At 48.7% G+C, this 72,089-nt stretch overlaps 3 protein-coding genes across 5 annotated transcripts; 2 read left to right on the forward strand and 1 right to left on the reverse strand.

The window, feature by feature from the left end:
• Nucleotides 1-9,791: 9,791 nt before the first annotated feature.
• MAP2K4 (mitogen-activated protein kinase kinase 4) lies at nt 9,792-28,776 on the forward strand. Of its 3 annotated transcripts, XM_073579733.1 has the most exons (13): nt 9,857-9,977; nt 14,481-14,513; nt 16,724-16,817; nt 18,073-18,186; nt 19,214-19,388; nt 19,562-19,681; nt 19,766-19,885; nt 22,124-22,175; nt 23,405-23,532; nt 27,657-27,734; nt 27,887-28,035; nt 28,389-28,434; nt 28,592-28,776. In XM_073579733.1, the coding sequence occupies exons 1-13, from the start codon at nt 9,878-9,880 to the stop codon at nt 28,703-28,705; spliced, it is 1,323 nt and encodes a 440-aa protein (XP_073435834.1). In that variant the 5' UTR covers nt 9,857-9,877; the 3' UTR covers nt 28,706-28,776. The 3 variants fall into 3 exon arrangements, with proteins under 3 accessions (XP_073435832.1, XP_073435834.1, XP_073435833.1); XM_073579731.1 differs by lacking the exon at nt 14,481-14,513 and having other exon boundaries at nt 9,792-9,977; XM_073579732.1 differs by lacking the exon at nt 14,481-14,513 and having other exon boundaries at nt 9,925-9,961.
• A 754-nt stretch (nt 28,777-29,530) lies between these two features.
• On the forward strand, nt 29,531-34,243 carry LOC141094031 (E3 ubiquitin/ISG15 ligase TRIM25-like). Its single transcript, XM_073579730.1, has one exon. It carries the CDS (start codon nt 31,512-31,514, stop codon nt 33,078-33,080), a length of 1,569 nt encoding a protein of 522 aa, XP_073435831.1. The 5' UTR covers nt 29,531-31,511; the 3' UTR covers nt 33,081-34,243.
• A 5,878-nt stretch (nt 34,244-40,121) lies between these two features.
• Nucleotides 40,122-42,884, reverse strand: LOC141094030 (nuclear factor 7, brain-like). The gene has a single exon (XM_073579729.1). It carries the CDS (start codon nt 42,882-42,884, stop codon nt 41,298-41,300), a length of 1,587 nt encoding a protein of 528 aa, XP_073435830.1. The 3' UTR covers nt 40,122-41,297.
• Between the last annotated feature and the right edge of the window lie 29,205 nt (nt 42,885-72,089).

The following is a 72,089-nucleotide window of genomic DNA, read 5'->3' on the forward strand; positions in this document are numbered from 1 at the left end:
GTATGGGAGAGTGATGCGAGAGAAGCCGTTTCTGCAAGCACGCCACAAACAGAGTCGCCTGAGGTATGCAAAAGCACATTAGGACAAGCCAGTTACATTTTGGAAGAAGGTCCTGTGGACTGATGAAACAAAGATTGAGTTGTTTGGTCATACAAAAAGGCGTTATGCATGGAGGCTAAAACACAGCATTCCAAGAAAAACACTTGCTACTCACAGTAAAATTTGGTGGAGGCTCCATCATGCTTTGGGGCTGTGTGGCCAATGCCGGCACCGGGAATCTTGTTAAAGTTGAGGGTCGCATGGATTCAACTCAGTATCAGCAGATTCTTGACAATAATGTACAAGAATCAGTGACGAAGTTGAAGTTGCGCAGGGGATGGATATTTCAGCAAGACAATGATCCAAAACACCGCTCCAAATCTACTCAGGCATTCATGCAGAGGAACTATTACAATGTTCTGGAATGGCCGTCCCAGTCCCCAGACCTGAATATCATTGAACATCTGTGGGATGATTTGAAGCGGGCTGTCCATGCTCGGCGACCATCAAACTTAACTGAACTGGAATTGTTTTGTAAACAGGAATGGTCACAAATACCTTCATCCAGGATCCAGGAACTCATTAATAGCTACAGGAAGCGACTAGAGGCTGTTATTTTTGCAAAAGGAGGATCTACGAAATATTAATGTCACTTTTATGTTGAGGTGCCCATACTTTTGCATCGGTCAAATTTTGTTTAAATGCAGATTGCACATTTTCTGTTAGTAAAATAAACCTCATTTGAATCCAGAAATATAACTGAGTCCATCAGTTATTAGATATATGAAACTGAAATAGCTGTTGCAAAAACCAAAATTGTTATAAAGAAAAAAGGTTAACATTAATAGGGGTGCCCAAACTTTAACATATGACTGTATAATAACCAAATCAAATTGTCTCCAACCGCATAAATAAAGTGTAGTAGCAGTGTACAGCAGCCCGGCTGAAGGTAGCTGTTCCCGCCTTTGGCCACTGGGTATGCCGAGTCCGGTTGGGACATTGTCTTTGCAGGTGGCCCAGCTGACGGCAGGTGTGGCATCGCGCCCCAGGGGGACTGTGGTAGGCCGGGTTTCTAGCTGGTCCCCCTACAATCTTCGGTGGTTTGGGGCCCTCCAGGTCCATGGGCGGGCCCCTAGTGACCATCTTTGATCTGGAGAACTGCGGCCTCCTGGCATCATGATGTTCATCGGCCAGACGAGCGGCTTCCTCAAGAGTCGTTGGCCGCCTGTCCTGAAGCCATTCCTGTGTCTCGGGGGTTAGTCCATTAAAGAATCATTCTAACAGAAAGAGCTGGAGGACGTCCTCCTTAGTGGTTGCTTGGCTCCCTTGTACCCACTGTAGCAGTGACCGCTGTAATTTACAGGCCCATTCAGCGTGGGTATTGGTTACGCGTTTTATAAGTCCGCAGAACTTTTGGCGGTATGCCTCTGGTGTCAGCGCATACCGGGCCAAGATCACTTCTTTGATCCGCTCATAGTCCATACAGTCCTCATCAGGTACCGTGCGCTAGGCGTCCGCTGCCTGGCCTGTCAGCTTGCTGGCCAGAATCTGAACCCGTTCCTCCGGCTTCACTTGATGAAGGGCACACTGCCGCTCAAAGTCCTGCAGAAAGCCATCAATGTCTTCCTCTGCCTCCACCAACTGTCGGAAGGCATTGTACTGGATCTTTTTGTGGCTTAGTGTTGAAGGTATCTGGTCGAAGGCCAGAGCTCCCCCTGCTCGCTGGCTCTCCTCTCTCCGCTCTGCCATCTCCATCTTGGCCAGCTCCACTTTGGTCCGCTCTGCCATCTCCATCTTGGCTAGCTCTATCCTGGTCCACTCTGAGATCCTTTCCTTCAGATCAGTACGCACATCAGCCATCACCTCTCGTATGATCTCTACTGCAGGGTTTGGGCCATAGAACGCCAGTCTGTTCTTTACCTTCCTCTGGAATTCGGTCTCCTCCACGTTCACATTGGGGGGCGCTGCACTGTCGTGTTCCATGATGACTGCTATCAAATCTGCTTTTGTTTTGTTGCTGACGATCAACCCTCAGGCTTCCACCAGATCTTTTAATGTAGTCCTCTTTAACTTCTGGTAGTTATTTTCCATTCATTCCTTTCCTCCTGTAGAAGGGGTATCAAATCCCGCTGTCTGCCACCAGTGTAACGGGGTCTACCAAGCTGGGGTACCTCTTTCAGTACCACCCCGTGTTTTCGGAGGTCTGCTCTGCGTTGGCTGGAGTCTGAATGAATGACGCTGGCTGGAATTCCTTGTTTTCATGGGTGCATATAAAAGATCACTGCTTCTCCATGTATTTCCAGTCTGACAACACTTTATTCACAGGACACAGAATATATCACACAGATACAGAGGGCAGGCCAATAGAAAAGCGGCAGGCCAGACATGCATTACTAAAGCCGCAGGTGGCCGGAGCCTGCCGATGTTTACTGTGGGAATTACAAAGGTGGGGGGAGGGCGGACAAAAGGGGAATGCTGATGCATTAGGGACATGCATCTCACATAGAACCTATTATCCATACATACAGTATAACTGCACAACATATTCTAGTTGCTGAGTGGTTCTGTAACAGTATATATTGACAGTGGTAGATTACGCCACACGGTATCCAGAGGCGGTTGCGTTACCTAACATACTGGCAGAGACGGTGGCAGCCGCCCTGCTCCAGGTTTTCTCACGGGTTGGATTTCCCCGGGAGATTATCTCAGACCAGGGTACCCAGTTTACAGCAGAGGTGACCAACCAACTGTGGAAGCTGTGCGGCGTAAAGTCCATTAGAAGCGCCCCGTACTACTCGCAAACCAATGGGTTGTGTGAACGCTTTAACGGGACATTAAAACAGCTCATTGGGACTTTTACCAGGACCTACAGGGACTGGGAGAAATTCTTGCCACACCTCCTGTTTGCCTATCGGGAGGTGCCCCAAGAATCCACGGGGTTCTCCCCGTTCGAGCTGGTATACGGGAGATGGGTAAGGGGACCCCTAGACTTAGTGCTGGAACACTGGGAAGGGGAGGGCCTCAGAGAAGGGGTACCTATTGTACCCTATGTGTTGGAATTCCGGGACCGCCTACAGGAGCTGACCCAGGCTGTACGTGAGAACCTGCAGGCGACCCAGCGGCGCCAGCGCATATGGTACGATCGGAGGGCCAGAGAGCGCACTTTGGAAATAGGACAAAAGGTCCTGGTGTTAGAGCCCACTAAGCAGAACAAGTTCCAAGCTGCATGGCAGGGGCCCTACCAGGTAGTGGGGAAAATAGCCGACACAACCTATAATGTCGCCGATTGTGACGACCCCAGGGTTATCCGCATGTTCCACGTGAATATGCTGAAGCCCTACCGGGAGCGCCCTGAAGAGGTAGTGGCCATCTGTGCACCTGAAGCAGAGGATTTAGCCGGACTTCCCTTGCCGGATGTCTTAGGGGAAAGGACTCCGTCTAAAACATGGGACCAAGCACACTTGGGTGAAGACCTAGGCCCCCGGGAGAGACAGCAGGCGGAGGAGTTGTTGAGGCAGCGACAGAAGATGTTTTCGGGGAGACCAGGGTACACTCGCCTGGCACAACACAAGGTTGAGGCCCAGGATCAGACCCCCCTGCAACAAAACCCCTTCTGTGTCCCTGAGTCTGTACGAGAGGGGATGCGACAAGAGATGTTGCGTTTAGGGGTCATTGAAGAATCAGTGCCTGGGCATCCCCCGTAGTGTTAGTGCCTGTGATGGTGTGATATGTGGATATCATTTTTTGTATATTCTTATTTTTAACAATTCCAGTTATTTTTATAATGTTTTTCTTATTACATTGTAAGTCTAGAGCCTCACTGTATCTGTCTCTTGATGACCCCCTGTAGTGCATTAATCCTTAAGGCCCTTTGTTCTCCTCTGGGAGGCCTGGAAACCGCCCCAACTTGTTTGACTACCCCTGGACAAGGAAGGGGGTGGAGGGAAGAACAGCAGCCGGACAAGTCAGTTCCGGTGTGGACAGGATCGTGCACAGACAGCACTTCAGAGAGAGAAGGACCCATTTTATCCTCTGGTGCTAGAGTTTTGGAATCTCGTTTCCCTGGACATTTTATCCTGATACTGGACTGCATTCTTATTCTGGACTATCTTATCCTTTGTGTGGTGGACTGAATATGGACCTTTTCGTATTTTTGCCTGAATAAAGGTCTTGGAATTGTTCACTCTTCGCTTGCTCTGTTGATTGTGTGATACCAGAGAAGGACCCCGTAGTGTTAGTGCCCAAGAAGGATGGGACTACACGGTTTTGTGTAGACTGTCGTAAGCTCAATGAGAAAACAGTGACGGATGCACACCCCATGCCGCGTGTGGATGAGTTGTTAGACCGGCTGGCGGGGGCAAAGTATTTGACCACCATCGATCTATGCAAAGGCTACTGGCAGATTCCCCTTAGTCCTGACGCTATTCCCAAGTCGGCATTTGTCACCCCGTTCGGCTTATTCCAGTTTCGAGTTATGCCATTCGGGATGAAGAATGCCCCGGCGACCTTCCAAAGGCTGGCTGGCCGGCTTCTGGATGGTCTCCAGGACTATGCTTGTGCCTACCTGGACGACATCGCCATCTACAGTGCGACATGGGAAGAGCATCTAAATCACCTAGAGACAGTATTGGACAGGATCCACCAGGCCGGAATCACCCTGAACCCAAACAAGTGTCACGTGGGCAAAGCAGAGGTTCAATATTTAGGGCATTGGGTGGGAAGTGGGAAACAGCGACCTGAACCAGCCAAGATTGAGGCCATAGCCAAATGGCCCATCCCACGCACTAAAACCCAGGTCATGGCGTTTCTAGGGACAGCGGGGTATTACAGGAAATTCGTTCCCAATTACAGCAGCGTAGCCAAGCCCCTCACTGATTTGACCCGTAAGAACCAACCCCACCAGGTAACCTGGACCCCAGGGTGTGAGGAAGCCTTCTGCCAACTAAAGGACGCCCTCACCAATACCCCTGTATTGGCCGCACCCGATCCAACTAAACGTTTCCTGGTTCACACAGACGCTTCTATGTTTGGATTGGGGGTAGTACTGAGCCAAGTCGGGCCGAACGGCCAAGAACACCCGGTAGCTTACCTGAGTCGGAAACTACTGCCCCGTGAAGTAAGCTATGCGGCCATTGAGAAGGAGTGCCTGGCGGTAGTATGGGCACTCAAGAAGTTGCAACCATATTTGTATGGAGGACAGTTTTCCCTCCTAACGGACCATAATCCCCTAGTCTGGCTTAATCAGGTCTCTGGGGACAACGCCAGATTGCTGCGGTGGAGTTTAGCCCTACAACCTCTGGACTTCACCATCCACCACAGACCCGGCAAACAAAACGGTAACGCCGATGGACTAAGGCTAGTTTCACACTAGCGTTTTGGAGCGCTGCGACGGCCTGCGCACGGCCACCGCTAAGCCCCGCCCCCTGCCGCGCCCCGCCGGTAGCTCCGCCCACCAGCGTATGACGCTGCATGCGCCCTGCGTCCCCTATCTTTATCACAGGGGGCGCAGGCCGTGCGCAGTATGCGTTTGGCGGCGCATGCGCCTTTTTGACGGTGCGCCGACGCAACCAAACTGCAGCAGGTTGCGTTTGGCGCGTCCTTTTGAGGCCGTCGCAGCGCTCCAAAACGCTAGTGTGAAACTAGCCTTAGTCGACAAACGGAACTTGTACCAACCCCATAAACTTCGGTCATCCCCAAACCGATCCGTTGAGGATCAGACTGTGTATGCCGATCGCGTCGCTGAAAAGGGGGAGCCGTGTTACAGAGCAACTTAGCACACAGAATATGTTGTGCAGTTATATGTATGTATAATAGGTTCTATGTGAGATGCATGTCCCCAATGCATCAGCCCACAGGCTGCGCCCAGTCGCTCCCCCCCACCTTTGTAATTCCCACAGTAAACATCGGCCTTTTTTATTGGCCTGCCCTCTGTATCTGTGTGATATATTCTGTGTCCTGTGAGTAAAGTGTTGTCAGACTGGAAATACATGGAGAAGCAGTGATCTTTTACATGCGCCCATGTAACCAAGGAATTCCAGCCAGCGTCCTTCATTCAGACTCCAGCCAAAGCAGAGTGGACATCCGAAAACACGGGGTGGTACTGAAAGAGGTACCCGAGATAGGAAGACCCCGTTACAGTTCTGCAGCAGCTCCTGACTGTATGTGACTGACAGCTTTATATAAGATGTTCTGCAGCAGCTCCTGTCTTAATGTGACTGACAGCTCTATATGAGAGGTTCTGCAGCAGTTCCAGCCTGTATATGACTGACAGCTCTACATGAGAGGTTCTGCAGCAGCTCCTGTCTGTATGTGACTGACAGCTCTACATGAGAGGTTCTGCAGCAGCTCCTGTCTGTATGTGACTGACAGCTCTACATGAGAGGTTCTGCAGCAGCTCCTGTCTGTATATGACTGACAGCTCTACATGAGAGGTTCTGCAGCAGCTCTACATGAGAGGTTCTGCAGAAGCTCCGGCCGGTATATGACTGACAGCTCTACATGAGAGGTTCTGCAGAAGCTCCGGCCGGTATATGACTGACAGCTCTACATGAGAGGTTCTGCAGAAGCTCCGGCCGGTATATGACTGACAGCTCTACATGAGAGGTTCTGCAGCAGCTCCAGCCTGTATATGACTGACAGCTCTACATGAGAGGTTCTGCAGCAGCTCCAGCCTGTATATGACTGACAGCTCTACATGAGAGGTTCTGCAGCAGCTCCTGTCTGTATGTGACTGACAGCTCTACATGAGAGGTTCTGCAGCAGCTCCTGTCTGTATGTGACTGACAGCTCTACATGAGAGGTTCTGCAGCAGCTCCGGCCGGTATATCACTGACAGCTCTACATGAGAGGTTCTGCAGCAGCTCCGGCTGGTAAATGACTGACATCTCTACATGAGAGGTTCTGCAGCAGCTCCGGCCGGTAAATGACTGACAGCTCTACATGAGAGGTTCTGCAGCAGCTCCGGCCGGTAAATGACTGACAGCTCTACATGAGAGGTTCTGCAGCAGCTCCTGTCTGTATATGACTGACAGCTCTACATGAGAGGTTCTGCAGCAGCTCCAGCCGGTATATCACTGACAGCTCTACATGAGAGGTTCTGCAGCAGCTCCGGCCGGTAAATGACTGACAGCTCTACATGAGAGGTTCTGCAGCAGCTCCGGCCGGTAAATGACTGACAGCTCTACATGAGAGGTTCTGCAGCAGCTCCTGTCTGTATGTGACTGACAGCTCTACATGAGAGGTTCTGCAGCAGCTCCGGCCGGTAAATGACTGACAGCTCTACATGAGAGGTTCTGCAGCAGCTCCGGCCGGTAAATGACTGACAGCTCTACATGAGAGGTTCTGCAGCAGCTCCTGTCTGTATGTGACTGACAGCTCTACATGAGAGGTTCTGCAGCAGCTCCGGCCGGTATATCACTGACAGCTCTACATGAGAGGTTCTGCAGCAGCTCCGGCCGGTAAATGACTGACAGCTCTACATGAGAGGTTCTGCAGCAGCTCCGGCCGGTAAATGACTGACAGCTCTACATGAGAGGTTCTGCAGCAGCTCCTATCTGTATATGACTGACAGCTCTACATGAGAGGTTCTGCAGCAGCTCCGGCCGGTATATCACTGACAGCTCTACATGAGAGGTTCTGCAGCAGCTCCGGCCGGTAAATGACTGACAGCTCTACATGAGAGGTTCTGCAGCAGCTCCGGCCGGTAAATGACTGACAGCTCTACATGAGAGGTTCTGCAGAAGCTCCGGCCGGTATATGACTGACAGCTCTACATGAGAGGTTCTGCAGAAGCTCCGGCCGGTATATGACTGACAGCTCTACATGAGAGGTTCTGCAGCAGCTCCAGCCTGTATATGACTGACAGCTCTACATGAGAGGTTCTGCAGCAGCTCCTGTCTGTATGTGACTGACAGCTCTACATGAGAGGTTCTGCAGCAGCTCCGGCCGGTATATCACTGACAGCTCTACATGAGAGGTTCTGCAGCAGCTCCGGCCGGTAAATGACTGACAGCTCTACATGAGAGGTTCTGCAGCAGCTCCGGCCGGTAAATGACTGACAGCTCTACATGAGAGGTTTTGCAGCAGCTCCGGCCGGTATATCACTGACAGCTCTACATGAGAGGTTCTGCAGCAGCTCCGGCCGGTATATGACTGACAGCTCTACATGAGAGGTTCTGCAGCAGCTCCGGCCGGTAAATGACTGACAGCTCTACATGAGAGGTTCTGCAGCAGCTCCGGCCGGTATATCACTGACAGCTCTACATGAGAGGTTCTGCAGCAGCTCCGGCCGGTATATGACTGACAGCTCTACATGAGAGGTTCTGCAGCAGCTCCGGCCGGTAAATGACTGACAGCTCTACATGAGAGGTTTTGCAGCAGCTCCGGCCGGTATATGACTGACAGCTCTACATGAGAGGTTCTGCAGCAGCTCCTGTCTGTATATGACTGACAGCTCTACATGAGAGGTTCTGCAGCAGCTCCAGCCGGTATATCACTGACAGCTCTACATGAGAGGTTCTGCAGCAGCTCCGGCCGGTAAATGACTGACAGCTCTACATGAGAGGTTCTGCAGCAGCTCCGGCCGGTAAATGACTGACAGCTCTACATGAGAGGTTCTGCAGCAGCTCCTGTCTGTATGTGACTGACAGCTCTACATGAGAGGTTCTGCAGCAGCTCCGGCCGGTAAATGACTGACAGCTCTACATGAGAGGTTCTGCAGCAGCTCCGGCCGGTAAATGACTGACAGCTCTACATGAGAGGTTCTGCAGCAGCTCCTGTCTGTATGTGACTGACAGCTCTACATGAGAGGTTCTGCAGCAGCTCCGGCCGGTATATCACTGACAGCTCTACATGAGAGGTTCTGCAGCAGCTCCGGCCGGTAAATGACTGACAGCTCTACATGAGAGGTTCTGCAGCAGCTCCGGCCGGTAAATGACTGACAGCTCTACATGAGAGGTTCTGCAGCAGCTCCTATCTGTATATGACTGACAGCTCTACATGAGAGGTTCTGCAGCAGCTCCGGCCGGTATATCACTGACAGCTCTACATGAGAGGTTCTGCAGCAGCTCCGGCCGGTAAATGACTGACAGCTCTACATGAGAGGTTCTGCAGCAGCTCCGGCCGGTAAATGACTGACAGCTCTACATGAGAGGTTCTGCAGAAGCTCCGGCCGGTATATGACTGACAGCTCTACATGAGAGGTTCTGCAGAAGCTCCGGCCGGTATATGACTGACAGCTCTACATGAGAGGTTCTGCAGCAGCTCCAGCCTGTATATGACTGACAGCTCTACATGAGAGGTTCTGCAGCAGCTCCTGTCTGTATGTGACTGACAGCTCTACATGAGAGGTTCTGCAGCAGCTCCGGCCGGTATATCACTGACAGCTCTACATGAGAGGTTCTGCAGCAGCTCCGGCCGGTAAATGACTGACAGCTCTACATGAGAGGTTCTGCAGCAGCTCCGGCCGGTAAATGACTGACAGCTCTACATGAGAGGTTTTGCAGCAGCTCCGGCCGGTATATCACTGACAGCTCTACATGAGAGGTTCTGCAGCAGCTCCGGCCGGTATATGACTGACAGCTCTACATGAGAGGTTCTGCAGCAGCTCCGGCCGGTATATCACTGACAGCTCTACATGAGAGGTTCTGCAGCAGCTCCGGCCGGTAAATGACTGACAGCTCTACATGAGAGGTTTTGCAGCATCTCCGGCCTGTCCCTCCCCTAGCGGCGGGGGCGTGTCTCCGGGAGCGCAGTGACGTCAGAGTGAGGCATGCTGGGAGGAGGCGGCGCGGTGGGGGTTGCTGCATTGCAGCCTCATCTGGAATCCAATATATTAACAATGGCGACGTCCAATCCCAGCAACAGCGGCTGCGGCGGCGGCGGAGGAGGAGGCGGAGCGGGGCCCGGACAGCAGCACAGCACGGTCAGCAGCATGCAGGGTGAGCGCCGCCGCGACCTGTGCCCCAGGTGTATGTGTGTGTGTGTGTGTGTGTGTGTGTGTGTGTGTGTGTGTGTGTGTCTGTCTGTCTGTCTGTCTGTCTGTCTGTCTGTCTGTCTGTCTGTCTGTCTGTGCCCCGTGTGTGTGTGTGTGTGTGTGTGCTGTGCCCCCCTGTGTGTGTGTGTGTGCTGTGCCCCCCTGTGTGTGTGTGTGTGCTGTGCCCCCCTGTGTGTGTGTGTGTGCTGTGCCCCCCTGTGTGTGTGTGTGTGCTGTGCCCCCCTGTGTGTGTGTGTGTGCTGTGCCCCCCTGTGTGTGTGTGTGTGTGCTGTGCCCCCCTGTGTGTGTGTGTGTGCTGTGCCCCCCTGTGTGTGTGTGTGTGTGCTGTGCCCCCCTGTGTGTGTGTGTGTGTGCTGTGCCCCCCTGTGTGTGTGTGTGTGTGCTGTGCCCCCCTGTGTGTGTGTGTGTGCTGTGCCCCCCTGTGTGTGTGTGTGTGTGCTGTGCCCCCCTGTGTGTGTGTGTGTGTGCTGTGCCCCCCTGTGTGTGTGTGTGTGTGCTGTGCCCCCCTGTGTGTGTGTGTGTGTGCTGTGCCCCCCTGTGTGTGTGTGTGTGTGCTGTGCCCCCCTGTGTGTGTGTGTGTGCTGTGCCCCCCTGTGTGTGTGTGTGTGCTGTGCCCCCCTGTGTGTGTGTGTGTGCTGTGCCCCCCTGTGTGTGTGTGTGTGTGCTGTGCCCCCCTGTGTGTGTGTGTGTGTGTGCTGTGCCCCCCTGTGTGTGTGTGTGTGTGCTGTGCCCCCCTGTGTGTGTGTGTGTGTGCTGTGCCCCCCTGTGTGTGTGTGTGTGTGCTGTGCCCCCCTGTGTGTGTGTGTGTGTGTGCTGTGCCCCCCTGTGTGTGTGTGTGTGTGTGCTGTGCCCCCCTGTGTGTGTGTGTGTGTGTGTGCTGTGCCCCCCTGTGTGTGTGTGTGTGCTGTGCCCCCCTGTGTGTGTGTGTGTGTGCTGTGCCCCCCTGTGTGTGTGTGTGTGTGTGCTGTGCCCCCGTGTGTGTGTGTGTGTGTGTGCTGTGCCCCCCTGTGTGTGTGCTGTGCCCCCCTGTGTGTGTGCTGTGCCCCCCTGTGTGTGTGCTGTGCCCCCCTGTGTGTGTGCTGTGCCCCCCTGTGTGTGTGCTGTGCCCCCCTGTGTGTGTGCTGTGCCCCCCTGTGTGTGTGCTGTGCCCCCCTGTGTGTGTGCTGTGCCCCCCTGTGTGTGTGCTGTGCCCCCCTGTGTGTGTGCTGTGCCCCCCTGTGTGTGTGCTGTGCCCCCCTGTGTGTGTGCTGTGCCCCCCTGTGTGTGTGCTGTGCCCCCCTGTGTGTGTGCTGTGCCCCCCTGTGTGTGTGCTGTGCCCCCCTGTGTGTGTGCTGTGCCCCCCTGTGTGTGTGCTGTGCCCCCCTGTGTGTGTGTGTGTGTGTGCTGTGCCCCCCTGTGTGTGTGTGTGTGTGTGCTGTGCCCCCCTGTGTGTGTGTGTGTGTGTGCGCTGTGCCCCCGTGTGTGTGTGTGTGTGTGTGCGCTGTGCCCCCCTGTGTGTGTGTGTGTGCTGTGCCCCCCTGTGTGTGTGTGTGTGCTGTGCCCCCGTGTGTGTGTGTGTGTGTGTGTGTGTGTGCTGTGCCCCCGTGTGTGTGTGTGCTGTGCCCCCCTGTGTGTGTGTGTGTATATATACACACACTATAGGTCTGTCCTGTGGTGTTCTATGCTCTCTTGTACATTTGCGCTTGCCCCCTGTATATATTTGCTGCCCCCCCGCCTCCTGTATATCCTGTAGTATGTGCCATTAGTTCTGCCCCCTGATAGTGACCCCTGTGCCCCCCTAATTCTGAGCCATGTATGTCCATTGTGCCCCTCACCCGTATCCATGCGGCCACCTCTTACCACATGCCCAGCACCCCCCGCCCTGACCCTTCTCTGTGCCCGGCTGACCCCTCTGACTGTCCTCCTGTTGTGTTCAGCCTCTGATCTCTGCCCATCTGCCGTGCCCCCTGTAATCCGTCTGTGCCATCTTCATCCTCACCCCTCCCCCAGATGCAGGGAACTCTGTGCCCTCCTGCCCATCACCGCCTGCAGTCAGCACCCCTTCAGGATGTAAGCCCCCTGTAGAGAGGAGGCTGGAGCTGTTATGTTCCCCAATCGGCCCATGTAGACCCGTCACCAGGACTTACAGCGTCACTGTCTCTAATGAGCGAGCCGTTACCCGGCCTCAGGGCAGAAAAGCCCACCTGTGATGGAGAAGCCTGAGCCGCAGGACTACGGACCCCCCTGTAACCATGCCCCCAGAATAACTCTATGCTCATACCCGCCCAGCAGTGCACCCTGGGTCATCTCCCCCTGCCAGGTCTCCTGATGGCCCACTATATAGTGCCCTATACGGTCACACAGTGCCACCCCCGTCTGTGTCTTGATACCGTCCACCCTCCTGCCTTGTGATGTCCTAACAGTCGTGTGATCTGGGGGGCTCGTGTGCCCACTGCTACCCGGGACCTGTTTGATCTGGGGGGCTCGTGTGCCCACTGCTGCCCGGGGCCTTGTGATCTGGGGGGCTCGTGTGCCCACTGCTGATCAGGGCCATGTGATCTGGGGGGTTTGTGTGCCCACTACTGCCCTGGGCCGTGTGATCTGGGGGGGCTCGTGTGCCCGCCGCTGCCTGGGCCGTGTCACCCTCTCAGCTGGTGCTGGAGCCTGCTCCGGACCCCTGAGAGCTGTCATTCTCATTCCCCTCTGTATGGCCCAGGATGGACGTTGCATTGTGGGTCGTCCCATCTTGTATTTCCACCGCTTGGCCTCTTGCTCAGTGGGGGGCACGCAGTATTCTACAGCGCTGTATAGTGGCAGGCGGGTGACCACGGGTTCTCCATGTCTTCAGAATGGCCGTCTATGAACGGCCACACTGACCACTAGTCACATAACCTCAGGTGCCTTCTCATGGCTTCTTTTGAAGTGAGAGGTTTTTTTTTCAAATGGGGGGGTCTGTTTTTTTTTTTTTTTTTTGAGAGAATTTTTTAAAGGGAAGTTTCAGCCCCATAGACTTCAGTGAATCTATGAGTGGAAATTCTGGCACCCTGAAGTCAGAGCAGCGTCTGAAGCCGGCGTCACACTACCTTAGATTATGGACGAGTTCTGGGCGATAAAAAATTCACACAGCACTCGGACCAATGGGGCAGCTCCCTTCATGCTTATACGTACGAGAGAAATCACAACGTGCTGCACCGTATTACTGCCGAAACTTGCCAATGCAAGTCTATGGGGGCGAACTAAAATCCCAGAACCACACGGAGGGGCCTAGTGAATGACCTGCATAGAGCTGGGACCACCATAACAAAGGCTACCATCAGTAACACACTATGCCACCAGGGACTCAGATCCTGCAGTGCCAGACGTGTCCCCCTGCTTAAGCCAGTACATGTCCGGGCCCGTCTGAAGTTTGCTAGAGAGAATTTGGATTATCCACAAGAATATTGGGAGAATGTCATATGGTCTGATGAAAGTAAAGTGGAACTGTTTGGTAGAAACAAAACTCGTCGTGTTTGGAGGAGACAGACTGCTGAGTTGCATCCAAAGAACACCATACCTACTGTGAAGCATGGGGGTGGCAACATCATGTTTTTGGTGGTGTTTCTCTGCAAAGGGACCAGGACGACTGATCCGTGTACATGAAAGAATGAATGGGGCCATAGACCGTGAGATTTTGAGCGCAAACCTCCTTCCATCAGCAAGAGCATTGAAGATGAAACGTGGATGGGTCTTTCAGCATGATAATGATCCCAAGCACACCGCCATTTCTGGATTTGTCTTCTCATTTTGACTCTCATAGTTGTGGTCTACCTATGATGTCAATTACAGAACTTGCACAATTGGTGGCTGACTAAATACCCCCCCCCCCCACTGTGCATGTATGTATGTATGATTTTTCACCAATATTCGAGGCCATGGATCCATTCTATGTCCATTTTGCAAGCCAGCGATAAAATCTCGCCCTACAGATGTCACATGGATGCTTTATATTCTACGGTACGTGTGACACCGGCCTGATGCTTATTTTGGTAGATGAGCGAGGAGTTTCCCCAAAAAATGAAGGAATAATCAGGGAGATTCAAGAAATGGTCTGTTGCCCCCTAGCAACCAATCAGGGCTCAGCTTTCATGTTGTAGTTTGCTCTGGGGAAACGAAAGCTGCTCTGTGATTGGTTGCTATGGGCAACACTAAGTCAGACTCTCCAACAAGGCCCAATTTTCTTGTCAGATTCTCCACAATATTTCCCTCATATTCCGGGTGTCTGAAGTGTTAACCCCTTCCTGCTCCATGGCGGATAGGCGACACAGCCGGCCCTTGCCTGTCATGGCGGCGACCGGCCTCTCTCGCTGTTACGCTGCCTCTTTTAATCTCTGAGGGCATTTATTCTGAAAATAAATGAAATTTTGTATTTTTGCGCCCGGCGCTGCTGCTGTTGCCGCTAATGAACAAGAATTTGTGTTTTCTACTTTAGGCCTTCAGATAAACTTCTGTGACAATGCGCAAAGTAAGCCGTGCTGATTGTTCTCCTTTTCTGGCCTTGTGGTTCCTGTCGCCTCCATCTTGGTATTGGGAATGTATCCACTGTCGCTCCAACTAACAGCTCTTCAAAGTGAACCCGTCCGTCCGCCTCCCGCCAAATCCCCGGCCTTGCGCTTTATTAGTTGTGATTATTTTATTTTTTGTAGATTTTAATAAAATATTTTTTTTTTTTTTTTTTTTTTTTTTTTACGATTGGTATAAATGTCAAACTGTATATTTTATATGTAATAAAATCCGCCAATTTTTTAATTTTTTTTTTTTTAAATTTTGGATGTGATGGGTTCACTTTAATGAGATTCTCGCCATAAAAAAAAAAAAAAATCAACCCAGAAAAAAAAATTTCTATTAATCTGGTCCTTTGGTGGCCATTTTGGTGTCGCGGCTCCTCTATTGATTGGTGCGATGATCACTGCTTGCTTGATCTGAATGAGACGTCTCTGCGCTTTAGCTGTTGAACCACAATGATCAGCATGCTCAGATTCAACAGTTGGAGGGCGGTGTCCGTTTTTATGGTGAGCCATCATGACATTTGATAAAGCAGCAATCCGTCATCCTCCTATGTGCCATACACAGAACCATGCTCCCGGCTGTTTGGCGTGGTTGCAGCTTTGGCTGTGACTGGAGAAGAGGGTCACATTAAAAGATTCAATACACGAGTAGAAATCTGTAATGTGGATTGCTGCTTTTCTCTCTCCATTCTTCTCATTGTGATCATCAGCCATATCATGGGGGGGGGGGGGGCATTGTAATCACAGTGGGGGCTCGCCGCTGACATCTGTTTGGATTTCTCCTTTGTGGGCCCGGACCACCATGTTGACTTCTCCTGACCATTGCTGTCAGAGTAACACTTCTCCCTTTTGTGTGGCCCCAAAAATAATGAAAAACCTGAACCCCTCTGGTAACGATCCCATGTGAGGGCCTCGGTGCAGGGGGTGCGCCATTTCTCCAGTCTGTATAGGGTCCATTATTTAATAGCCAGCACAGATAAAAGAGCACTTAGCAGTTTTCATTGGGATCAGGGGCGTCATGCCAATATCCTGGCCATGGTTTATGGCTGATGTGGGGCACTCTTCCATCTGTGTGGTTGGGAAAGCGCCATATTAGCAGGACCCCAATAATCCAAGTGTTCCCGAAAGAATGGGATAGTGTCGGGATCCTTACTCGTCTAGGATGGAGAAATGGCTTTATGTCGGGATCTCCGATGGTCTAAGGCGGTGAAGTGGGTTAGTGTTGAGAGCCCTGGTGGTTTAGGATGGTGAAACTGGCTAGTGTCTGGATCCCTGGTGGTGGTGTGGGTTGGTGTCTGGATCCCCGGTGGGGTAGTGGGTTGGTGTCTGGATCCCCGGTGGGGTAGTGGGTTGGTGTCTGGATCCCCGGTGGGATAGTGGGTTGGTGTCTGGATCCCCGGTGGGATAGTGGGTTGGTGTCTGGATCCCCGGTGGGGTAGTGGGTTGGTGTCTGGATCCCCGGTGGGGTAGTGGGTTGGCGTCGGGATCCCCGGTGGGGTAGTGGGTTGGTGTCGGGATCCCTGCTGGTCTAGGATGGTGAAGTGGGTTTTTGTCAAGATGCCTGGAGGTTTAGGATGGTGAAACAGGTTAATATTTGGACCCCTGGTGGTGTAGTGGGTTAGTATAGGGATCCTGGTGGTCTAGCATGGTGTAGTGGGTTAGTGTCATGGTACTGTATATTTTACCGTTTGGGACACTGGTAGAGCTATTTTTTTTTTTTTTTTTGTTCTTCGTCCCCATCAACCCTTTGTGAATTCTCGTCTTGGTGCAGCAGCTGCGTATCCCCCCTCCCCCTCGGCTGATCAATAATTCATGCAGCGTGCTGGTGGAGCGGACCTTCATGGGATTATGATTGGATATTTCCTCTGCTGCCATGACTCACCAGGGAATGTGTCACCAGGAATGACTGACCTGCTGCGTCCAGAGGAGCAGCGGAGTACCTGAGCCGGGTGACCCAGCGGCCTGACCGGAATGGGCTGAGTAAGACGTCCATGTCATCTCTGGTCACTGCGTTGTCTGCTCAGTGTCAGGCAGGGGCATAAAGCCACTTGCACTTCTAGGAAAAGGTCACTTTTTTTTTTCTTTGTTTTCTATTTTTATTACAGATTTTGGGGGTCGGTAATTTATGAGGGGGTTGTTAATATTATTTTCTTTAATCATTCTTTAGGTAAACGCAAAGCACTGAAGTTAAATTTTGCCAACCCGGCCTTCAAATCCACAGCAAAGTTCACACTGAACCCCACAATTCAGCCAGCACATCTGTGAGTATTGTCTGTAATATCTGATCCATGGAGGAGGGTCACTCACAATGTGCGGGGGCTTCTCATCCATGGAGGGGGTCACTCACAATATGCGAAGGCTTCTCATCCATGGAGGGGGTCACTCACAATGTGCGGGGGCTTCTCATCCATGGAGGGGGTCACTCACAATGTGCGAAGGCTTCTCATCCATGGAGGGGGTCACTCACAATGTGCGAAGGCTTCTCATCCATGGAGGGGGTCACTCACAATGTGCGGGGGCTTCTCATCCATGGAGGGGGGGTCACTCACAATGTGTGGGGGCTTCTCATCTATGGAGGGGGGGTCACTCACAATGTGTGGGGGCTTCTCATCCATGGAGGGGGTCACTCACAATGTGCGGGGGCTTCTCATCCATGGAGGAGGGGGTCACTCACAATGTGCGGGGGCTTCTCATCCATGGAGGAGGGGATCACTCACAATGTGCGGGGGCTTCTCATCCATGGAGGAGGGGATCACTCACAATGTGTGGGGGCTTCTCATCTATGGAGGGGGGTCACTCACAATGTGTGGGGGCTTCTCATCCATGGAGGGGGGGTCACTCACAATGTGTGGGGGCTTCTCATCTATGGAGGGGGGTCACTCACAATGTGTGGGGGCTTCTCATCTATGGAGGGGGGGGTCACTCACAATGTGCGGGGGCTTCTCATCCATGGAGGGGGTCACTCACAATGTGTGGGGGCTTCTCATCTATGGAGGGGGGGGTCACTCACAATGTGTGGGGGCTTCTCATCCATGGAGGGGGTCACTCACAATGTGTGGGGGCTTCTCATCCATGGAGGGGGGGGGGGTCACTCACAATGTGTGGGGGCTTCTCATCCATGGAGGGGGGGGGGGGTCACTCACAATGTGTGGGGGCTTCTCATCCATGGAGGGGGGGGGGTCACTCACAATGTGTGGGGGCTTCTCATCCATGGAGGGGGGGGGGGTCACTCACAATGTGTGGGGGCTTCTCATCCATGGAGGGGGGGGGGGGTCACTCACAATGTGTGGGGGCTTCTCATCCATGGAGGGGGGGGGTCACTCACAATGTGTGGGGGCTTCTCATCCATAGAGGGGGGGGTCACTCACAATGTGTGGGGGCTTCTCATCCATGGAGGGGGGGGTCACTCACTTGTCTGCTGAAGAACATGGATTCGGATCCTGCACACAGTGGCGGCGGCCATTTTCTGTGACTTATTCTGTAATTTTTTCTGTTCCCGTCTCTTCTCCTAATCAGGATGCAGAAAACTGATGCGATGAGGAACTTCGAGACCACCTACCAAAAGCAGGAAGTGCGTCTGGCGGGGGGGAAGCAGTACAGCTCCAACGAACAAGCCACAAAAAACCGCCTGTAAGTCGGGGGAGAGCGGTCACGGGAGAGAGTGGCCACAGTCACAGGGGAGAGCGATCACGGGAGAGAGCGGCCACGGTCAAGGGAGAGAGCGGCCACGGTCACGGGAGAGAGCGGCCACGGTCACGGGAGAGAGCGGCCGCGGTCACGGGAGAGAGCGGCCGCGGTCACGGGAGAGAGCGGCCGCGGTCACGGGAGAGAGCGGCCGCAGTCACGGGAGAGAGCGGCCGCAGTCACGGGAGAGAGCGGCCGCAGTCACGGGAGAGAGCGGCCACAGTCACGGGAGAGAGCGGCCACGGGGGAGAGCGGCACCCACTGTGATCAGATTTCCAGCTGAGTCCCATAATTGCATTAATCTGATTTATTGCCTCTTCGCTGGTTATTACTCACAGCAAAGACGCTCCGGGGACCATTACCCGCTAATGACTGCGGATCGCAGACGGGACCTTGCACAGCCGCTCGCGCCTTCTCCATTCTTCAGGGTTTTGTGTTCAGTCACACATTTAATTAAAGGATTTATTTTTATTTTTTTCTGTCTTATACTGTATTTTAATTTACTTTATTCTGATGACATCTTCCATGATTATCTGCTGGATACTTGGTAGTTTTAAAATGACAAAAACATTATTCATTTTTTCTTTTTTTTGGTGACTCGATTTTGTTGTATTAGCGACCCTTAATCTAGTCTCTTGATGGGACTGGTGGTTGTGTCTGTGGATGGGGCCGCCAGGCTTGGCTCTGGGCTCGCCGGCCGCCAGGCTTGGCTCTGGGCTCGCCGGCCGCCAGGCTTGGCTCTGGGCTCGCCGGCGTCGATTAGGTTGACTGACATTGGGTTATGTCAGCAACATCGGAAGGACAACTCTGCAGCCAGAGACGGGTTTGGATCTCTGCCGATGCTGGTGTTCGGTCGGGGGTGGGTGTATGCAGAGGTGGCCTGTATCTTTAATTAGCGAGCGTGGGGGGCTGCTTGGATGAATTGACTAAATGTCTCCATTTCTCAGATTTTTTTATTTTTTTTTTTGCACAGAGAGCGATTACGAACACACAGCATCGAGTCTTCGGGAAAATTGAAGCTTTCACCAGAGCAGCATTGGGACTTCACAGCCGAGGACCTGAAGGACCTGGGCGAGATCGGGAGGGGAGCGTACGGCTCCGTGAACAAAATGATTCATAACCCTAGTGGACAAATTATGGCTGTTAAGGTGAGAGAGCGGCACCCCAGTCTAGCGCTCCCCATCCCCCCACATTTTCTGTTTCAAGAAAACTTTTTTTTGGTTTGCTTTTTTTGGTTCAAGAAAACTATTTTTTCTTTCTACTCTTTAAGTTTTTTTCTTTGTTCTTTTAAACTTAAATTTTATTTATTTTTTTAATCCAGCGAATTCGGTCGACGGTGGACGAGAAGGAACAGAAGCAGCTTCTGATGGACCTGGACGTGGTGATGCGGAGCAGCGACTGTCCGTACATTGTGCAGTTCTATGGGGCGCTGTTCAGAGAGGTGTGAGCAGATTCTGGCCATTTGTGGATTTTTTGTTGTCTGTAATTGTTGTGTTTTCTATATATTTTCCCTCTTTCCTCCCAGGGAGATTGCTGGATCTGCATGGAGCTCATGGCTACCTCGTTTGACAAGTTTTACAAATATGTATATAGTTCATTAGACGACGTTATTCCAGAAGAGATTTTAGGAAAAATAACTTTAGCTGTGAGTAAAAACTTTTTTATTTTTTTTTATTTTTTTCACCCCCCCATGCCAGATTAACCCTTCAACACCCTGTGATGTACATTTTTGCCATAGGACGATGTGACTGTATGAAGCGTGCGATCGCAGGGCCAAGCGCCCTAAGGGGGCTAAAAAATAAAAATGGAATCGCTAAAAATCCAGAATTTTTAAAATAACAAAAAGTTGACACGTTTGGTATCGCTTTAGTTGTACTGACCTAGAAGAAAAAAAGACTATGGTTTTTGGAAGTAGAGGAGGGAAGAAAGGCTTGTGGTTGGGGTGGTCTTATCAGCGCTGCCCCTGAAGTCCTCTCCAGACTGAGTATTAGCGCCGCGTTTCGCAGCAGCTCCTGCTCCTCCTCAGGCTGACATATAACATGTGACGGTGACAGCTACTTTATACAATGTAGGGTGATTGACTGACATCACATGCCGGAGCGTGTTGCCCCCGCGCGGGGTGTGTGATCCATTTTTGGGTGATGACCGCTGTTCTGATCTCTAAAGTAACTATTCACCTTGACACTTTCGAAAAACGTCGAGGTGAAACTAGTGCGAGGTGCTGGAGTTACGGCGGCTCCGTCCAATGTCATATATGCAAAACCTTTAGGTAATTTGAGTTTTTTTGAGACCCATAATGAGATGTGGAATCTCTGAGATGAGGAGGGCAGCTGTTACATAGGACTGCACAAAGAGACCGACATCCTGGGACACAAAGGCTGCAAGCGATGGATTCCCGATGTTATCGGACGCCCGGGCGGAGGCTTCTTGTATATGGAGTTTTGAAATGTGTGATATTTTGAGCCCCTCCGAGAGGATCGGTGACGGCTGTACAATGTTATGGGGTCTACTAATGACCAAGACTGGAGCCGGGGTCCATGTGCATAGCGGAATCGCCCCCCCCCCCCCCCCGTCATGTCTGGCATTTGTCAGCAAATCACCCTGTAACCGTCCCTAAATAGTTCTTGCATAATTTGGAGGTGTGCTTTGGGTCATTGTCCTGTTGTAGGCTGAAATTGGCTCCAATCAAGCGCTGTCCACAGGGTATGGCATGGTGTTCCAAAATGGAGTGATAGCCTTCCTTATTTAAAATCCCTTTTACCTTGTACAAATCTCCCATTTTACCAGCACCAAAGCAACCCCAGACCATCACATTACTTCCACCATGCTTGACAGATGGCGTCAGGCACTCTTCCAGCGTCTCACAAATGTTCTTCTGTGTGATCCAAACACCTCAAACTTGGATTCGTCTGTCCAAAACACTTTTTTCCAGTCTTCCTCTGTCCAATGTCTGTGTTCTTTTTCCCATATTAATCTTTTCCTTTTATTAGCCAGTCTCAGATGTGGCTTTTTCTTTCCACTCTGCCCTGAAGCCAGCATCCCGGAGTCGCCTCTTCACTGTAGATGTTGACACTGGCGTTTTGCGTGTACTATGTATTTAATGAAGCTGCCAGTTGAGGACCTGTGAGGCGTCGTTTTCCTAAACTACAGACTCTAATGTACTTTTCTTGTTGCTCAGTTGTGCAGCGGGGCCTCCCACTTCTCTTTCTACTCTGGTTAGAGCCTGTTTGTGCTCTCCTCTGAAGGGAGTAGCACACACCGTTGTAGGAAATCTTCAGTTTCTTGGCAATTTCCCGCCTGGAATAGCCTTCATTTCTAAGAACAAGAACAGACTGTCGAGTTTCACATGAAAGTTCTTCTTTTTTTCTGGCCATTTTGAGATTTTAAGGGAATCAACAAATGTAATGCTCCAGATTCTCAACTAGTTCAAAGGAAGGTCAGGTTTATAGCTTCTCTAATCAGCCAAACTGGTTTCAGTTGTGCTAACATACTTGCACAAGGGTTTTCAAGGGTATTCTAACCATCCATTAGCCTTCTTACACAGTTAGAAAACTCGAAGTACCATAAGACCACTGGAGTGATGGTTGTTCGAAATGGGCCTCTATACACCTATGAAGATACTGCATTACAAACCAGACATTTGCAGCTAGAATAGTCATTTACCACATTAACAATGTATAGAGAGTATTTCTGAATCATTTAATGTTAGCTTCAATAGAAATAAGTGTGCTGTTCTTTCAAAAATAAGGAAATTTCTAAATGACCCTAAACTTTTAAACAGTAGTGTAAAAAAGTGCAAAAAAAATTAGAAGTTCCCAGGTCGTTAAGGGGTTAAAGAAGCCTTGTTACTACTTGTACCCAATATGAGATTCTTCTCTTACAGACTGTGAAGGCGCTGAACCACTTAAAAGAAAACTTGAAAATAATTCACAGAGGTGAGAACATGGAGCTATTCCTGAATATTTCCTTACGGACCCTGAGTTACATCCTGTATTATACCCCAGAGCTGCACTCACTATTCTGCTGGTGCAGTCACTGTGTACATACATTACATTACTGATCCTGAGTTACATCCTGTATTATACCCCAGAGCTGCACTCACTATTCAGCTGGTGCAGTGACTGTGTACATACATTACTGATCCTGAGCTACATCCTGTATTATACCCCAGAGCTGCACTCACTATTCTGCTGGTGCAGTCACTGTGTACATACATTACATTACTGATCCTGAGTTACATCCTGTATTATACCCCAGAGCTGCACTCACTATTCAGCTGGTGCAGTGACTGTGTACATACATTACTGATCCTGAGTTACATCCTGTATTATACTCCAGAGCTGCACTCACTATTCTGCTGGTGTAGTCACTGTGTACATACATTACATTACTGATCCTGAGTTACATCCTGTATTATATCCCAGAGCTGCACTCGCTATTCTGCTGGTGCAGTCACTGTGTACATACATTACATTACTGATCCTGAGTTACATCCTGTATTATACCCCAGAGCTGCACTCACTATTCAGCTGGTGCAGTGACTGTGTACATACATTACATTACTAATCCTGAGTTACATCCTGTATTATACCCCAGAGCTGCACTCACTATTCTGCTGGTAGTAATGTATGTACACAGTGACTGCACCTGTAGAATAGTGAGTGCAGCTCTGGAGTATAATACAAGATGTAACTCAGGATCAGTAATGTAATGTGTGTACACAGTGACTGCACCAGCAGAATAGTGAGTGCAGCTCTGGAGTATAATACAGGATGTAACTCAGGATCAGTAATGTATTATATCCCAGAGCTGCACTCACTATTCTGCTGGTGCAGTCACTGTGTACATACATTGCATTACTGATCCTGAGTTACCTCCTGTATTATACTCCAGAGCTGCACTCACTATTCTGCTGGTGCAGTCACTGTGTACATACATTACTGATCCTGAGTTACATCCTGTATTATACTCCAGAGCTGCACTCACTATTCTGCTGGTGCAGTCACTGTGTACATACATTACATTACTGATCCTGAGTTACATCCTGTATTATACTCCAGAGCTGCACTCACTATTCTGCTTGTGCAGTCACTGAGTACATACATTACAGACCCTGTATTATACTCCAGAGCTGCGCTCACTGTGCCCTGCCATTATTTTACAGATATCAAACCATCTAATATTCTTCTGGACAGAAATGGAAACATTAAGCTGTGTGACTTCGGGATCAGCGGGCAGCTCGTGGACTCCATCGCCAAGACCAGAGACGCCGGCTGCCGGCCGTACATGGCGGTGAGTGGAGGCCGCTTTCTATCTAATGTCGGGTGTGTGACGTCGTCCGCTCAGTGACTTTCGTTGATGTGGTTTCCTTTTCCATCTGCTTGGGATGGAGTGTTAGCGGCCCTTTAAGGCCAGGGGTCTTTGCTTCCCCCGTACGTCCTTTTCCGGTGTCTCGCAGTTTCCGAGCCCAGTTTGGCATTTGCGGTGCGTCTGATCCGCGGCTTGTCTCCACGTCACCCGAAACGTGTTGGGTCATTCCCAGGATGAGGTCGGCTCTGAGAAATGTGATCGCTCCGAGGCCGGGCCTCCTGGCCAAGTAAAAATAGGATCTGAAGTCTGCATCTCGCGGGCCGCTGTTAACCTTTCTCTTGTGAATATAGGTCAGCACTAAGTCTATTATTATTGTTCTTATTATTATTGTTCTTATTTTTAATATAGTCCTGAGGCCATATACATACATAATATATATATGGCCTCAGGTGGCGTCGCTGAGCTCCCCTCCAGTGTCGTCCATTTGCCTCTGTCCTGAGGTGTTCAAACACTGTCTGTTATCCACGCTGTCTTGAGGTGACACTGCCACGTTTCTCCCCAGCGTAGTCTGTTTCTCACTCAATCCTGAGGTGGCGTCGCTCCGTTCCTCTCTAGCGCTGTCCATTTCCCGCGCTGTCCTGAGGTGGCGTCGCTGCGCTCCTCGCCGGCATCGTTCAGTTCCTGTGCTGTCCTGAAGTGGCGTCGCTCCACTCCTCACCAGCGTTGTCCTGAGGTGGTGTCTTTCTGCTCCTCCTCCCCAGCACTGTCCATTTCACGTGCTGTCCTGAGGTGGCGTCGCTGCGCTACTCCCCAGAGTCATGTTTCCTGACCTTTCCTCAGGTGGCGTCGCTGCGCTCCTCGCCAGCATCGTTCAGTTCCTGTGCTGTCCTGAAGTGGCGTCGCTCCACTCCTCACCAGCGTTGTCCTGAGGTGGCGTTGTTCCACTCCTCCCCAGCGTCGTCCATTTCCCACGCTGTCCTGAAGTGGCGTCGCTCTGCTCCTCCCCAGAGTCATGTTTCCTGCCCTTTTCTAAGGTGGCGTCGCCGCGCTCCTCACCAGCGTCGTTCATTTCCTGTGCTGTCTTGAGTTGGTGTCGCTCCGCTCCTCACCAGCATTGTTCTGTTCCCTCGCTGTCCTGAGGTGGAGTCGCTCTGTTGCTCCCCAGCATTGTCCATTTCCCCCTCTGTCCTGAGGTGGCGACGCTCCTCTCCTCGCCAGCGCTGCCCGTTTCCCGCTATTTTACGATGCTCTTAGGGTTATGTAAGTGTAGACATGAGCGGAGCCTGGGAACGAGGCGACGTCACACGGGCACCGGCTTAACTGATGTCATCCCCTATTTATAGCCGCTCAGTCTTCTAACGAGCCCCCTCCACCGCCTCTCAGGGATTTTCTCAGATGAAACTACTGAGGAATCCGGGTGACGACACGGTCGGCGTGCCTGCCACATGGAAGGCGCTGAGTCAGACAGGGCTGATGTCACCGGCCACAGATGGGAATTCCTGCACTGCTGGAATCTGATTAGGGACCAAGTCGCCTTTCTGAAAAGGAGCCTTATAAGTCAGTGGGAGGCGACACAATTACCCCGTGGGTTACGGGTGGGGGTCTGTTGAAAAGGTAGCTCGAGGGATGGAAGGGGGCTGCCAGATCCCACTGGGAGGAAAAGAGAGCTCGAGGGATGGAAGGGGGCTGCCAGATCCCACCGGGAGGAAAAGAGAGCTCGAGGGATGGAAGGGGGCTGCAAGATCCCACCGGGAGGAAAAGAGCGTTCAAGGGATGGAAGGGGGCTGCCAGATCCCTCCGGGAGGAAAAGAGAGCTCAAGGGATGGAAGGGGGCTGCAAGATCCCTCCGGGAGGAAAAGAGAGCTCAAGGGATGGAAGGGGGCTGCAAGATCCCACCGGGAGGAAAAGAGAGCTGAAGGGATGGAAGGGGGCTGCCAGATCCCACCGGGAGGAAAAGAGAGCTCAAGGGATGGAAGGGGGCTGCCAGATCCCACCGGGAGGAAAAGGGAGCTCAAGGGATGGAAGGGGGCTGCCAGGTCCCACCGGGAGGAAAAGGGAGCTCAAGGGATGGAAGGGGGCTGCCAGATCCCACCGGGAGGAAAAGGGAGCTCAAGGGATGGAAGGGGGCTGCCAGATCCCACCGGGAGGAAAAGGGAGCTCAAGGGATGGAAGGGGGCTGCCAGATCCCACCGGGAGGAAAAGAGAGCTCAAGGGATGGAAGGGGGCTGCCAGGTCCCACCGGGAGGAAAAGGGATGGAAGGGGGCTGCCAGGTCCCACCGGGAGGAAAAGGGAGCTCAAGGGATGGAAGGGGGCTGCCAGATCCCACTGGGAGGAAAAGAGAGCTCAAGGGATGGAAGGGGGCTGCCAGATCCCACCGGGAGGAAAAAAGAGCTCAAGGGATGGAAGGGGTCTGCAAGGTCCCACCGGGAGGAAAAGGGAGACCAAGCGATGGAAGGGAGCTGCAAGGTCCCACCGGGTGGAATAGGGAGCCCAAGGGATGGAAGGGGGCTGCCAGATCCCACCTGGAGAAAAAGGGAGCTCAAGGGATGGAAGGGGGCTGCAAGGTTCATGGCGGGATGGGGGGGATCATTCGGGATGGAGGTGCCTTGAGGCTAACAGGGGTGGGGGAGAGTTGAAGCCCCCCTAGGCCCATGCAGTTAAAGGAGAATGGAGGACTCCTCTGAGGCCCAGTGCTCACTATTGTCTCCATCCACCTTCAGAGCTGCATTCACAATTCTGATTGACCCTGGGAAGCAGCAACTTCTTTCTCCCATTCCATCACCTGTCTGAGTGCAGCTCTGGCAGTGACAGGAGTAGATCCCGCTCCCGTGGGGGTCCTCTGGCAGTGACAGGAGTAGAACCTGCTCCTGTGGGGATCCACTGGCAGTGACGGGAGTAGATCCTGCTCCTGTGGGGTCCTCTGGCAGTGACAGGAGGAGAGCCTGCTCCTGTGGGGATCCACTGGCAGTGACAGGAGGAGAGCCTGCTCCTGTGGGGGTCCTCTGGCAGTGACAGGAGTAGATCCTGCTCCTGTGGGGGTTCTCTGGCAGTGACAGGAGGAGAGCCTGCTCCCGTTGGGTCCTCTGGCAGTGACAGGAGTAGATATTGCTCCCGTGGGGTCCTCTGGCAGTGACGGGAGTAGATCCCGCTCCTGTGGGGGACCTCTGGCAGTGAAAGGAGTAGATCCCGCTCCTGTGGGGGTCCTCTGGCAGTGACAGGGGTAGATCCTGCTCCCGTGGGGGTCCTCTGGCAGTGACAGGGGTAGATCCCGCTCCCGTGGGGGTCCTCTGGCAGTGACAGGGGTAGATCCTGCTCCCGTGGGGGTCCTCTGGCAGTGACGGGTAGATCCTGCTCCTGTGGGGTCCTCTGGCAGTGACGGGAGTAGATCCCGCTCCTGTGGGGGACCTCTGGCTGTGAAAGGAGTAGATCCCGCTCCTGTGGGGTCCTCTGGCAGTGACAGGGGTAGATCCTGCTCCCGTGGGGGTCCTCTGGCAGTGACAGGGGTAGATCCTGCTCCTGTGGGGTTCACTGGCAGTGACAGGGGCAGATCCTGCTCCTGTGGGGTCCTCTGGCAGTGACAGGGGTAGATCCTGCTGCTGTGGGGTCCTCTGGCAGTGACGGGTAGATCCTGCTCCCGTCGGGTCCACCTGCCCCTCACACATGGCAGAGCCGTGTCCTCACACTTCCTGCATATTACTTCCTCCCACGGCTCGGCCTGAAGCGCTGCCAGAAGCCAACGTCATCACTACACCTTGGCGTGTGGGGCGGCCGCGCCGGGGCTTCACGTCACCTCATGCATTACTGCTCCTTGTTGGGAGGTCAATAGATCTTGTGCAGGGGTGGCCATGCTGAGGCTTGTAGTTCTACAGCCAACACTTAATCCTTGTAACTTTCTAAGTCCACACAATGTCCCATGAATGTAACCCATGCTCGTCATCAGTCCATGACCCTGTACTTCTCACAGCTGGGGGTTTGTTACACTGGGAGCCTTCACTCACAGACTGATAGATTGTGGCAGTATTGTCCATGACAGTTAATGATCAGACATAAGGCGATGACTTCTCCAAAGTTTTTATCAACTTTTTTTTTCTTTTTTTTTTTGTAGCCAGAAAGGATAGACCCGAGTGCGTCCAGGCAGGGGTACGACGTGCGCTCGGATGTGTGGAGCCTCGGGATCACGCTGGTGAGTCGCATCTCTGCATAGATCGTTCTTGGAGGAAATGTGCATCCTGTCGCTCGCCCTCCCCCTGCACCTCCTGTCGCTCGCCCCTGCGCCTCCTGTCGCTCGTGCCCCCCACGCCTCCTCCGGTATCACCGGCTCCTCCATTTCCGCAGTATGAATTGGCCACCGGAAGCTTCCCGTACCCCAAGTGGAACAGCGTATTTGACCAATTGACGCAGGTGGTGAAGGGAGACCCCCCGCAGCTCTGCAACTCCGACGAGAGGGAGTTCTCCCCCAGTTTTATCAACTTCGTCAACCTGTGGTAAGTGGCGAGAAGCTGTAAAGTGACAGAAAATCTGATATTTCCTCCTGGTGATGAGCAAAGGAAATATCGGACTTTTTATATTGGTTTCGTAACCCTTTCCTGGCCACTGCAAATCACTGAGTAGGAACGGCAGTGACGCCATCTGGAGGCAGGTGCGCTGTACTGTGCATGGGCCTCCTCTGCCATCTGCTGGCCAGCTGGTGTACTACAGGGAATAGAAGTTTAGCTGTTGCTGCCACCTACTGGTGAAAAATAGTAACTAAGAACTTTCCTGGAGAGTCGCAGTCATTAACTCTTTCTTGTGTTTTTTTTTTATTTACATAGCTAACATTTTTTTTGACTTTTGGCAGCCTTACAAAGGACGAATCTAAAAGGCCAAAGTACAGAGAACTTCTGGTGAGTAAAGCCGGAAAAATCCTGCTAAAATTGGACCTTGGTCACCCATGATTAACTCTAAGACTGAACCTGTTTTTTTTTTTTTGGGTGGCGTGTTGGAGAATCCGCGTCTTTTTGCTGTTCCTATAAAATGTGGCCTTCCCTTCTGTCCCCACAGAAACACCCATTCATCGTCATGTACGAGGAGCGATACGTGGACGTCGCCACATACGTCATCAAGATTCTGGATCAGATGCCAGCCACCCCCAGCTCCCCGATGTATGTCGATTGACCTTGCTGCCACCCAAAACTCTAGAAAATGGCGACCCAAAAAAAAAAAAAAAAATGGCTGGGAGCGCGAACCACATGCAGATAGAGATGTCACCGCACGGCTAGTCGTGACTTTATCCTCTCTCGCTCCGGCACCTCGTGCAATAAGATCCGTGTTTTGTTTCCTCTCTTTCCATTGTGTCCGTACGCTAAAGTCACATGTAAATCGCATCCCGTTATTCCGCTGGTCGCACCAGGGGCTGAAATGCGTCGTCTTTCTGCCCCGACCAGTGAGACTGGAACAAAAAAACCATCTCCGCTGCTGCCCAAACTAAAGGAGGCGTCAATGAGGGGTCAACCCCCCCCCCCCTCCTCCCGAGGAGTCGTGAGAACAAGACCTGGCGTCATCGCCCTCTCCACCGCTCTCCCAGAGGCGGCGGTCGAGGCAAAGAGTATGAATTATATAGAAATATATATATTTTTTATTATTTTTAAATAAAAAAGCAAAAAAAAAATGTTCTTCACAAAGTGCAATAGGTTAACCGATTCTCTGCCAGGCGGTACCGCGATGGGGTCCGCTCTGGGCTCACTCTATTATTTTTTTATTTTTTTATTTTTGCCCTTGGATTTCAGTAAATTAAATCCTATTCTGCGATTATAAATATTTTATGTTTTTGTGAGTGTCGGTTGAATTTTATTTTTCCCTTTTTTTTTTTTTTTTTCATTTTTTTTTTTTTTTTTTTTTTTATAAAGAATAATAAAAAAAAATCTCTACCAAGACACACAAAAAACCATGATGTTGCATTGAAGAAATCTAACATTAAATATTAAGAGATGGATTATAACGCTTTGTGGCAGTGACTTTTCCTTACTCTGTTGGATAAATTGTATTTTATTTTAGTTTTAAACTTTTTTTTTTTTTTATTATACATCTTACAGGAAAAAAACGTAAACTTTTAGCACAAAACAGAAAGTAAAATTAAACCTCAGGAGCAAATAGTATGCCCCGGGTGTGGGGATGGCCGTTAGGAATGGTCTCCGGGGTATTTGATCTTTAGGAAAAAGACCTTGGCGTCATGGCAGTATTGGAGGAGCACTACGTTTGGGACCCTTCAGCATTGGAACAACACCTCCAGGGTGTTTGATTGTTAGTGGCAGCCTCTAGGATCTGTCAGCGATGTGGCACTGCCTCCTGAGTGATCATTACAGGTGGCCTCTAGGACCCATGATCGTTGGGGCACTGCCACCAGGGTGTTATATCTTTTTGGGTGGTCTCTAGGACCCATCAGCATTGGGGCACTGCCCCTCCTCCAGAGTATTTGAACATTAGGGGCAGCCTCTACGACCCATCAGCATTAGGGCACTGCCTCCGGGTGTTTGATCGTTGGGGCGGCCTATAGGAACTGTCACCATTGGGGGCACCGCCTCCAGGGCGTTTGATCTTTCGGGGCAGCCTCTAGGACCTGTCAGCATTGGGGCACTGCCCCGCCTCCAGGGTGTTTAGGGGGGCCTCTGACTTGTCAGAGTATTACCAACTAACACCAGATGGCCGTCCAACACGTAGTGGATGGATTTAATCCTGTGAGGTTCTGAGACTGTATCACATATAATAGGATTAGATACACGGCTCAGCAGTCAGTATCACAGGAGAGGATTAGATACACGGCTCAGCAGTCAGTATCACACAGGATAGGATTAGATACACTCAGCAGACAATATCACACGAGAGGATTAGATACACGGCTCAGCAGACAGTATCACACAGGAGAGGATTAGATACACAGCTCAGCAGACAGTATCACACAGGAGAGGATTAGATACACGGCTCAGCAGACAGTATCACACAGGAGAGGATTAGATACACGGCTCAGCAGTCAGTATCACACAGGAGAGGATTAGATACACGGCTCAGCAGTCAGTATCACGCAGGATAGGATTAGATACACGGCTCAGCAGTCAGTATCACAGGATAGGATTAGATACACGGCTCAGCAGTCTGTATCACACTGGAGAGGATTAGATACACGGCTCAGCAGTCAGTATCACACAGGAGAGGATTAGATACACGGCTCAGCAGTCTGTATCACACTGGAGAGGATTAGATACACGGCTCAGCAGTCTGTATCACACAGGAGAGGATTAGATACACGGCTCAGCAGTCTATCACACTGGAGAGGATTAGATACACGGCTCAGCAGTCAGTATCACAGGATAGGATTAGATACACGGCTCAGCAGACAGTATCACACAGGAGAGGATTAGATACACGGCTCAGCAGACAGTATCACACAGGAGAGGATTAGATACACGGCTCAGCAGTCTGTATCACACTGGAGAGGATTAGATACACGGATCAGCAGTCTGTATCACACAGGAGAGGATTAGATACACGGCTCAGCAGTCTATCACACTGGAGAGGATTAGATACACGGCTCAGCAGTCAGTATCACAGGATAGGATTAGATACACGGCTCAGCAGACAGTATCACACAGGAGAGGATTAGATACACGGCTCAGCAGACAGTATCACACAGGAGAGGATTAGTTACACGGCTCAGCAGTCAGTATCACACTGGAGAGGATTAGATACACGGCTCAGCAGTCAGTATCACACAGGAGAGGATTAGATACACGGCTCAGCAGTCAGTATCCCATATGTGAGGATTAGATACACTCAGCAGTCAGTATCCACCCGTGAGGATTAGATACACTCAGCAGTGGCCGGTGCCGGAGTGATCTTCTCGTGTGGCTATGTGATGTGACAGTGTTATGTCCGGCCTCTCGCTCCGGCGCTTTATGATGACGTCATCGTCTTCCTGCTGTCTACAATGGCGTCTGCTGATCTGAGGGACGAGCTGAGTTGCTCCATCTGCTTGGACATCTACACGGACCCCGTCACCCTGAGCTGCGGACACACCTTCTGCCAGGACTGCATCGCTCGGGCGCTGGACGCTCAGGGCCAGGTTGGAGTGTATTCCTGCCCTGACTGCAGAGAAGCCTTCCTGGAGCGGCCATCCATGAGGAGAAACGTTACCCTGGGGAACATCGCTCAGGGCTTCCTCTCTGCACCAGAAGCCGAGGTGTCTGGGGTCTACTGCACCTTCTGCGACTTCCCAGTCCTGGCCATGAAGTCCTGTGTGCAGTGCGAGACCTCCATGTGCTACCACCACTTGATGAGGCATGACCGGTCTGTAGACCATAAGGTCACTCCACCCAGGGCTTCACCGAGGAGTAGAAAGTGCATCGTCCACCACAAAGTCTTGGAATATTACTGCTGCGTGGACTCGGTCTGCATTTGTGGCCAGTGCGTGTTGTCTGGCCATAGTGGGCATAAGGTGCAATCACTGAGCGATGCTACTCAGATGATGAAGGAGACCATGAGAAACGTTTTGCAGAATCTCACGACAGCCATGGAGGAGATGGAGAAGAGCATCCAGAGTCTGCGAGAAGGAGAGAATCAAGAAAAAGTAAATGGTTTAACCAAACGAGTGGTAGCCATGTTGGGAGACATAAGGGGCCAATTGGATGCCCTTGAGGAGAAGGTCCTGAGTGAGATCTCCAGACAGAAAGAGCAGGTGTCACTCTCAATCTTAGGCCGGATCCAATATCTGGAACTTCAGAAGAAAGAGTTGTTTGAGAAGATGTCTCGTGTGAAGGAGCTGAGCACCATTGCAGACCCGATCACCTTACTGCAGGAATCTCCACCAGGTGTTGACTTCTGGGATGCTCAGGTCAGAGTAAGGGAGAAGAAATGTTCTGAGGATGAGCGTCATGGAGTAGATCATCTGAATGAAGGTTTAATCTCTGAGATATTTGAAGAAGCTCTACTGAAGATTATGACCAGTGTTAAATCGGGGCTCAGCGGGCCGAGGTGGACAAGTCTACTGCTGGATATCAACACCGCTGGAAACCACGTCCACCTGTCAGATGACTTCAAAACTGCCTCTTGGTCCAAAGGGAACCAAACCTATCCAGAAACGTCAGAGAGATTCCAGTACCCTCAGATACTAAGCACTGATGTCTTCCGTACAGGCCAGCATTACTGGGAGGTGGAGACCAGTGACACTGGAGGATGGAGGGTCGGGATATGTTACCCCACCATGGACCGGACTGGAGATGAGTCGTATATTGGGGACAACGAGAAGTCATGGTGTTTGCGGTGGCAGAAGAATCAGTACTCCGTCCTCCATGACAATGTGGAGACCATGTTATCACCGGAGCCTTTATGTCATCGATTGAGGATGTGTCTGGACTATGAGGCTGGGACACTGTCATTTTATGAGACCTGTGATCCCAACAAACACCTGCACACCTTCACTGCCACCTTCACGGAGCCCCTCCATGTTGGTTTTCGGTTACTTAAATCTTGGGTGAAAATTATCAATCCAGAAGAATAATTAGAGGAAGATCAGTTATGGAAGAATGTGCCCTGAACTGGACCATTGATGGTCCACCTTGTGAAGGGGTCAAAATATCCTACCAAAGGCCGGCACAGAGACTGCAGGCAGCAGATAAGGTTCTCCTCTCCTCGCTGAGACATCCGTAGCTTCTCTGCCATACAGTGGTGCCTTAGTACGCAAGGCAGACTTCCTCCATTCAGCTCTGGCCCCTAAGATCTTGACTTAGGGCCCTCAGAACAATAGTGATGTGCCTAACATTGTCTGGACACGGACTCTCCCACTATGGGAGGACCAGTCTCTGCCCCTGGATGTGTGCAGCAGAGAAAAACCACATCTGCTGACTTCAGAGCCATTAGATGTAGCTGGGGGGCAACCAGGGTATTTGCTTTGGGTGTTGGGTGTCATGGGGGCGCTAATGAGCCACTTTACCCAAACCGACGTATATGGGGTAGATACAAGGACCAAGCCGGGGTAATTAGATACACGGCTCAGCAGTCAGTATCACACAGGAGAGGATCAGATACACAGCTCAGCAGTCAGTATCACACAGGATAGAATTAGATACATGGCTAAGTAGACAGTATCACACAGGAGAAGATTAGATACACAGCTCAGCAGTCAGTATCACACAGGATAGGGTTAGATACACGGCTCAGCAGTCTATCACACAGGATAGGATTAGATACACGGCTCAGCAGTCAGTATCACAAAGGATAGGATTAGATATACGGCTCAGCAGTCAGTATCACACAGGACAGGATTAGATACACGGCTCAGCAGTCAGTATCACACAGGATAGGATTAGATACACGGCTCAGCAGTCAGTATTACAGAACCCCGCCAGCACCCCGAATAGGAGATGCATGTATGATAGGTGCAATGTGCGATGCATACCCCTAATGCAGCAAGCGACCGGCTGCAACCCCTGGACAGATGTAAACGAGATATTCCACTTCTGACCTCCCTCCACCTTTGTACATCCCTCGGTAAAAGATTGGGGGGGGGGGGGGAGTCGCTGGCCACCTGCGGCTATTGTAATGTACGTCTGGCGTCTTAATTGGAGCCTGTTATCTACTGGCCTGACACATATTGATTGTCCTGCCCTCTGTATGTATATATATATTCTGAGACCGGTGAGTAAAATATTGTCACACTGGAAATACGTGGATAAGCAGTGATCTTTTATATGTTCCCATGTTACAAAGCCTTTCGAGCCAGCGTCCTTCATCCAGAAGTGAGGAAAAGCAGAGTGGACCTCCTGAGAAAGGGGGTGGTAATGTAAGGGGTATTACAGCACAGTAGACCCTGTTACAGTCAGTATCACACAGGATAGCATTAGATACACGGCTCAGCCGTCAGTATCACATAGGATAGGATTAGATACGTGGCTCAGCAGACAGTATCACACAGGAGAGGATTAGATACACGGCTCAGCACAGTATCACACAGGAGAGGATTATCTAGATACACGGCTCAGCAGTCAGTACCACACAGGATAGGATTAGATACACGGCTCAGCAGTCAGTGTCACACGAGAGGATTAGATACACGGCTCAGCAGTCAGTATCACACAGGAGAGGATTAGATACACAGCTCAGCATCAGTATCACAGGATAGGATTAGATGCAGCAGACGGGATCACACGGGATAGGATTAGATGCAGTAAAAGGTATCATACATGACAAGATTTGATGCAGCAGACGTATCACACAGAACAGAATTGGATGCAGTAGACGGTATCGCACAGGACAGGGTTAGTTGCAGCAGACAGTATCACACAGGATAGGAATAGATACACAGCTCAGCAGTCAGTATCACACAGGATAGGATTAGATACACGGCTCAGCAGTCAGTATCACACAGAATGGGATTAGATACACTGTTCAGCAGACAGTATTAGACAAGATAGGATTAGATACACGGCTCAGCAGTCAGTATCACACAGGAGAGGATTAGATATACGGCTCAGCAGTCAGTATCACACTGGACAGGATTAGATACACGGCTCAGCAGTCAGTATCACACAGGATAGGATTAGATACACGGCTCAGCAGTCAGTATCACAAAGGATAGAATTAGATACATGGCTCAGTAGACAGTATCACACAGGAGAGGATTAGATACACAGCTCAGCAGTCAGTATCACACAGGAGAGGATTAGATACATGGCTCAGCAGTCAGTATCACACAGGATAGAATTAGATAATGGCTCAGTAATCAGTATCACACAGGATAGGATTAGATACACTGCTCATCAGACAGTATCACACAGGACAGGATTAGATACACGGCTCAGCAGTCAGTATCACACAGGATAGGATTAGATACACGGCTCAGCACCAGTATCACAGGATAGGATTAGATGCAGCAGACGGGATCACACGGGATAGGATTAGATGCAGCAGATGGTATCACACAGTTTAGGATTAGATGCAGTAAACGGTATCATACATGACAAGATTAGATGCAGAAGACGTATCACACAGGATAGAATTGGATGCAGTAGACAGTATCGCACAGGATAGGGTTAGATGCAGCAGACAGTATCACACAGGATAGGATTAAATACATGGCTCAGCAGACAGTATCACACAGGATAGGATTAGATACACGGCTCAGCAGACAGTATCACACAGGAGAGGATTAGATACACGGCTCAGCAGTCAGTATCACACAGGAGAGGATTAGATACACGGCTCAGCAGTCAGTATCACAGGAGAGGATTAGATACACGGCTCAGCAGTCAGTATCACAGGATAGGATTAGATACACGGCTCAGCAGTTAGTATCACACAGGATACGATTAGATACACTGCTCAGCAGTCAGTATCACACAGGAAAGGATTAGATACACGGCTCAGCAGTCAGTGTCACACAGGAGAGGATTAGATACACGACTCAGCAGTCAGTATCACACAGGATAGGATTAGATACATGGCTCAGCAGTCAGTATCACACAGGATAGGATTAGATACACGGCTCAGCAGTCAGTATCACACAGGATAGGATTAGATACACTGCTCATCAGACAGTATCACACAGGATAGGATTAGATACATGGCTCAGCACTCAGTATCACACAGGAGAGGATTAGATACACGGCTCAGCAGTCAGTATCACACAGGAGAGGATTAGATACACTGCTCAGCAGTCAGTATCACACGGGATAGGATTAGATACACGGCTCAGCAGTCAGTATCACAGGATAGGATTAGATACACAGCTCAGCACCAGTATCACATGATAGGATTAGATGCAGCAGACGGGATCACACGGGATAGGATTAGATGCAGCAGATGGTATCACACAGTTTAGGATTAGATGCAGTAAACGGTATCATACATGACAAGATTAGATGCAGAAGACGTATCACACAGGATAGAATTGGATGCAGTAGACAGTATCGCACAGGATAGGGTTAGATGCAGCAGACAGTATCACACAGGATAGGATTAAATACATGGCTCAGCAGACAGTATCACACAGGATAGGATTAGATACACGGCTCAGCAGACAGTATCACACAGGAGAGGATTAGATACACGGCTCAGCAGTCAGTATCACACAGGAGAGGATTAGATACACGGCTCAGCAGTCAGTATCACAGGAGAGGATTAGATACACGGCTCAGCAGTCAGTATCACAGGATAGGATTAGATACACGGCTCAGCAGTTAGTATCACACAGGATACGATTAGATACACTGCTCAGCAGTCAGTATCACACAGGAAAGGATTAGATACACGGCTCAGCAGTCAGTGTCACACAGGAGAGGATTAGATACACGACTCAGCAGTCAGTATCACACAGGATAGGATTAGATACATGGCTCAGCAGTCAGTATCACACAGGATAGGATTAGATACACGGCTCAGCAGTCAGTATCACACAGGATAGGATTAGATACACTGCTCATCAGACAGTATCACACAGGATAGGATTAGATACATGGCTCAGCACTCAGTATCACACAGGAGAGGATTAGATACACGGCTCAGCAGTCAGTATCACACAGGAGAGGATTAGATACACTGCTCAGCAGTCAGTATCACACGGGATAGGATTAGATACACGGCTCAGCAGTCAGTATCACAGGATAGGATTAGATACACAGCTCAGCACCAGTATCACAGGATAGGATTAGATGCAGCAGACGGGATCACACGGGATAGAATTAGATGCAGTAAACGGTATCATACATGACAAGATTAGATGCAAAAGACGTATCACACAGGATAGAATTGGATGCAGTAGACGTTATCGCACAGGATAGGGTTAGATGCAGCAGACAGTATCACACAGGATAGGATTAAATACACGGCTCAGCAGACAGTATCACGCAGGATAGGATTGGATACACGGCTCAGCAGACAGTATCACACAGGAGAGGATTAGATACACGGCTCAGCAGTCAGTATCACACAGGAGAGGATTAGATACACGGCTCAGCAGTCAGTATCACACAGGACAGGATTAGATACACGGCTCAGCAGTCAGTATCACACAGGAGAGGATTAGATACACAGCTCAGCAGTCAGTATCACACAGGATAGGATTAGATACACAGCTCAGCAGTCAGTATCACACGAGAGGATTAGATACACGGCTCAGCAGTCAGTATCAGACAGGAGAGGATTAGATGCAGTAGACTATCACACTTGATAGGTTAGTTGCAGCAGACGGTATCACAGGATAAGATTAGATGCTTTAAACGGTATCAAACATGATGAGATTAGATGCAGCAGACGTATCACACAGGATATAATTAGATGCAGTAGACGGTATTGCACAGGATAGGATTAGATGCAGCAGACGGTATCGCACAGGAGAGGATTAGATGCAGCAGACGGAATCACACAGGATAGGATTAGATGCAGGAAACGGTATCACACAGGATAGGATTAGATGCAGCAGATGGTATCGCACAGGTTAGGATTAGATGCAGCAGAAGGTAACTCATAGGTTTAATAATAATAATAATAATAAATTTTATTTTTATAGCGCCGACATATTCCGCAGCACTTTACATTTCAGAGGGGATTTGTACAGACAATAGACATTACAGCATAACAATAATCACATACAGTAGATTATAACAAATACCAAGAGGAATGAGGGCCCTGCTCGCAAGCTTACAGTCTATGAGGAAAGAGGTAGACACGAAAGGTGGGTGGTAACAGTTGCCCTGATTGTATGGACCAGCCATAATGTTAAGTGTGTAACAGTACAGACACAGAGGGCTAATGGATGCATACAGCATGTGGGAACATGATGCTGGGAACCTGGTTATGGTAAAACTTTTGGCTGTGCCACACAGGGATAGATTAGGTTAATGTGTTGAGGCGATAGGCCAGTCTGAATAAATGCGTTTTCAGGACAAGCTTAAAATTGTGGGGATTGGGGACTACTCGTATTGACCTGGGAAGTGCATTCCAAAGAATTGGCGCGGCACGTGTAAAGTCTTGGAGACGAGAGTGGGAGGTTCTGACTATTGAGGATACTAACCTCAGGTCATCAGCAGAACGGAGGGCGCGGGTAGGGTGGTATACTGAAACAAGGGAGGAGATGTAGGGTGGTGCTGAGCCATGGAGGGCTTTGTGGGTGAGGGCAATAAGTTTATACTGAATTCTGGAGTGGATGGGTAGCCAGTGTAATGACTGGCACAAGGTAGAGGCATCGGTGTAACGATTGGTGAGGAATATGATCCTGGCTGCAGCATTCAAGACAGATTGGAGAGGGGAGAGTTTGGTAAGAGGGAGACCGATTAGAAGAGACGAGAGTGAATAAGAGAAACAGTAAGAGTTTTTGCAGAGTCAAAAGTAAGAAAAGGTCGAATTCTAGAAATGTTTTTGAGGTGCAGATGACAAGAGCGAGCCAGTGATCGAATGTGGGGGGCAAAGGAAAGCTCGGAATCAAGTATGACCCCAAGATAGCGGGCATGTTGCTGGGGAGTAATAGTGGAACCACACACAGAAATAGCAATGTCGGGTATAGGTACATTAGTAGAGGGAGGAAACACCAGGAGTTCAGTCTTTGACAGGTTCAGTTTCAGATATAGTGAGGACATGATGTTAGACACAGCGTTTAGACAATCGCCGGTGTTTTCTAGAAAGGCTGGCGTGATGTCAGGAGAAGAAGCGTATAATTGGGTGTCATCAGCATAGAGATGGTACTGGAAACCAAATCTACTGATTGTTTGACCAATAGGGGCAGTGTACAAGGAGAAGAGGAGGGGGCCTAGAACCGATCCTTGAGGAACCCCAACAGTAAGGGGAAGGTGAGAGGAGGAGGAACCGGCAAAAGAAACAGTAAAGGAGCGGTCGGAGAGATAGGAGGAGAACCAGGAGAGAACGGTGTCCTTGAGGCCACCTTGAGGTTTAAATAAGATGCAGCAGACGGTATCGCACAGGAGAGGATTGGATGCAGCAGACTATCACACAGGATAGGATTAGATGCAGCAGACGGTATTGCACAGGTTAGGATTACATGCAGCAGACGGTATCGCACAGGACTGGATTAGATGCAGCAGACGGTATCGCACAGGAAAGGATTAGATGCAGCAGACGGTATCACACAGGAGAGGATTAGATGCAGCAGACTGTATCACACAGGAGAGATTTAGATGCAGCAGACGGTATCACACAGGAAAGCATTACATGCAGCAGACGGTATTGCACAGGTAGGATTATATGCAGCAGACGGTATCGCACAGGACTGGAGTAGATGCAGCAGACGGTATCGCACAGGACTGGAGTAGATGCAGCAGACGGTATCGCACAGGACTGGAGTAGATGCAGCAGACGGTATCGCACAGGACTGGATTAGATGCAGCAGATGGTATCGCACAGGAAAGGATTAGATGCAGCAGACGGTTTCGCACTAGATGTTATTAGTACATTATGGAGGGTGCAGGACCTCTTTGTCCTCCATGATCAGTATTGGCCGTGTACCCAGCGGGGGAACCACTAGCGGAGAACATGTGATCCTAGGACTGGTAATAACCCCCCACACCGAGAAGAATAATAAATTATTAATAAATGTGTTGAATATTTATTTTATTTTTCAGAAAGCCACAAGCATGACATGATTGTGCACTGCTAGACAAACATAGCAGCTTCTGACAAAAACAGCGCCATGCCTGTCCCCTGGTTGAGTCTGGTACTGCAGCTCAGCTTCATCAAATTCAATGTGACTGAGCTGCAGTACCGCACACGATCTGTTGAAAGGTATGGCGCTGTTTGTGGTAGAAGGCGGATAAGGTTTTCTCATCGGGGACTATTCTTTATACATGATATAAGCAAAATCTGAAATCACACAACTCGATCTCGTACCCTGGTGGTAAAGTGAGGAACATCCCCTCCACGTCTACTGCCACTACACTGGCTTAGCAAATAAGAGAAGCCACTGCTTCCGTAGATTGGCATCAGCACCAACCTAAGGGCCGTATCGGGAGCACTGCGGTCGGTGGCATTGCCACAATTATTCATCTGCTGCCCAACGCAATGGGGTCTAAATCATTTTACTTTAGTGCGACTCCTTCGTCTCCTTCCTCCCTTTAAGGCTACTGCCCAGTTATGACTCCCCCAAAGTGCCTGTCAACCTGCCCCCCGTGACTTCCATTACTACCAACCTTTCTCCCATAGAGCTCTGCTACTATCTGCCCCTACGTTTCCACCCCTCAGAGACTTGTCAACTAGTCGGCACAGTGAAAACATACAAGTCCAATATGACTGTTGACCTTGTTGCTTGTCCAAGACTCGCGAATGTCCAATTCTCCATCTCCACCACCATATAAATCCAGATATAATCCATTCAGGAACCTTGAAGCTTCAATGATAACCCTTCTAAGGTGTCCATGTTTGGTCATCATCAAGAGGAGACAGCATTAGAGAATTACTGAATCCATGAGATGGCTCCTTTAAAATGGCAGAAGGACACTACTTGTCTTGAACTGGAGTGAATTTTTCAAGGTTCTCCAACCGGCTCCGAGACCTGAAGCTTCAAAGCTAACTCTTGTAAGGTAGCCATATTTGTTGTCATCTCAAGAACTGCAGACAACGAAACAATGGAACATTTTAGAATGAATGAGAATGCTCCTCAAAAAGGGTAGAAGGAACATTCTTGCCTTGAAACTGTGAATTTTCGATGGTTAATGTTAGGAAGAAGGAGGACCACTTGCTTGTCCATAAGCAACTTGGACTTCTTAAAGCATCCTCAATTGCAGATCTTTATGCACCCATCCTTCAGTACACAGAAGGCGGCATGGAGAGGCTCAGTAAAAGTGGTGGTGAAGGTGTGGAGGTGCCTTATGGGGTCATTGAGCTCGTAGAAAGACAACTCCCCAGCCTCATAGTCCAGATAGACCCTGAACTTGTGAGACCTTTGTTGAGGTAACTGGACAACCTTGCTGTCATGCATGACTGAATACAGGTTGCTGTTATTGTAGTAGACCTTACGCAAGCACCAGGACTTCTTATTATCCCCAATCCATGACTGGTGCCCGCTCCGGTCAATGCTGGGATAGCACAGCCCCACTCTCCAGTTTCCTGTCTTGCTAGTATCCACCTCAAAATAATGGCGTCCTGTGCAGAAGCTCCTGGTGCTCAATACTTGAGGATCCTGAAATCTCCGGGTCGTTTCCGGACAGTTCAGCTTAACCTGGGACCAGGATGCCGTCTTCAGGTCGTGTGATATTTTGACGTTTTTACAAGCGGTGTTCACATCCAGGAGAATCTCTGTAGGGGCCTGAATGTTGATTCCTTTTTTTACATTTTTCAGTATTTGGGATAAACCTTGTACGAGTGTCTCTGAAATCAAACCTTCTTCCACATTTTCTGCGATGTCCAACTTGTTTGCATTCTTCCCCTCATTCTTGTCCTCCCCCATAAACACACCACAAAAATTGTCTCCACTGGACTCCCGTTCTTGCAAAATTGCCATTGGTTCAGTCATGTTGCACAACTCATTGAGGTACAGTATTTTGCTGTATATCTCATCTTTCTGGATGTCCAGCTGTTGGATCAGGTTGAAGGTGGTGAAAGCTGCATGGTCTTGCTGTTTGGAGATATCACTTAGAACCTTCTTCTCAAGGTCCTCCAGCTGTCTCCGAATGTCTCTAAAGATGGCAGTGACTCTCCTTCTTATTCCAGATGCCTTCTCTTGTACTCCTCTTTTGCCCTCTTGAAGGTCCCGGACTCTTTTTTCTGTTTCGGCTTTTTTGGAGTTCAAGTTCTTCAGAAGAATGTTCATTTTGTCCTTCTTCTTCTTGGCAGCTTCTTCTAGAAGCTCCACCTGATGGCCCTGGTGTTCACTTGCCAGACAACAGGTGACACATATAAAAGCAGAATCTTCCGAGCAGTAATACTCCAGAGCCTTCTTATGGATGGAACATTTCCCATCCTGTACAGAAGCTGTAGGGTCTGTGAGGACATGTTCTCTTGACTTGCTATGGACTCTCAGGTGTCTATCACATAAGGACACTTTACACGACAGACATGATTTGGTAGCAGGTACTGGAGAGTGATTACAGTAACTGCAAAATACCGAACACTCTGGTTGGAACGTGTGGAAATGTTCTGCTATGTTCCTCAGTGCGATCGTTGTATACAGCAATGGACGATCTTGGAATTCTTCTCGGCAATCGGGACAGGTATAAACTCCAGAGCCCTCCTGAGTATCCAGAGCCCGATCAATACACTCCCGGCAGAAGTTGTGTCCACATCTTAGGGTGACGGGATCAGTATAGATATTCAAGCAGATGGAGCAGCTCAGCTCGTCCCTCACGTCGGAGGAGGCCATCATTGAAACTGAAAATCTCTCTTGGATATTTGCAGTTGAAGTCGTGACGAGGCAACTTTTTTTTAACTCTAACGAGTCTTGAAGGACCTTTTACAATTGCGTAAGTCACTATCTTCTCCACCCAAAAGTTGTATGTTCAGGCCTGATGAACACTTGGGTTTTCGGATAGACCAACTGGGTGGTTTAGACTTGTGAAGATGTCCACCCACATTTGACCTCACTATGGATCTTCAGTCAAGTCTTTCATATCAGGGGTATTAATTTGTGTATAGTGTATACGTTCTCCAATTAATGTTCCATGGATAGACAAAGCATGTTAATCAGCATCATTACCATAAGATCCTCATCTCTAGGAGAATCTCAGGAGTAACTTACTTTTCGAACATGCATCAAGGGGTTAATATGTGTCTGAAGGAAAACATAGACAATTGGCTATGGGTGGGATGACAGGAAGGACTACTGCACCACTGAGATAACCATTACTGGTCATGTCTGATAAGTCTTGTGCCTTACATGACACTGAAGGTTTATTTACATAATGTATTAACGGAGCTTTTGGCGAGTTCACTGTACAGACAGCTGCGGAGAACCTCTTTCAAAGTAAAAATTAGGAAATTAACTACAAATAATAAAGACATGAAGTCTTGTCGTCCTCTTCCCAAAATACACTGACGAGCAAAAGGGTAAGAATGATTTGACCTTCTGAATTTCAGGCTCCATATCTCACCATCCACTACTACTTTGATCGTGAGACCACAATCATCTAATAGACAATTCTCTTGGATATCCCATACATAAGTGTGACTTGCAGCTATTTAGCATATGATTAGTTATGCGGATTCTCGTCATGTCACTGCATTGTTACTGTTTTTCCCCTGATAGTGGAATAATCTTCTTCTTCCTTTATACTACAAATTACAACCTGTTCTCACATTCCCTAATAGATCAGTGTATTATTAGTTTGATTGCCAAGCAAAAGGTCACTGGTTTGAATCGAGGAGCCACCATGAAGATTTCCCAAGAAAAGAGAAGCAGCATCATCCAGCTCATCAACAGTGGTGTCTCGGCAAAGAAAATTGCCAAACTGCATCATGTGAACACCAAGAATACGATATGAAGTCTTTCCATTCAGAAGCCAAGAGGAGGATATCCAGGCAAAATTCGGAGTCAAGAAGTCGGTTCATCACAAGGTCTATCAGTTCTGCTGCAACAAACATGGCAGGGGAGGTGGCTCATAGACTTCATAATATTGAGATCACAGATGTCCATGCAAGCACCCCGCGATGTGTGTTACACAAGTCTGGAATGGTGGCCCGAAAAGGTTGAAAAAGTCTCAACTTCAATGTTGTCATATGAAGTGTTGGCTTGCGTCTGCAAAAAAGCAAGAAAAGTAGACAATAGAGAACTGGAGACGGGTGATTTGGAGCGATGAGCTGAAAATCAACAGACTAGACTCTGATGGCTGCAAATGGGTCTGTATGAAACAAGGGAAAAAGGGGCTAACGGATCGAGAAATTGAGGGAAGTGTTAAGTTTGGTGGAGGAAGCCTGATGATATGGGGTTGTTTCACAGCCAAACGTGTAGGATACTTGACCAGTGATATGCTGAGCTATATGTGAGTATCCTCCAAGACAAGTTACTTCGTACACTCAAGTACTATGGGTATGAAAAGGACGACATAGTGTTCCAACAGGACAATGGCCTGAAGCATACGTCAAGATTGGAGAAGAAATGGGTCAATGACAATGAAGTAGAGGATCTGGATTGTCCCCACAGTCCCCAGATGTCAACCCAATCCCACACTGGTGGGTAGAGGTGAAGGAAAGCTGTATACTCACCCAAGTGAGGAGAACAGTGTGAACCAACATGGGGAACGTGTAGAAGAGACCTGAAATCAAATTTCGGTCAAAATATGATTAAATCTGATCAAGAGTAACCCAGAAGGATTCAGGCAGTGGTGAAAGCCAAAGGTGGATTTACACAAAAACAAAATAATAAAAATTAAAATTTAGATTTTTAGGAGCAAAACAGTAACAATGCAGTGACATGACTAGAATCTGCAGAAATAATCATATGCTGAATAGCTTCAAGTCAAATATATGTATGAAATAGCCAAGAGGATTGTCTATAAACGATGGGAGTCTCACATTCGGAGCTGTAGAGGATGGTGAGATATGGAGCCTGAAAGTCAGAAGGTCAAAACATTGTTACCTTTTGGTCATCAGTGTGAAGTGTGTGTATTAGAAGTAAAGCACAGTCTATCAATAATAGGGAATAAGGTCTTTTCAGATACTTCTAGTGACATCTTATCTTCTCCGAAAATAAGACAATAGTTACTGGAAATCCGACCGCTCAAATTTTCTTTTGACTTTTTGGGAAAGTTGGGACAACCTCATACAAATTAGACAGCTGGTGCCAGTGGGGTTCAGCTGACACTAATGAATTTTTGGATTGTCAAGTTGTATACTCTTTAACAATTACAGTGGCAAAAGTGTAGGAGTGGTGGAATTTGGTCTACTGCAAGGTTCTTCTGTGGGACTCCTCCAACTTTGCTTCGTCCATTTTCAGTTCCCATGCTCCATCAGAATGAGATCTTTCTATAGAGGTATGCATTTATGACTTAGATTCTCCTTTTACGGCTTCCAGGAGGTCACCTCATTGAGCTCACATTCATTTTAAGTGAGGTAGGCTGACCACAATCTCCATCCAAGTAGAACACACACACCGAGACGTTGAGGATGACTACAATCACCAATGGAAAATAAATACTCATTATTTAGCATTTATTTTTGACTTGGAGGCAAGCAGAGAATATTCTCCATTATCTTCAGAGAGCATCCCGGCAGTGATAGAACAACAGACAGCAGTGGTTGTCCTAACACAAATCACGGCAGAGACATTGACCTGGCCAGTGTGGAGCGTGTTGGGTGGTAATCCTCTCTAAGGTCTTATCTCTCCAGGCTGGGGTGGGAGGTCGACGTGTCCCATAGTGTCTACACATCCTACGTGTTCCTGGCAGAAAACAATGTTTTGTCTGTAAGACTTCTTGGAGAATGACTATTCCCAACTGTGGAGATATCGGAATAATTAGAATTTAGTGAATGGAAATGTAAAACACAACACTTCACCTTGAAACTCCTGGGCCCCAATGGAAAATGTGTAACTGAGCCATCCACCTACCATGGGTCTCACTATATAGAAGAAGGGTCTTTTGAGCCCCTCTGGCCACCAGGCCTCAGATGTGACCGCAACCTCGCACTTTCTATGACTACCCCTGACGACGGTAAGAGAAGATGACTAAATCTTCCGACTTTCTGTTCTTAATTCATAGGTGACCACAGAATTAAATCCCACTCCCAAGACCTTCCTTCGCCAGTCACCCTGCCCTGGACAAGTAAATATAACATCAAAGACTCCACCACTCATGAATCCTGGATGATGGACTTCAGATCATGCAGATATATGGGAGTGTCATTGCAGTCAGCTTGTTATGGAAGTGGGTTTCCTGATCAGCATCACCCCTTACAGAAGACATGTCCTGGATCTGTTCTGTTGTTTTGAACCAGTTCCAGCTGTTACAATCTACTATGATGATATGGGCACTGACCTTTGTGCAGGAAATGGCCAACTATGGGCCTAGTTAACTTAGTGGGCCAGGAATCTCCCAGTAATGGGTCAACTAGTGGATTTCCACTGCTGCTCCCAATGTTTGGGGATAAACATTAACTCAACAGGGACAAGCCCTTTACGTTAGTGACCTCCAAGAGAGTGACTAGCTGCTTTTCGTGTGAAGTTGCTCACGTTAATCCCGCCATTCCTGTGTTAGTGGGTCATCTTCTAGCTGGAAGCCATGCAGACAAGTTCTGATCCTCTTGGGTATGGATTTTGCCTTCCTCATTTATATTATGTGTGGAAAGTTCTGGATGAAGCTCACAGCTCCAATGATCTGAGGGTTTGGGACCACTCATGATGTGGAGGCCTATGGACACGATGATGGGCCAAGTCTAGAGTCTGTATGAGAGCAGACCCTGCTTAGAAGTGCGTAGAGCATCTGAATACGAGCTGACGATGGCTATGGATGTGGGCGACTCAGTACATATTACGGATCTTCTGTCGGGGGGTCAGGTTGCCATTTGTGGTGGCCCATGTGTGTCTTATCCTCCATCACCCTCACAATATGAGCTGAATCTGCAGTTTTCCTTCTAGAATATCCTAACGAGGTGTCTCACGATCCCATAAACAACAGTGGCGGCTGGATCGCCCGGCGAGTCTATGGACTGTTTACCATTGTAGGGTGGGGGGCAAAGGTCCACGTCCCACACAACTTGGCATGACAAGAAAGAATCCATAAGTGAAAGCAACATGCGGATGAGCGGAACAGATGTTTAACCCCTAAGCGTGGCTACATAAAGCACCGTCAGCGGATGAGGGGGAGGGATGGCGCCCCCATACCGTATCCAGATGCTTCCGCCTATATGGTGGAAATGACTGACATATCATTGATGCTGTTTTGTATCTTAGATACTCCCGCTGGCTCTTCATTCTGTATTCTTGGACGACAGAAGTTGTACCCTCACGTGGGCAGCAGATGGCGCCGTCCGTCCTTTATACTGGAAACTTATCCTTATAATCCCATGTATAAAGAGTGAAATCCAGATTAGTTCATACTAAGAAGGTTCTAGAACATATAGATTACCCAGAAGCCCCTGGCGCGGTTTATAAATGCGTCACTCATTGAGAGGTAATGTCGCAATCGGAGGACAGCTTACATTTCATACCCTGCTCAGGTAAAATGAAAGGTGAGCGCAGATTGGTTGTTCTGGCAAAAAGAAAGCTGAGCTCTGATTGGTCACTGTTGGAAAATGAAAGTGGATCTGTAATTGGTTGCTATGGCCAACAAAGACAGTTTTTCATGCCCCCAATGTATGTATAATACAGAGTGGGCCCTAAATACCACCCACCTTGCGATAATTGTACAGGACGTGTCTTACATGTCCTCATTCATCTGAACTGCCTCACAGTACAACTACCTTTGCTGCCCATAACAACCAATCAAAACTCAGCTTCTATATGCCATAGCAACCAATCATATCTCAGTTTTCCTTTTACCCAATCAGAGCCCGGCTTTCATTTTACCTCAGCAGTGTGCGGCGGGCTGTAATTAATGGCGGCCATTTTTACCTGACACCGTACATCATGTCAAAAACCGCATTTGGCAGGCAGCTGTGGGTGTGGGCCTGGCTCCAGCACCGTCCGTGCGTCTTCCTTCCCCAGGCCGCGCTCTTTCTGCACCACCTCCTAGGTCGCTGCACATTGCCTGAGTAATAAGGTAATTTGGCGTTCACCGGCCTCCGCGTGTTTGGACTTAAGGCCGGGGTCACACTAACCATACGGTCATATACAATCGAATGGTGACATTAACCCTTTGTTAGATTAACCCACTCGCCACCACTATAGGGCAATGGGAAGCCCACGCATTTTTAAACACCGAATTAACCCCTTAAAATAACAACTACAACTACAAGAAAAACATGAAATACTTTACTGAATGTAAACCATGTGTCATTTCATGACGGGTTGGGGAAGGATCTGATAGAAGCCGGCAATTGAAATAGCGGCTATTCTGCTATGAAGAACTCTGTGAAATATAAATATATATATATGTCACAATGACTTGTGTGGGTATACATATATATATTCTATGTGTCTATATCTATTCTTTGGTTTCTTTATTAAACCTGTCAGTGTGAGTTTACTGTATCGCGCACTGAATTGCCGGCTTTGGTAAAGGACACCGGGTGCGTATTTCTCACAAGTCACATGTGTGGTCCGTGTGTAATCCGTATTTTTTGCGCTCCCATAGACTTGCATTGGCGTATTACGGGCGTAGTGCGCTGACAATCCCAGCATGCTGCAATTAGCACGGACCGTAGAATACAGACAAGAAATATACGGCTGTTGGGAGGGACCCCATAGAGAATCATTGGTCCGTGTCTAATGCGTGCTTTTAGCGCCTCTCACTCGGCCGTATTTCTCGCCAGTGTGACCCCGGCCTAATGCGCCTTCTTACTAATGCTCCTCTGCTGTGCGCACACTCGGCTCTGCTAGGTGCTTGTCTGCCAATATGGATCTACTGTTCTAATAAGGCATGCGCACACTCGGCACTGCTATTCCAATGTGCCTGTCTGCCAATATGGATCTACTGTTCTAATAAGGCATGCGCACACTCGGCACTGCTATTCCAAAGTGCCTGTCTGCCAGTATGGATCTACTGTTCTAATAAAGCATGCGCACACTCGGCACTGCTATTCCTATGTGCCCGTCTGCCAATATGGATCTACTGTACTGATAAGGCATGCACACACTCAGCTCTGCTATTCCAATGTGCCTGTTTGTCAATATGGATCTAGTGTTCCAAGAAGGCATGCGCACACTCGGCACTGCTATTCCAATGTGCCTGTCTGCCAATATGGATCTAGTGTTCCAAGAAGGCATGCGCACACTCGGCACTGCTATTCCAATGTGCCTGTCTGCCAATAAGGATCTAGTGTTCCAAGAAGGCATGCGCACACTCGGCACTGCTATTCCAATGTGCCTGTCTGCCAATATGGATCTAGTGTTCTAATAAGGCATGCGCACACTCGGCACTGCTATTCCAATGTGCCTGTCTGCCAATATGGATCTAGTGTTCTAATAAGGCGTGCGCACACTCAGCACTGCTATTCCAATGTGCCTGTCTGACAATATGGATCTACTGTTCTAAATAAGGCATGCGCACACTCGGCACTGCTATTCCAATGTGCCTGTCTGCCAATATGGATCTAGTGTTCTAATAAGGCATGCGCACACTCGGCTCTACTATTCCAATGTGCCTGTCTGCCAATATGGATCTACTGTTCTAATAAGGCGTGCGCACACTCAGCACTGCTGTTCCAATGTGCCTGTCTGCCAATATGGATCTAGTGTTCTAATAAGGCGTGCGCACACTCGGCACTGCTATTCCAATGTGCCTGTCTGCCAGTACGGATCTACTGTTCTAATAAGGCATGCGCACACTCGGCACTGCTATTCCAATGTGCCTGTCTGCCAGTGTGGATCTACTGTTCTAATAAGGCATGCGCACACTCGGCACTGCTATTCTAATGTGCCTGTCTGCCAATATGGATCTACTGTTCTAATAAGGCAAGCGCACACTCGGCACTGCTATTCCAATGTGCCTGTCTGCCAATATGGATCTAGTGTTCTAATAAGGCATGCGCACACCCGGCATTGCTATTCCAATGTGCCTGTCTGCCAGTATGGATCTAGTGTTCTAATAAGGCGTGCGCACACTCGGTACTGCTATTCCAATGTGCCTGTCTGCCAGTATGGATCTACTGTTCTAATAAGGCATGCGCACACTCGGCACTGCTATTCCAATGTGCCTGTCTGCCAATATGGATCTACTGTTCTAATAAGGCGTGCGCACACTCGGCACTGCTATTCCAATGTGCCTGTCTGACAATATGGATCTACTGTTCTAATAAGGCATGCGCACACTCGGCACTGCTATTCCAATGTGCCTGTCTGCCAATATGGATCTAGTGTTCTAATAAGGCATGCGCACACTCGGCTCTCCTATTCCAATGTGCCTGTCTGCCAATATGGATCTACTGTTCTAATAAGGCATGCGCACACTCGGCACTGCTGTTCCAATGTGCCTGTCTGCCAATATGGATCTAGTGTTCTAATAAGGCGTGCGCACACTCGGCACTGCTATTCCAATGTGCCTGTCTGACAATATGGATCTACTGTTCTAATAAGGCATGCGCACACTCGGCACTGCTATTCCAATGGGCCTGTCTGCCAGTGTGGATCTACTGTTCTAATAAGGCATGCGCACACTCGGCACTGCTATTCTAATGTGCCTGTCTGCCAATATGGATCTACTGTTCTAATAAGGCAAGCGCACACTCAGCACTGCTATTCCAATGTGCCTGTCTGCCAATATGGATCTACTGTTGTAATAAGGCATGCGCACACTCGGCACTGCTATTCCAATGTGCCTGTCTGCCAGTATGGATCTACTGTTCTAATAAGGCATGCGCACACTCGGCACTGCTATTCCAATGTGCCTGTCTGCTAGTATGGATCTACTGTTCTAATAAGGCATGCGCACACTCGGCACTGCTATTCCAATGTGCCTGTCTGCCAATATGGATCTACTGTTCTAATAAGGCATGCCCACACTCGGCACTGCTATTCCAATGTGCCTATCTGCCAGTATGGATCTACTGTTCTAATAAGGCGTGTGCACACTCGGCTCTACTATTCCAATGTGCCTGTCTGCCAATATGGATCTACTGTTCTAATAAGGCGTGCGCACACTCGGCACTGCTGTTCCAATGTGCCTGTCTGCCAATATGGATCTAGTGTTCTAATAAGGCGTGCGCACACTCGGCACTGCTATTCCAATGTGCCTGTCTGCCAGTACGGATCTACTGTTCTAATAAGGCATGCGCACACTCGGCACTGCTATTCCAATGTGCCTGTCTGCCAGTGTGGATCTACTGTTCTAATAAGGCATGCGCACACTCGGCACTGCTATTCTAATGTGCCTGTCTGCCAATATGGATCTACTGTTCTAATAAGGCAAGCGCACACTCGGCACTGCTATTCCAATGTGCCTGTCTGCCAATATGGATCTAGTGTTCTAATAAGGCATGCGCACACCCGGCATTGCTATTCCAATGTGCCTGTCTGCCAGTATGGATCTAGTGTTCTAATAAGGCGTGCGCACACTCGGTACTGCTATTCCAATGTGCCTGTCTGCCAGTATGGATCTACTGTTCTAATAAGGCATGCGCACACTCGGAACTGCTATTCCAATGTGCCTGTCTGCCAATATGGATCTACTGTTCTAATAAGGCGTGCGCACACTCGGCACTGCTATTCCAATGTGCCTGTCTGACAATATGGATCTACTGTTCTAATAAGGCATGCGCACACTCGGCACTGCTATTCCAATGTGCCTGTCTGCCAATATGGATCTAGTGTTCTAATAAGGCATGCGCACACTCGGCTCTCCTATTCCAATGTGCCTGTCTGCCAATATGGATCTACTGTTCTAATAAGGCATGCGCACACTCGGCACTGCTGTTCCAATGTGCCTGTCTGCCAATATGGATCTAGTGTTCTAATAAGGCGTGCGCACACTCGGCACTGCTATTCCAATGTGCCTGTCTGACAATATGGATCTACTGTTCTAATAAGGCATGCGCACACTCGGCACTGCTATTCCAATGGGCCTGTCTGCCAGTGTGGATCTACTGTTCTAATAAGGCATGCGCACACTCGGCACTGCTATTCTAATGTGCCTGTCTGCCAATATGGATCTACTGTTCTAATAAGGCAAGCGCACACTCGGCACTGCTATTCCAATGTGCCTGTCTGCCAATATGGATCTACTGTTGTAATAAGGCATGCGCACACTCGGCACTGCTATTCCAATGTGCCTGTCTGCCAGTATGGATCTACTGTTCTAATAAGGCATGCGCACACTCGGCACTGCTATTCCAATGTGCCTGTCTGCTAGTATGGATCTACTGTTCTAATAAGGCATGCGCACACTCGGCACTGCTATTCCAATGTGCCTGTCTGCCAGTATGGATCTACTGTTCTAATAAGGCATGCGCACACTCGGCACTGCTATTCCAATGTGCCTGTCTGCTAGTATGGATCTACTGTTCTAATAAGGCATGCGCACACTCGGCACTGCTATTCCAATGTGCCTGTCTGCCAATATGGATCTACTGTTCTAATAAGGCATGCCCACACTCGGCACTGCTATTCCAATGTGCCTGTCTGCCAGTATGGATCTACTGTTCTAATAAAGCATGCGCACACTCGGCTCTGCTAGGTGCCTGTCTGCCAATATGGATCTAGTGTTCTAATAAGGCATGCGCACACTCGGCACTGCTATTCCAATGTGCCTGTCTGCCAATATGGATCTAGTGTTCCAAGAAGGCATGCGCACACTCGGCACTGCTATTCCAATGTGCCTGTCTGCCAATATGGATCTAGTGTTCCAAGAAGGCATGCGCACACTCGGCACTGCTATTCCAATGTGCCTGTCTGCCAATATGGATCTAGTGTTCTAATAAGGCATGCGCACACTCGGCACTGCTATTCCAATGTGCCTGTCTGCCAATATGGATCTACTGTACTGATAAGGCATGCGCACACTCAGCTCTGCTATTCCAATGTGCCTGTCTGCAAATATGGATCTAGTGTTCTAATAAAGCGTGCGCACACTAGGCACTGCTATTCCAATGTGCCTGTCTGACAATATGGATCTACTGTTCTAATAAGGCATGCGCACACTCGGCACTGCTATTCCAATGTGCCTGTCTGCCATTATGGATCTAGTGTTCTAATAAGGCGTGCGCACACTAGGCACTGCTATTCCAATGTGCCTGTCTGACAATATGGATCTACTGTTCTAATAAGGCATGCGCACACTCTGCACTGCTATTCCAATGTGCCTGTCTGCCAATATGGATCTAGTGTTCTAATAAGGCATGCACACACTCGGCACTGCTATTCCAATGTGCCTGTCTGCCAGTATGGATCTACTGGTCTAATAAGGCATGCGCACACTCGGCACTGCTATTCCAATGTGCCTGTCTGCCAATATGGATCTACTGTACTGATAAGGCATGCGCACACTCAGCTCTGCTATTCCAATGTGCCTGTCTGACAATATGGATCTAGTGTTCCAAGAAGGCATGCGCACACTCGGCACTGCTATTCCAATGTGCCTGTCTGACAATATGGATCTAGTGTTCTAATAAGGCATGCGCACACTCGGCACTGCTATTCCAATGTGCCTGTCTGCCAATATGGATCTAGTGTTCCAAGAAGGCATGCGCACACTCGGCACTGCTATTCCAATGTGCCTGTCTGCCAATATGGATCTAGTGTTCCAAGAAGGCATGCGCACACTCGGCACTGCTATTCCAATGTGCATGTCTGCCAATATGGATCTAGTGTTCTAATAAGGCATGCGCACACTCGGCACTGCTATTCCAATGTGCCTGTCTGCCAATATGGATCTACTGTACTGATAAGGCATGCGCACACTCAGCTCTGCTATTCCAATGTGCCTGTCTGCCAATATGGATCTAGTGTTCCAAGAAGACATGCGCACACTCGGCACTGCTATTCCAATGTGCCTGTCTGACAATATGGATCTACTGTTCTAATAAGGCATGCGCACACTCGGCTCTGCTAGGTGCCTGTCTGTCAGTATGGATCTACTGTTCTAATAAGGCGTGCGCACACTCGGCACTGCTATTCCAATGTGCCTGTCTGCCAGTATGGATCTACTGTTCTAATAAAGCATGCGCACACTCGGTACTGCTATTCCAATGTGCCTGTCTGCCAGTATGGATCTACTGTTCTAATAAAGCATGCGCACACTCGGCACTGCTATTCCTATGTGCCCGTCTGCCAATATGGATCTACTGTACTGATAAGGCATGCACACACTCAGCTCTGCTATTCCAATGTGCCTGTTTGTCAATATGGATCTAGCGTTCCAAGAAGGCATGCGCACACTCGGCACTGCTATTCCAATGTGCCTGTCTGCCAATATGGATCTAGTGTTCCAAGAAGGCATGCGCACACTCGGCACTGCTATTCCAATGTGCCTGTCTGCCAATAAGGATCTAGTGTTCCAAGAAGGCATGCGCACACTCGGCACTGCTATTCCAATGTGCCTGTCTGCCAATATGGATCTAGTGTTCTAATAAGGCATGCGCACACTCGGCACTGCTATTCCAATGTGCCTGTCTGCCAATATGGATCTAGTGTTCTAATAAGGCGTGCGCACACTCAGCACTGCTATTCCAATGTGCCTGTCTGACAATATGGATCTACTGTTCTAAATAAGGCATGCGCACACTCGGCACTGCTATTCCAATGTGCCTGTCTGCCAATATGGATCTAGTGTTCTAATAAGGCATGCGCACACTCGGCTCTACTATTCCAATGTGCCTGTCTGCCAATATGGATCTACTGTTCTAATAAGGCGTGCGCACACTCAGCACTGCTGTTCCAATGTGCCTGTCTGCCAATATGGATCTAGTGTTCTAATAAGGCGTGCGCACACTCGGCACTGCTATTCCAATGTGCCTGTCTGCCAGTACGGATCTACTGTTCTAATAAGGCATGCGCACACTCGGCACTGCTATTCCAATGTGCCTGTCTGCCAGTGTGGATCTACTGTTCTAATAAGGCATGCGCACACTCGGCACTGCTATTCTAATGTGCCTGTCTGCCAATATGGATCTACTGTTCTAATAAGGCAAGCGCACACTCGGCACTGCTATTCCAATGTGCCTGTCTGCCAATATGGATCTAGTGTTCTAATAAGGCATGCGCACACCCGGCATTGCTATTCCAATGTGCCTGTCTGCCAGTATGGATCTAGTGTTCTAATAAGGCGTGCGCACACTCGGTACTGCTATTCCAATGTGCCTGTCTGCCAGTATGGATCTACTGTTCTAATAAGGCATGCGCACACTCGGCACTGCTATTCCAATGTGCCTGTCTGCCAATATGGATCTACTGTTCTAATAAGGCGTGCGCACACTCGGCACTGCTATTCCAATGTGCCTGTCTGACAATATGGATCTACTGTTCTAATAAGGCATGCGCACACTCGGCACTGCTATTCCAATGTGCCTGTCTGCCAATATGGACCTAGTGTTCTAATAAGGCATGCGCACACTCGGCTCTCCTATTCCAATGTGCCTGTCTGCCAATCTGGATCTACTGTTCTAATAAGGCATGCGCACACTCGGCACTGCTGTTCCAATGTGCCTGTCTGCCAATATGGATCTAGTGTTCTAATAAGGCGTGCGCACACTCGGCACTGCTATTCCAATGTGCCTGTCTGACAATATGGATCTACTGTTCTAATAAGGCATGCGCACACTCGGCACTGCTATTCCAATGGGCCTGTCTGCCAGTGTGGATCTACTGTTCTAATAAGGCATGCGCACACTCGGCACTGCTATTCTAATGTGCCTGTCTGCCAATATGGATCTACTGTTCTAATAAGGCAAGCGCACACTCGGCACTGCTATTCCAATGTGCCTGTCTGCCAATATGGATCTACTGTTGTAATAAGGCATGCGCACACTCGGCACTGCTATTCCAATGTGCCTGTCTGCCAGTATGGATCTACTGTTCTAATAAGGCATGCGCACACTCGGCACTGCTATTCCAATGTGCCTGTCTGCTAGTATGGATCTACTGTTCTAATAAGGCATGCGCACACTCGGCACTGCTATTCCAATGTGCCTGTCTGCCAGTATGGATCTACTGTTCTAATAAGGCATGCGCACACTCGGCACTGCTATTCCAATGTGCCTGTCTGCTAGTATGGATCTACTGTTCTAATAAGGCATGCGCACACTCGGCACTGCTATTCCAATGTGCCTGTCTGCCAATATGGATCTACTGTTCTAATAAGGCATGCCCACACTCGGCACTGCTATTCCAATGTGCCTGTCTGCCAGTATGGATCTACTGTTCTAATAAAGCATGCGCACACTCGGCTCTGCTAGGTGCCTGTCTGCCAATATGGATCTAGTGTTCTAATAAGGCATGCGCACACTCGGCACTGCTATTCCAATGTGCCTGTCTGCCAATATGGATCTAGTGTTCCAAGAAGGCATGCGCACACTCGGCACTGCTATTCCAATGTGCCTGTCTGCCAATATGGATCTAGTGTTCCAAGAAGGCATGCGCACACTCGGCACTGCTATTCCAATGTGCCTGTCTGCCAATATGGATCTAGTGTTCTAATAAGGCATGCGCACACTCGGCACTGCTATTCCAATGTGCCTGTCTGCCAATATGGATCTACTGTACTGATAAGGCATGCGCACACTCAGCTCTGCTATTCCAATGTGCCTGTCTGCAAATATGGATCTAGTGTTCTAATAAAGCGTGCGCACACTTGGCACTGCTATTCCAATGTGCCTGTCTGACAATATGGATCTACTGTTCTAATAAGGCATGCGCACACTCGGCACTGCTATTCCAATGTGCCTGTCTGCCATTATGGATCTAGTGTTCTAATAAGGCGTGCGCACACTAGGCACTGCTATTCCAATGTGCCTGTCTGACAATATGGATCTACTGTTCTAATAAGGCATGCGCACACTCTGCACTGCTATTCCAATGTGCCTGTCTGCCAATATGGATCTAGTGTTCTAATAAGGCATGCACACACTCGGCACTGCTATTCCAATGTGCCTGTCTGCCAGTATGGATCTACTGGTCTAATAAGGCATGCGCACACTCGGCACTGCTATTCCAATGTGCCTGTCTGCCAATATGGATCTACTGTACTGATAAGGCATGCGCACACTCAGCTCTGCTATTCCAATGTGCCTGTCTGACAATATGGATCTAGTGTTCTAAGAAGGCATGCGCACACTCGGCACTGCTATTCCAATGTGCCTGTCTGACAATATGGATCTAGTGTTCTAATAAGGCATGCGCACACTCGGCACTGCTATTCCAATGTGCCTGTCTGCCAATATGGATCTAGTGTTCCAAGAAGGCATGCGCACACTCGGCACTGCTATTCCAATGTGCCTGTCTGCCAATATGGATCTAGTGTTCCAAGAAGGCATGCGCACACTCGGCACTGCTATTCCAATGTGCATGTCTGCCAATATGGATCTAGTGTTCTAATAAGGCATGCGCACACTCGGCACTGCTATTCCAATGTGCCTGTCTGCCAATATGGATCTACTGTACTGATAAGGCATGCGCACACTCAGCTCTGCTATTCCAATGTGCCTGTCTGCCAATATGGATCTAGTGTTCCAAGAAGGCATGCGCACACTCGGCACTGCTATTCCAATGTGCCTGTCTGACAATATGGATCTACTGTTCTAATAAGGCATGCGCACACTCGGCACTGCTATTCCAATGTGCCTGTCTGCCAATATGGATCTACTGTTCTAATAAGGCAAGCGCACACTCGGCACTGCTATTCCAATGTGCCTGTCTGCCAATATGGATTTACTGTTGCAATAAGGCATGCGCACACTTGGCACTGCTATTCCAATGTGCCTGTCTGCCAGTATGGATCTACTGTTCTAATAAGGCAAGCGCACACTCGGAACTGCTATTCCAATGTGCCTGTCTGCCAATATGGATCTAGTGTTCTAATAAGGCATGCGCACACTCGGCATTGCTATTCCAATGTGCCTGTCTGCCAGTATGGATCTACTGTTCTAATAAGGCATGCGCACACTCGGCACTGCTATTCCAATGTGCCTGTCTGCCAATATGGATCTACTGTTCTAATAAGGCATGCACACACTTGGCACTGCTATTCTAATGTGCCTGTCTGCCAGTATGGATCTACTGTTCTAATAAGGCATGCGCACATTCTGCACTGCTATTCCCATGTGCCTGTCTGCCAATATGGATCTACTGTTCTAATAAGGCATGCACACACTCGGCACTGCTATTCCAATGTGCCTGTCTGCCAGTATGGATCTAGTGTTCTAATAAGGCATGCGCACACTCGGCACTGCTATTCCAATGTGCCTGTCTGCCAATATGGATCTAGTGTTCTATTAAGGCATGCGCACACTCGGCACTGCTATTCCAATATGCCTGTCTGCCAGTATGGATCTACTGTTCTAATAAGGCATGCGCACACTCGACACTGCTATTCCATTGTGCCTGTCTGCCAATATGGATCTAGTGTTCTAATAAGGCATGCGCACACTCGGCACTGCTGTTCCAATGTGCCTGTCTGCCAATATGGATATAGTGTTCTAATAAGGCGTGCGCACACTAGGCACTGCTATTCCAATGTGCCTGTCTGACAATATGGATCTACTGTTCTAATAAGGCATGCGCACACTCGGCACTGCTATTCCAATGTGCCTGTCTGCCAATATGGATCTAGTGTTCTAATAAGGCATGCACACACTCGGCACTGCTATTCCAATGTGCCTGTCTGCCAGTATGGATCTACTGGTCTAATAAGGCATGCGCACACTCGGCACTGCTATTCCAATGTTCCTGTCTGCCAATATGGATCTATTGTTCCAAGAAGGCATGCGCACACTCGACACTGCTATTCCAATGTGCCTGTCTGACAATATGGATCTACTGTTCTAATAAGGCATGCGCACACTCGGCTCTGCTAGGTGCCTGTCTGCCAATATGGATCTAGTGTTCTAATAAGGCATGCGCACACTCGGCACTGCTATTCCAATGTGCCTGTCTGCCAATATGGATCTAGTGTTCCAAGAAGACATGCGCACACTCGGCACTGCTATTCCAATGTGCCTGTCTGCCAATATGGATCTAGTGTTCCAAGAAGGCATGCGCACACTCGGCACTGCTATTCCAATGTGCCTGTCTGCCAATATGGATCTAGTGTTCTAATAAGGCATGCGCACACTCGGCACTGCTATTCCAATGTGCCTGTCTGCGAATATGGATCTAGTGTTCTAATAAGGCGTGCGCACACTCGGTACTGCTATTCCAATGTGCCTGTCTGACAATATGGATCTACTGTTCTAATAAGGCATGCGCACACTCGGCACTGCTATTCCAATGTGCCTGTCTGCCAATATGGATCTAGTGTTCTAATAAGGCATGCACACACTCTGCACTGCTATTTCAATGTGCCTGTCTGCCAGTGTGGATCTACTGTTCTAATAAGGCATGCGCACACTCGGCACTGCTATTCCAATGTGCCTGTCTGCCAATATGGATCTACTGTACTGATAAGGCATGCGCACACTCAGCTCTGCTATTCCAATGTGCCTGTCTGCCAATATGGATCTAGTGTTCCAAGAAGGCATGCGCACACTTGGCACTGCTATTCCAATGTGCCTGTCTGACAATATGGATCTACTGTTCTAATAAGGCATGCGTACACTCTGCTCTGCTAGGTGCCTGTCTGCCAGTATGGATTTACTGTTGTAATAAGGCATGTGCACACTTGGCACTGCTATTCCAATGTGCCTGTCTGCCAATATGGATCTAGCGTTCTAATAAGGCATGCGCACACTCGGCATTGCTATTCCAATGTGCCTGTCTGCCAGTATGGATCTACTGTTCTAATAAGGCATGCGCACACTTGGCACTGCTATTCCAATGTGCCTGTGTGACAATATGGATCTACTGTTCTAATAAGGCATGCGTACACTCTGCTCTGCTAGGTGCCTGTCTGCCAGTATGGATTTACTGTTGTAATAAGGCATGTGCACACTTGGCACTGCTATTCTAATGTGCCTGTCTGCCAATATGGATCTACTGTTCTAATAAGGCAAGCGCACACTCGGCACTGCTATTCCAATGTGCCTGTCTGCCAATATGGATCTAGTGTTCTAATAAGGCATGCGCACACCCGGCATTGCTATTCCAATGTGCCTGTCTGCCAGTATGGATCTAGTGTTCTAATAAGGCGTGCGCACACTCGGTACTGCTATTCCAATGTGCCTGTCTGCCAGTATGGATCTACTGTTCTAATAAGGCATGCGCACACTCGGCACTGCTATTCCAATGTGCCTGTCTGCCAATATGGATCTACTGTTCTAATAAGGCGTGCGCACACTCGGCACTGCTATTCCAATGTGCCTGTCTGACAATATGGATCTACTGTTCTAATAAGGCATGCGCACACTCGGCACTGCTATTCCAATGTGCCTGTCTGCCAATATGGATGTAGTGTTCTAATAAGGCATGCGCACACTCGGCTCTCCTATTCCAATGTGCCTGTCTGCCAATATGGATCTACTGTTCTAATAAGGCATGCGCACACTCGGCACTGCTGTTCCAATGTGCCTGTCTGCCAATATGGATCTAGTGTTCTAATAAGGCGTGCGCACACTCGGCACTGCTATTCCAATGTGCCTGTCTGACAATATGGATCTACTGTTCTAATAAGGCATGCGCACACTCGGCACTGCTATTCCAATGGGCCTGTCTGCCAGTGTGGATCTACTGTTCTAATAAGGCATGCGCACACTCGGCACTGCTATTCTAATGTGCCTGTCTGCCAATATGGATCTACTGTTCTAATAAGGCAAGCGCACACTCGGCACTGCTATTCCAATGTGCCTGTCTGCCAATATGGATCTACTGTTGTAATAAGGCATGCGCACACTCGGCACTGCTATTCCAATGTGCCTGTCTGCCAGTATGGATCTACTGTTCTAATAAGGCATGCGCACACTCGGCACTGCTATTCCAATGTGCCTGTCTGCCAATATGGATCTACTGTTCTAATAAGGCATGCCCACACTCGGCACTGCTATTCCAATGTGCCTGTCTGCCAGTATGGATCTACTGTTCTAATAAAGCATGCGCACACTCGGCTCTGCTAGGTGCCTGTCTGCCAATATGGATCTAGTGTTCTAATAAGGCATGCGCACACTCGGCACTGCTATTCCAATGTGCCTGTCTGCCAATATGGATCTAGTGTTCCAAGAAGGCATGCGCACACTCGGCACTGCTATTCCAATGTGCCTGTCTGCCAATATGGATCTAGTGTTCCAAGAAGGCATGCGCACACTCGGCACTGCTATTCCAATGTGCCTGTCTGCCAATATGGATCTAGTGTTCTAATAAGGCATGCGCACACTCGGCACTGCTATTCCAATGTGCCTGTCTGCCAATATGGATCTACTGTACTGATAAGGCATGCGCACACTCAGCTCTGCTATTCCAATGTGACTGTCTGCAAATATGGATCTAGTGTTCTAATAAAGCGTGCGCACACTTGGCACTGCTATTCCAATGTGCCTGTCTGACAATATGGATCTACTGTTCTAATAAGGCATGCGCACACTCGGCCCTGCTATTCCAATGTGCCTGTCTGCCATTATGGATCTAGTGTTCTAATAAGGCGTGCGCACACTAGGCACTGCTATTCCAATGTGCCTGTCTGACAATATGGATCTACTGTTCTAATAAGGCATGCGCACACTCTGCACTGCTATTCCAATGTGCCTGTCTGCTAATATGGATCTAGTGTTCTAATAAGGCATGCACACACTCGGCACTGCTATTCCAATGTGCCTGTCTGCCAGTATGGATCTACTGGTCTAATAAGGCATGCGCACACTCGGCACTGCTATTCCAATGTGCCTGTCTGCCAATATGGATCTACTGTACTGATAAGGCATGCGCACACTCAGCTCTGCTATTCCAATGTGCCTGTCTGACAATATGGATCTAGTGTTCCAAGAAGGCATGCACACACTCGGCACTGCTATTCCAATGTGCCTGTCTGACAATATGGATCTAGTGTTCTAATAAGGCATGCGCACACTCGGCACTGCTATTCCAATGTGCCTGTCTGCCAATATGGATCTAGTGTTCCAAGAAGGCATGCGCACACTCGGCACTGCTATTCCAATGTGCCTGTCTGCCAATATGGATCTAGTGTTCCAAGAAGGCATGCGCACACTCGGCACTGCTATTCCAATGTGCCTGTCTGCCAATATGGATCTAGTGTTCTAATAAGGCATGCGCACACTCGGCACTGCTATTCCAATGTGCCTGTCTGCCAATATGGATCTACTGTACTGATAAGGCATGCGCACACTCAGCTCTGCTATTCCAATGTGCCTGTCTGCCAATATGGATCTAGTGTTCCAAGAAGGCATGCGCACACTCGGCACTGCTATTCCAATGTGCCTGTCTGACAATATGGATCTACTGTTCTAATAAGGCATGCGCACACTCGGCTCTGCTAGGTGCCTGTCTGTCAGTATGGATCTACTGTTCTAATAAGGCGTGCGCACACTCGGCACTGCTATTCCACGTGCCTGTCTGCCAGTATGGATCTACTGTTCTAATAAGGCATGCGCACACTCGGCACTGCTATTCCAATGTGCCTGTCTGCCAATATGGATCTACTGTTCTAATAAGGCAAGCGCACACTCGGCACTGCTATTCCAATGTGCCTGTCTGCCAATATGGATCTACTGTTCTAATAAGGCATGCACACACTTGGCACTGCTATTCTAATGTGCCTGTCTGCCAGTATGGATCTACTGTTCTAATAAGGCATGCGCACATTCTGCACTGCTATTCCCATGTGCCTGTCTGCCAATATGGATCTACTGTTCTAATAAGGCATGCACACACTCGGCACTGCTATTCCAATGTGCCTGTCTGCCAGTATGGATCTAGTGTTCTAATAAGGCATGCGCACACTCGGCACTGCTATTCCAATGTGCCTGTCTGCCAATATGGATCTAGTGTTCTATTAAGGCATGCGCACACTCGGCACTGCTATTCCAATATGCCTGTCTGCCAGTATGGATCTACTGTTCTAATAAGGCATGCGCACACTCGACACTGCTATTCCAATGTGCCTGTCTGCCAGTATGGATCTACTGGTCTAATAAGGCATGCGCACACTCGGCTCTGCTATTCCAATGTGCCTGTCTGCCAATATGGATCTATTGTTCCAAGAAGGCATGCGCACACTCGGCACTGCTATTCCAATGTGCCTGTCTGACAATATGGATCTACTGTTCTAATAAGGCATGCGCACACTCGGCTCTGCTAGGTGCCTGTCTGCCAATATGGATCTAGTGTTCTAATAAGGCATGCGCACACTCGGCACTGCTATTCCAATGTGCCTGTCTGCCAATATGGATCTAGTGTTCCAAGAAGACATGCGCACACTCGGCACTGCTATTCCAATGTGCCTGTCTGCCAATATGGATCTAGTGTTCCAAGAAGGCATGCGCACACTCGGCACTGCTATTCCAATGTGCCTGTCTGCCAATATGGATCTAGTGTTCTAATAAGGCATGCGCACACTCGGCACTGCTATTCCATTGTGCCTGTCTGCGAATATGGATCTAGTGTTCTAATAAGGCGTGCGCACACTCGGTACTGCTATTCCAATGTGCCTGTCTGACAATATGGATCTACTGTTCTAATAAGGCATGCGCACACTCGGCACTGCTATTCCAATGTGCCTGTCTGCCAATATGGATCTAGTGTTCTAATAAGGCATGCACACACTCGGCACTGCTATTTCAATGTGCCTGTCTGCCAGTGTGGATCTACTGTTCTAATAAGGCATGCGCACACTCGGCACTGCTATTCCAATGTGCCTGTCTGCCAATATGGATCTACTGTACTGATAAGGCATGCACACACTCAGCTCTGCTATTCCAATGTGCCTGTCTGCCAATATGGATCTAGTGTTCCAAGAAGGCATGCGCACACTTGGCACTGCTATTCCAATGTGCCTGTCTGACAATATGGATCTACTGTTCCAATAAGGCATGCGTACACTCTGCTCTGCTAGGTGCCTGTCTGCCAGTATGGATTTACTGTTGTAATAAGGCATGTGCACACTTGGCACTGCTATTCCAATGTGCCTGTCTGCCAATATGGATCTAGCGTTCTAATAAGGCATGCGCACACTCGGCATTGCTATTCCAATGTGCCTGTCTGCCAGTATGGATCTACTGTTCTAATAAGGCATGCGCACACTCGGCACTGCTATTCCAATGTGCCTGTCTGCCAATATGGATCTAGTGTTCTAATAAGGCGTGTGCACACTAGGCACTGCTATTCCAATGTGCCTGTCTGACAATATGGATCTACTGTTCTAATAAGGCATGCACACACTCGGCACTGCTATTCCAATGTGCCTGTCTGCCAATATGGATCTAGTGTTCTAATAAGGCATGCACACACTCGGCACTGCTATTCCAATGTGCCTGTCTGCCAGTATGGATCTACTGGTCTAATAAGGCATGCGCACACTCGGCACTGCTATTCCAATGTGCCTGTCTGCCAATATGGATCTATTGTTCCAAGAAGGCATGCGCACACTCGGCACTGCTATTCCAATGTGCCTGTCTGACAATATGGATCTACTGTTCTAATAAGGCATGCGCACACTCGGCTCTGCTAGGTGCCTGTCTGCCAATATGGATCTAGTGTTCTAATAAGGCATGCGCACACTCGGCACTGCTATTCCAATGTGCCTGTCTGCCAATATGGATCTAGTGTTCCAAGAAGACATGCGCACACTCGGCACTGCTATTCCAATGTGCCTGTCTGCCAATATGGATCTAGTGTTCCAAGAAGGCATGCGCACACTCGGCACTGCTATTCCAATGTGCCTGTCTGCCAATATGGATCTAGTGTTCTAATAAGGCATGCGCACACTCGGCACTGCTATTCCAATGTGCCTGTCTGCGAATATGGATCTAGTGTTCTAATAAGGCGTGCGCACACTCGGTACTGCTATTCCAATGTGCCTGTCTGACAATATGGATCTACTGTTCTAATAAGGCATGCGCACACTCGGCACTGCTATTCCAATGTGCCTGTCTGCCAATATGGATCTAGTGTTCTAATAAGGCATGCACACACTCCGCACTGCTATTTCAATGTGCCTGTCTGCCAGTGTGGATCTACTGTTCTAATAAGGCATGCGCACACTCGGCACTGCTATTCCAATGTGCCTGTCTGCCAATATGGATCTACTGTACTGATAAGGCATGCGCACACTCAGCTCTGCTATTCCAATGTGCCTGTCTGCCAATATGGGTCTAGTGTTCCAAGAAGGCATGCGCACACTTGGCACTGCTATTCCAATGTGCCTGTCTGACAATATGGATTTACTGTTCTAATAAGGCATGCGTACACTCTGCTCTGCTAGGTGCCTGTCTGCCAGTATGGATTTACTGTTGTAATAAGGCATGTGCACACTTGGCACTGCTATTCCAATGTGCCTGTCTGCCAATATGGATCTAGCGTTCTAATAAGGCATGCGCACACTCGGCATTGCTATTCCAATGTGCCTGTCTGCCAGTATGGATCTACTGTTCTAATAAGGCATGCGCACACTCGGCACTGCTATTCCAATGTGCCTGTCTGCCAATATGGATCTACTGTTCTAATAAGGCATGCACACACTTGGCACTGCTATTCCAATGTGCCTGTCTGCCAGTATGGATCTACTGATCTAATAAGGCATGCGCACATTCGGCACTGCTATTCCCATGTGCCTGTCTGCCAATATGGATCTACTGTTCTAATAAGGCATGCACACACTCGGTACTGCTATTCCAATGTGCCTGTCTGCCAGTATGGATCTAGTGTTCTAATAAGGCATGCGCACACTCGGCACTGCTATTCCAATGTGCCTGTCTGCCAATATGGATCTAGTGTTCTATTAAGGCATGCGCACACTCGGCACTGCTATTCCAATATGCCTGTCTGCTAGTATGGATCTACTGTTCTAATAAGGCATGCGCACACTCGACACTGCTATTCCAAAGTGCCTGTCTGCCAATATGGATCTAGTGTTCTAATAAGGCATGCGCAGACTCGGCACTGCTGTTCCAATGTGCCTGTCTGACAATATGGATCTACTGTTCTAATAAGGCATGCGCACACTCGGCACTGCTATTCCAAAGTGCCTGTCTGCCAATATTGATCTAGTGTTCTAATAAGGCATGCGCACACTCGGCACTGCTATTCCAAAGTGCCTGTCTGCCAATATTGATCTAGTGTTCTAATAAGGCATGTGCACACTCGGCACTGCTATTCCAATGTGCCTGTCTGCCAATATGGATCTATTGTTCTAATAAGGCATGCGCACACTCGGCACTGCTATTCCAATGTGCCTGTCTGCCAGTATGGATCTACTGATCTAATAAGGCATGCGCACAAACGGCACTGCTATTCCAATGTGCCTGTCTGACAATATGGATCTAGTGTTCTAATAAGGCATGCGCACACTCGGCACTGCTATTCCAATGTGCCTGTCTGCCAATATGGATCTACTGTTCTAATAAGGCATGCGCACACTCGGCACTGCTATTCTAATGTGCCTGTCTGCCAATATGGATCTACTGTTCTAATAAGGCATGCGCACACTCGGCACTGCTATTCCAAAGTGCCTGTCTGCCAATATTGATCTAGTGTTCTAATAAGGCATGTGCACACTTGGCACTGCTATTCCAATGTGCCTGTCTGCCAATATGGATCTATTGTTCTAATAAGGCATGCGCACACTCGGCACTGCTATTCCAATGTGCCTGTCTGCCAGTATGGATCTACTGTTCTAATAAGGCATGCGCACAATCGGCACTGCTATTCCAATGTGCCTGTCTGCCAATATGGATCTAGTGTTCTAGTAAGGCATGCGCACACTCGGCGCTGCTATTCCAATGTGCCTGTCTGACTATATGGATCTAGTGTTCTATTAAGGCATGCACACACTCGGCACTGCTATTCCAATGTGCCTGTCTGCCAATATGGATCTACTGTTCTAATAAGGCATGCGCACACTCGGCACTGCTATTCCAATGTGCCTGTCTGCCAATATGGATCTACTGTTCTAATAAGGCATGCGCACACTCGGCACTGCTATTCCAATGTGCCTGTCTGCCAATATGGATCTACTGTTCCATGTGGTGTCCGCACACTCGATTCTGCTATGCAAAGCTATATGTTTGCCAGCACAGCTCTAATGTTCCAAGATGGTGTCCGCATACTTGGCTCTGTTATTCCAAGGAGCCTGTCTACTAACATGGGTTCCTAGGTTTTGTATGCTATGTCAAGTAGATTGCCTGCATACATGGCTCTGATGTTCCAAGGTGCTGTCTGTACAATCAGCTCTGCTATTCCAAGGTTCTGAACTACATGAATACGTATACATACACCGCATATCTGGCTGTAATGTACCAAGCTGCTTAACTGCATAAACGGCTCTGCTGCTCCTAGGTGCCTGTCCACTCTTGTCCTGTTCTATCAAGGTGCTTGTCTACATATCCAGCTCCACTGTTCCATGAGCTGTCCAGTACATCCAGCTCCAATGTTCCTAGGTGTCGACTTAATAATCCATCTCTGCTGTTCCACGTGCCGTCCAGTTATCCTGCTCCTAGCTGTCATCCAGACCTACGGCTTAGTGAACCACTGGCACCAGGTGAGCCATAGAGTAGAAATGCCCCTCTTTGTAACCCAAATGGAGCATTAACATTCAAATTTGGCCCCCATGTAATAGGAATATTCCTTTTTGTACCTCCATACAATAGTAATGGCCCCCTTTTGTACCCCCTATAGAATAGTAATGACCCCCTTTTGTACCCACATATAATAGTAATGACTGATTTTTGTAACCCCATACAATAGTAATGTCCCCCTTTTGTAACCCCATATAATAGTAATGTCCCCCTTTTGTAACCCCATATAATAGTAATGTCCCCCTTTTGTACTCACATACAATAGTGATGTCCCCCTTTTGTAACCACATATAATAGTAATGTCCCCCTTTTGTACCCCTATACAATAGTAATGTTCCCCTTTTGTACCCCCATACAATAATAATATTCCCCTTTTGTACCCCCATACAATAGTAATGTCCCCTATTGTACCACCATACAATAGTAATGTCCCCCTTTTGTACCCCTATACAATAGTAATGTCCCCCTTTTGTAACCCCTTACAATAGTAATGTCCCCTTTTTGTACCCCCATACAATAGTAATGTCCCCCTTTTGTACTCCCATACAATAGTAATGCCCCCTTTTGTACTCCCATACAATAGTAATGCCCCCCTTTTGTACTTGTGGTGCTAATAAAAATATGGATATCTTATATCCTACATATTGTAATATATTGTTTATATGCTTTGATATAGTGTGGTCATTAGACCAAGGGTGGAAAGTATTGCAAATATGAAATATGGTTGTTTGAATCCAAACACTATATATTGCAATATACTACGGTGCAATATCATTAATGCTGAACTTTGATAGTGAGACACAAAGCGTTTGCTCTGTGTCAATACCGTAAGACAAGGAATTGTTCTATGGTCTTTGAAGCTCTGTGTTTCAAAGATTCATTACCCTGATTTGCACACAAGTGATATTTGCTTTGACTGTTTCTGTGATGACAAGACCAGAGTATTTCCTTCTCGCTGACACTGTGGTCCCTCCAGTGGAGAAGTGATGTTACAATGCTTGGTAATGTATAGTATGGATGCTTATTTCTCTATGTACTATAATTCATAATAATTGTATGATTCACATGAAATTAATTGCATTCCATTAATTTGATGTTTTATCATTTAAATTAATCATTGTATAATAAATTTGTGTTATATCCAAGTAGTAGCCTTCTTTAAAGCCGTATCCGAACTTTATTGCTAAACAGTTGGCAATACAGTACTCCCATACAATAGTAATGTCCCTCTTTTGTACTCCCATACAATAGTAATGTCCCCCTTTTGTACCCCCATACAATAGCAATGTCCCCCTTTTGAACTCCCATACAATAGTAATGTCCCCCTTTTGTACCCCCATACAATAGTAATGTCCCCCTTTTGCACCCCTATACAATAGTAATGTTCCCCTTATGTACCCCCATACAATAGTAATGTCCCCTATTGTACCACCATAAAATAGTAATGTCCCCCTTTTGTACCCCTATACAATAGTAATGTCCCCCTTTTGTAACCCCATACAATAGTAATGTCCCCCTTTTGTACCCCCATACAATAGTAATGTCCCCCTTTTGTACTCCCATACAATAATAGTAATATCCCTCTTTTGTACCCCCATACAATAGTAATGTCCTCCTTTTGTACTCCCATACAATAGTAATGCCCCCCTTTTGTACTCCCATACAATAGTAATGCCCCCCTTTGTACTCCCATACAATAGTAATGCCCCCCTTTTGTACTCCCATACAATAGTAATGTCCCCCTTTTGTACCACCATACAATAGTAATGCCCCCTTTTGTGCTCCCATACAATAGTAATGCCCCCTTTTGTACCCCCATACAATAGTAATTCCCCCTTTTGTACCCCCATTCAATAGTAATGTCCCCCTTTTGTACCCCCATACAATAGTAATGCCCCCCTTTTGTGCTCCCATACAATAGTAATGCCCCCCTTTTGTACCCCCATACAATAGTAATTCCCCCCTTTTGTACCCCCATTCAATAGTAATGGCCCCCTATTGTACTCCCATACAATAGTAATGTCACCCTTTGTACTTCCATACAATAGTAATGCCCTTCTTTTGTACTCCCAAACAATAGTAGTGTCCCCCTTTTGTACTCCCATACAATAGTAATGTCCCCCTTTTGTACCCCCATACAATAGTAATGTCCCCCTTTTGTAACCCCATACAATAGTAATGTCCCCTTTTGTACCACCATACAATAGTAATGTCCCCCTTTTGTAACCCCATACAATAGTAATGCCCCCCTTTTGTACTCCTATACAATAGTAATGCCCCCCCGTTTGTACCCCCATGCAATAGTAATGCCCCCCTTTTGTACCCCTATACAATAGTAATGTCCCCCTTTTGTACTCCCATACAATAGTAATGCCCCTTGTTATGGATGAGTCACCGAAGGAGGAAAAAACAAAATTGATAGCTAAGTCCAGAAAACCAGAGAAACTGGAAGCTATCGGATTGCAGACCCCTGAACCTATCCACAACAACTAGCAGTAGCCGTGGGGGTTCCTACGGTGCCCTAGACCCCTTGATACAGCCGGAGAACTAAATTAGCCTAAAGACAGAAAGGGGAAATCTAAACTGCCCCAGAGCAGACCCCAAAGCAATAGGCAGCCCCCAACATATAATGACTGTGAAGCAAGATGAAAAAACACTAACACAGATGGAAAGATAGGTTGAGCAAATGATGGGGCCCAAGCTAACTAACTAGGACAGGATAGAAAAGCTGCTGTCTGCAATCCGCAAAAACCCTATCCAAAAAATGAACCAACAGACTGATAGGAAAAATGGGCCCTGAAGTCGCTAGGCTTCAAAAAGACTATATCAGCACTCAGGTATATTCTGAAGACACAGCCAGAGATCAACAGATCAGAGACAAAAATGGAATTCAGCTCACCCCCGGCCGGGGATGGCTGAACTCCAAAAATCAAGGCAAACAAAACCAGAACTAAAGAGTACAAAAGGCAGAGCAAAACTTAGCTTTGAGAAGCAGAAATCAGACTTGTCTCCAAGAGTCCAGCAGGAAAATCACCGGCAAGGCAGCAGGGCGTCGGCTGCCTTATATCCAGTCATCAGTTCCTGTGACCCAGTCATCATCTACCTGCTCAGCTGTTTGGTAATCAGCCTCACTGCCTTCCTTCGCCAGAAGAGGGAGTTCATCAGACCTCACTGGTGAAGGGAAAAATGAACTCACAACAGCCCCCCTTTTGTACTCCCATACAATAGTAATGCCCCACTTTTGTACTCCCATACAATAGTAAGGCCCCCTTTTTGTACTCCCATACAATAGTAATGCCCCCCGTTTATACCCTCATACAATAGTAATGTCCCCCTTTTGTACTCCCATACAATAATAGTAATGTACCTCTTTTGTACCCCCATACAATAGTAATGTCCCCCTTTTGTACTCCCATACAATAGTAATGCCCCCCTTTTGTACTCCCATACAATATTAATGCCCCCCTTTTGTACTTCCATAAAATATTAATGCCACCCTTTTGTACCCCCATACAATAGTAATGCCCCCCTTTTGTACCCGCATACAATAGTAATGTCCCCCTTTTGTAATCCCACACAATAGTAATGCCCCCTTTTGTACTCCCGTACAATAGTAATGCCCCCCATTTGTACCCCCATACAATAGTAAAGCCCCCCTTTTGTACCCCCATACTATAGTAATGTCCACCTTTTGTAATCCCATACAATAGTAATGCCCCCCTTTTGCACTCCCATACAATAGTAATGCCCCCCTTTTGTACCCTCATACAATAGTAATGTCCCTCTTTTGTACTCCGATACAATAGTAATGTCCCCATTTTGTACCCCCATACAATAGTAATGTCCTCCGTTTGTACCCCCATACAATAGTAATGTCCCCCTTTTGTACCCCCATACAATAGTAATGCCCCCCGTTTGTACCCCCATACAATAGTAATGTCCCCCTTTTGTACTCCCATACAATAGTAATGCCCCCCTTTTGTACCCCCATACAATAGTAATGCCCCCTTTTGTACTCCCATACAATAGTAATGCCCCCCTTTTGTACTCCCATACAATAGTAATGCCCCCTTTTGTACTCCCATACAATAGTAATGCCCCCCTTTTGTACTCCCATACAATAGTAATGCCATCTTTTGTACCCCCATACAATAGTAATGCC

Source organism: Dendrobates tinctorius, unplaced genomic scaffold (assembly GCF_039654945.1).
Source record: "Dendrobates tinctorius isolate UK_male_01 unplaced genomic scaffold, ASM3965494v1 ptg000063l, whole genome shotgun sequence".
In the NCBI taxonomy this organism is placed as follows: domain Eukaryota; kingdom Metazoa; phylum Chordata; class Amphibia; order Anura; family Dendrobatidae; genus Dendrobates; species Dendrobates tinctorius.

Bases quoted from the DNA above. Each gene is read 5' to 3' on its own strand.
- MAP2K4 (XM_073579731.1), top strand. From the start codon at position 9,809: ATGCTGGGAGGAGGCGGCGCGGTGGGGGTTGCTGCATTGCAGCCTCAT. The intron at 19,389-19,561 runs GTGAGAGAGCGG...TTTTTAATCCAG, and splicing joins GACAAATTATGGCTGTTAAG to CGAATTCGGTCGACGGTGGA. The intron at 28,435-28,591 runs GTGAGTAAAGCC...CTGTCCCCACAG, and splicing joins CAAAGTACAGAGAACTTCTG to AAACACCCATTCATCGTCAT.
- LOC141094031 (XM_073579730.1), top strand. From the start codon at position 31,512: ATGGCGTCTGCTGATCTGAGGGACGAGCTGAGTTGCTCCATCTGCTTG.
- LOC141094030 (XM_073579729.1), bottom strand. From the start codon at position 42,884: ATGATGGCCTCCTCCGACGTGAGGGACGAGCTGAGCTGCTCCATCTGC.